At 39.9% G+C, this 71231-nt stretch overlaps 1 protein-coding gene across 2 annotated transcripts; it reads left to right on the top strand.

Annotated features, from left to right (window-relative positions):
- Positions 1-35104: 35104 nt before the first annotated feature.
- On the top strand, positions 35105-67268 carry PRPSAP1 (phosphoribosyl pyrophosphate synthetase associated protein 1). Of its 2 annotated transcripts, XM_060764614.2 has the most exons (11): positions 35105-35224; positions 36671-36782; positions 46911-46963; positions 48712-48778; positions 51920-52092; positions 52744-52859; positions 53869-53924; positions 54495-54640; positions 58429-58499; positions 59649-59795; positions 61622-67268. In XM_060764614.2, the coding sequence occupies exons 2-11, from the start codon at positions 36700-36702 to the stop codon at positions 61778-61780; spliced, it is 1071 nt and encodes a 356-aa protein (XP_060620597.1). In that variant the 5' UTR covers positions 35105-35224; positions 36671-36699; the 3' UTR covers positions 61781-67268. The 2 variants fall into 2 exon arrangements, with proteins under 2 accessions (XP_060620597.1, XP_060620596.1); XM_060764613.2 differs by lacking the exon at positions 35105-35224 and having other exon boundaries at positions 35343-36782.
- The last annotated feature ends 3963 nt before the right edge of the window (positions 67269-71231 follow it).

Genomic DNA, 71231 nt, shown 5'->3' with positions numbered 1-71231 from the left:
TGCCATATAATCCAGATTATCAAAGCAGATAGTCCACATTATCTGCTTTGAACTCCATATTATCTGCTTTGAACTGGATTATATGAGTCTATACTGCCATGTAATCCAGTTCAAAGCAGATAATCTGGATTTTATATGGCAGTGTAGAAGGGGACTGGGAGCCCCTGGTGGCCCAGTGGGTTAAACCACTGAGCTGCTGAGCTTGTTGGCCGAAAGGTTGCAGATTCGAATCTGGGGAGCGGCATGAGCTTCTGCTGTCAGCCCTAACTTCTGCCAACCTAGCAGTTCAAAAACATGCAAATGTGAGTAGATCAATAGGTACCGCTCTGGCCGGAAGGTAATGGCATTCCATGCAATCATGCTGGCCAAATGACCCTGGGGGTGTCTACAGACAACGCCAGCTCTTTGGCTTAGAAATGGAAATGAGCACCAACCCCCAGAGTCAGACACAACTGACTTAATGTCAGGGGAAAACCTTTACCTTTACTAGAAGGAACCTAAGTCAAGTAGCTTCTGCTGTTCACATGCTGTTTTCTCCCACATATACACCTCCACTGTGTTTATATGTGCCTTCATCAGCCCTTCCTCTCTTGTGGGTGGCCTTGAGGAGGATTCTCCCCACATCCATCTGTTGACCCCTGGCACTGGTGGAGGAGAAGAAGTCAGAAATCTAGACAGAACCACCTGAATAATCAACAAAGTGTCTTTGAAATACAGACAGCTAATAACTGGTCCAGCTAATAGCAAGAAGCTAATAATATCTCAAGGCGCTTTTGAGAAGTGTGCGTGTGTATAGTTCTCTTACTGCCCAGAGATTTAATCCCTTGCCTGTCAGCCAGGGAAGAGGACACTGCTGCTTGAAACTCAGGTCTGAATCCAGGCATTTTAGCCAGTCCAGAGGTATTCTCTTTCCACTGAAAAATGGCAGGCTCCAAACTGATTTAACACTTAACTACATAATGTATTGTCGAAAGCTTTCATGGCTGGAATCACTGGGTTGTTGTAGGTTTTTCAGGCTGTGGGGTCACAACCTCTGAGAATGCCTGCTGTAGATGCAGGCAAAATGTCAGGAGAGAATGCTTCTAGAACATGGCCATACAGCCAAAGAACCTACAACAACCCACTTCACTAGATATTTTTAAAAATAGAAATAAGGCTTCATCTTTCTTGACTTGAGCTACAAATTGGAGGTTCATTAATTTATCAGCCTTCTTAAAAAAATCTTGTGAGAGTGACTAAACGGATACCTATGATTAAGCTTTGTTTACGTGCATACAGGAGACCATTGGAACATATTAAATACATTTTGATACGGCGTCAACAGACATTCAGATCAGCAGTATAAATTACATTAAAAACAAATCAATAATTATGAAAATGCAGAGTTAAATAATGCTACATAGGCAAGTATAGTCCAGTTAAAATAGCCAGGTTTAAATATTCTGCCATTTGCATATTGTTACCAAATTTCACACCAACCATGACCAGAAATGCCTCCAGTTAATTTGCTTCTGGTGTGATGTCCTCTACAAACTTAAGCTATCCAGTTCTTCAATTTGGACCCGGTTGTTTTCCTAAGAGTTCAGATTCATTTCAATGAAAGTGCTCCAGAGACTAGCCAGATCTCATTCATTCATAACTTCTCCCTCTCTCTTCCTGCCTCAAAGGAGCTTTCTTAATTTTCCACAAGACCCAGCATCCTACACGCCTCCTTCTCCTCTAATTGAGTCCCCTCTTTCCTCCTCCTGGCTCTGGTGACAGATCTCAGTTCTTGTTTGTAATTCATGTTTGTTATTGTCTAGCCAAGGGCAAGATTCCCAGGGATGGCTGATTATGCAATCATATTAAGTGAGATGGATGCGCAGAACTGTTTGTCATAGGGAAAGAAAAAGGCCTGTACATGTCAGTTGAAGACCGAGGCTGCTTTCACAAGAGACACTCAAACTGGTTTTGTCTTCCCCATATCTTCATTTCGTGTACAACCCTAAGCCAACCAGTGTGTTTGGCTTAACTTTTTCTCTACCTCCACCTCCCTCTCCACATATATTAAAAGGATTTCTTAGCATCATTACTTAATGTAGCATAAATAGCTGTGGCTTAAGATAAAAGGTGTAGCTGCAAATCTGAAATACAACAAAGAGGAGGGCAGCTGAATGGCACAAGACTATAGGAGGGGTGGAAATAAGGCATCATTCCACTTTTCATTGGACTGGAACTCCCACCAATCCTCCCAATTTGCCGTGTTAACTAACGCAGCTGGGATTTGCAATCCAACACCAGCTGCAGGGCCATATTCTCCAACCCTGGTCTACACTTAGCTTAATAGAATCCTAGAGTTGGAAGAGACCTGGTGGGCCATCCAGTCCAACCCCCTGCCAAGAAGCAGGAAAATCATATTCAAAGCACCCCCAACAGGTGGCCATCCAGCCTCTGTTTAGAAACCTCCAAAGAAGGAGCCTCCACCACACTTGTGGGTAGAGAGTACCACTGCTGAGCAGCTCTCACAATCAGGAAGTTCTTCCTCATGTTCAGGTGGAATCTCCTTTCCTGTAGTTTGAAGCCATTGTTTTGTGTCCTAGTCTCCAGGGCAGCAGAAACCAAGCTTGCTCCCTCCTCCCTATGACTTCCCCGGTCCAACCCCCTGCCAAGAAGCAGGAAAATCGCATTCAAAGCACCCCCAACAGATGGCCATTCAGCCTCTGCTTAAAAGCTTCCGAAGAAGGAGCCTCCACCACACCCTGGGGCAGAGAGTTCCATTTCTGAACAGCTCTTGATTATGACACTGTGAATTTCTCAAAGCAAAATAAAATTAGAAACAGACATATCACATTTGATGAATATCTGAAGGATGTTTTCAGGATTTGACTGAAGGAGAAGCAAGTAGCAGTAAAGTCTCTGGAAAGGTCATCAAGCAGACCTGTTTCGACACAAACTTATTCATTCAGAATTTTTCATTTAACTTGTAGGTTTATTATTAATATATTGAAATGGTTTTGTAAAATTTTCATTACTGTATTACTAAATTTATTTGAAAATACACATATATTCCACCTTATTTCCAGAGCTGCGACTTGAAGTAGTTTATACAAATCTCTCTCTCTCTCTCTCTCTCTCTCTCTATATATATATATATATACACACACACACACACACACACACACACACACACATACATACACCACATGCAGAATATTGTTATTTTGCAATGATGCATCTAAGATTAAAATGGGTGGGATGCAGGTTGGGATGGGCAAAGGGTGGCCCAAGCACTGTGTGGCCCTCGTTAAACTCCTCAAGTTCCCTAGACACCATGCTTTAAACATTTTCACCCCCCCCCCCCAAAGTGCCTCAAATGTGTCAAAACCACAGAAAAATGCTTCAGTTTTGTGCCTCTTAGCCCCATCTTGCATACCCTCAAACAATTTTTAAAAACACAAATCATCAGTTGAAAACTGGGTGAAAATCAAACCAAAAGTCGTGTTATATCATACCAGTCAAAGAACTGTAAGGGTGGGAAATGGCTCATATCAGGGTAGTGCATTTATGAACAGAGTCTGCCTAACACATTTTAGGTGAATTTAAATAATTTTTGTGGCAGTAAGAATTTGGATGAAGCCTCTGTTACTGCAGTATGTGTGTGTGTGACTCCAAGTCACAGGCAACTCCATGAATTTCACAAGACTTTCTTAGGAAAGGCATTCTTAGAAGTGGCTTTACCAGGTACTTCCTCTGAAATATAACCTACGGCACTGGGTGTTCATTGAGGATCTCTCATCCAAGTACTAACCATAGCTGACACTGCTTACCTTCCAAGAGCAGATAGAATCTAGTGTCTTTAGAATACTATAGTAGGCAAGTCTTACTATTTACTCTTTCCATCAAACTGTTATTCAATGAAATTCAAATGAAAGCTACCCCAAATATTTCTATTAGGCTAGCATTTGGGGGAAAAAATATAATATGTGTCGCTATAATATACGTATCAGTTGGGGCCCCTTATACTTTGAGTAAGAAGGGACGCCTCATTTCTAAATGGCAGGGAGAGTTCTCTCTCCTGTTAAAACTTCAAATTACTTTTGAGTATCAGTGCTATTTCTTCCCTAGCATTTTCAGAAGCAAGATTTAAATGGAGAATATGGTACCTTCCTTCAAGATAGGACAAATTCCTCTGTCATCAGACATACCTACTGGGATGGAGCTCCATCATCGGAATCACTTATGCCAATGACACTCCAGATTGGGGCACTGAGAAGTGGCAGCTGTACTGCTGCCCTGGTCATAGGATCCATTGAAACAGGCAGCTGGGGAAACTACTTCTCTCAATCAGCTCAGTGATGAGAAGAACACCCCATTCCTAATTTCCCTGCGTCTTGCAGCCTTAGAAACCTTTGGTTGGGCTGTGGCCTAGTTTAAGTTTTAAAGTCACTTTTGGTCATTAATTATCATAAACTTGAATTGATTGCAAGATTATAAATCTGATTTATAGTCACATAAATACTGAAAGGGGTGCCAGCCATTTTTTTTTAGTAAAAATAAAAACTTGGGTAATTTGACACCTGTTCCACTGCACAATTAGATCGTTATTATTCTACGTTAACTACCATGGCTGTCTCCTATGGAACCGTCTTAGGGTGTATAGTTCTGTCAGAGGCAATCTCGCTGAGGAGCCTAAATAATTTGTGAAACCACAAATCTCAGAATTCCATAAGGTGGAAACATGGCAGTCCAGGTGTAAGCATAATGCTATAATCATATAGTGTGGAAGAGTTTTTGATTCTATATCAGTGGTGGCAAACCTATGGCATGCATGCCAGAAGGGGCACTCACCCACTTGCCCACCCACTTGCTCACTCACCCCCTGCCCCCCCCCCCAATTCATTCACCCACATCCCCACTTGCCACCCCTGAGTGGCTGCTCCACCCATCCCTGGTCTGGGCACTTGGCCTCTAAAAGTCTCACTACCACTGTCCTGTATTATTTGCCCACCCTTGCCTTCAAACATTGTCAAAATATGTCACCCAGGAAGTCCTCAATTTTACCTTACACAAGGTGGCTGTGTTCTGTTGGAACTAAGCTTTCCCATTTCTGACTTCTGTACATAATGTTGGGCTGCCTTTGTGGTTCCTCTTTTAGGAAATCACATGGAAGGTTTTTGCTCAGTATGTCGTTTTTTAAAAGCTACTATACAAGAAGGCATCCCATTTTGGCTAAAATAATTGCACATAACATCAAAGGGTGATCACATCGTGTGCAAGTGTACAATTTCACCCTTACCACCCTGTTCATCTATATATGTTATCTGTCTGTCCATCTTGCTGTTGGTATTTTATTTAACATTTTCGCTATTCAGGCTAAAAACCCTTACTAAGTGGATTGCCACATATGAGAAAAAAATTGAATGGTTTTCAAACAATGGGTGTCTTCTCTGGGGATTATAGGCCATCACTCCAAAAACAAGCTTGCAGGGCAAGTTCTAAAACAGCAACACAAGCAACATCAAGGAAAACATCCAACTAGCAATTATCTTCTGGTTAGACCCTGAACAGCATATAGAATTAGAAAGTCATAGCTTTTAAATATTTAACTACAATTAGAATATAACAGAAATGATAATGGGTTATGCAAACATCACACCGAGATTATTCTGAAAAGAGGAGGCGTATTCAGCTTCCTGAAACAGTTCCCAGTTCAAAACATCATCCTGGGGAAAGGGCACTGAAATTCCATGTGCTCTGTTTTCTCCTCACAGGTTCCCAATGGAAATGACTTGCAATTATTTTTTAATATTTCCCATTCCTTTTAGTGATCTATATTTACTCTGAAAAGCTTAATCTGTCAACTTCCACAAACTGTTTTGGCAATGCATTCTGTCTAGACCCTTAAAAATGCCTAATAGAATATTGCCAGATTACCTTCGATCAGTGGCGTAATCTCCAAAGGATTTTATATAATCATATAACACACACACACAAAATGTTGCACACACATGGGGTCCATAGATACTGGGGGCTCCCAAAAGCAGGAACCGGGGTACTCAGGGGGGTTGAGGGTTGACAAAGAGGTCCATTGAGGTGTAGGGGTTCATATTAAGAGGAGAGGAAGGAAGCCCCACTCCGAGGGCCATGAGGCTGTGGGGTCATGTGGCTACTGGGGCTGGCTGTAAGAGACGAAAGGGGGAGAGAAAGGCACAGGAGGCAAGGAAGATACAAAGCATCAAATATAGAGGATAACACACCATTTATTAGGGTTATTTTGTAATAAAAATAATGAAGTTGGGAAGAATGGTTGCAACAAGGTATTGCTGGTAGCTGATGCTAGGCTCCTCTGTAGCTCCAAAGGTTTGCAGAACCAATTCCCTCAGGGTTTTGGGTTCCCACTCTCTGTGGCCTCTCATGCCACAGTCTCAGCAATATAATCGGAGCCCCCGGTGGCGCAGTGCGTTAAACCCTGTGCCGGCAGGACTGAAGACCGACAAGTCGCAGGTTCAAATCCGGGGAGAGGCGGATGAGCTCCCTCTATCAGCTCCAGCTCCTCGTGCGGGGACATGAGAGAAACCTCCCACAAGGATGATAAAACATCAAAAAAAATTCCTGGCGTCCCCTGGGCAACGTCCTTGCAGACAGCCAATTCTCTCACACCAGAAGCGACTTGCAGTTTCTTAGGTCGCTCCTGACATGACCAAAAAAAAAGCAATATAATCTATTATTAATTTGACCTGGGGGGGGTGGTGGTCAACATCACCTACATCGGCCCACCTGTCACGACAACCACTGTTACTTATGCCCACCACTTCTGCCACTGCCCCCAGGAATGAAGGAAGGAGGAAGAAAAGGAAAAGGAGAGATGAAGGAAGAAGGAAGGAAGGATATAGAGGAAAGGAGGGAGAAAGTAGGGGAGGAACAGAAAGAAAAAAAGAGGGTGAGAGAAAAGGAAGAAAGAAAAGTTGGTAGGAAAAAGAGAGAGAAGGAAAAAATAAAGAAGAGGGGTAGGAAAATGAAAGAGAAGGAATTCAGAATGTAGAAAGCATAGTATAGTCGTTTGAACCTTGGACTATGGCTCTGAACCCAGTGAATGACTTTAGGCAAGTCACTTTAGCAAGACCAAAGCAAATCCCCTTTGAATAAATCTTAAGAAGAAAACTGTGATAGGGTAACCTTAGGGTCACCTCACGTCTGAAACTACTTGAAGGCACACAACAACAACAACAACAACCCTAATTAATCATTAATTATACTTGACTTGGTAAGTGAGGTGCTAAAAACCTATTTGTGGCTCCAAGAGACTTAGCCTAGCTAATTTTGGCCCCTTACTACTGAACCCCCGGTGGCGCAGTGAGTTAAACAGCTGATCTGCTGAATGTGCTGACCAAACGGTTAGCCCCAGCTTCTGCCAACCTAGCAGTTCTAAAACATGCAAATGTGAGTGGATCAATAAGTACTGCTTCTGCAGGAAGGTAACGGCATTCCATGCAGTCATGCTGGTCACATGACCTTGGAGGTGTCTACAGACAATGCTGGCTCTTCGGCTTAGAAATGGAGAAATGCACCACCTCCGGAGACAGACACAAGTGGACTTAATGCCAGGGGAAACCTTTACTACTACAGAACAAACTGTGCAGGCCTGACATAGCCATTAATTTATTCTCGGTTATTGTTGTATTGGCATGTTACAACACTGTGAACTCTTAGAAGAATTATTTTTAAAGTGTCACTTGCAGAAACTTTATTTGGTGAGACCAGAATTAGCCACTGATTTAAATGGCAGCCAAGATTTGGTCCGCCACTGCCCTTTTGTTGTGTTCACAATTAATTTGCTATCTGGAGCCAGCCTGGCTGTACGATACTGTCCTGCTGCCCTAAACAAAGACTCTGTGTTTTCTATGTGGAACAGCAGATTCTAGTCTGCAATCTTACAGAGAGGGCAGAAGAAGAAAAAGGAAATTGTTATTAAAGCGGAGGGTGGGGAGAGTTCAGTAATCTAGATGGTAAGAATCAATAGTGCCATAGTACTGAAGGAGTTACAGTATTTCATTGTGTGGAAATATGAATGAATGAATGGTGCCATAATAATGAAGACGTTATTTCATTGTGGATAGGTCGAACCATCACACAAAATGAGTGGACATTAGTGTTTTCCCTCTAAGCAGTTTTTGCAGACTTTAACCCTTCCAGGCTTTTTTCTGGGTGGAAAATGAACAATGAAAATATTAAAAGACAATTTTTTTTGAAGATCCCTCCTCTCATGACTCCCTATTTTTCTGGATCAGGTACTACCTCTCCAAGCTATCAGAGGCACAGCTGGGAAGACTCTCCTATACACACTCTTTGGTCCTGAATGCTCAGTGATAGTTGTACCTTGGAGTACCTCCGCATATATTTGGCTGTCATGTGCAGAGAGTGACACCACCTGTGGAGGACAGATCTGATCTACTATACACCTTAGGTTATTCAAAATGCTCAGGGAAAAAATGCAGTTATTTAATGCAGAGCTACTCAAAATGATGGACCAGTGCTGGCCCGCAATGCATCAACAGTCTGTGGAGAGTTTCCAGGAAAGAAAGGAACCTCTATAGTCAAATGAACTTAAATGTGGTGCTGGTTCCAGGCACATGGGGGTGGGTTGCCAATCCCACACAACGGACAATGTGTTTTTAAGAAATACTAAACTGAAATACAGTGGGCTCTTAGTATCCACTGGTGTTTGGTTCCAGCCCTGCCCCCACGATTACTAAATCCTTGAATGCTCCAGTACTGTTGTATACAATGCTGGAGTAACATGACATCCCTTATATAAAATGGCAAAATCAAACTTTGTTTTTTAGAATGTAAAAAAAAAATTTTAAGCCATGTATATTGGAAACCATGGATGAAGAATCTGTGGATACGGATGACTGACTATAATTTAATCCCACAAAATACTGTTTGTAAACAACTAGTTTCAACGTACATTCATAAAGATGAGTTCAAAGTGTTTAGTCATGATTAAATCCAGTCTTCCCCAATGTTCAGTAGGTGTTTTGGATTTCAACTGCCATCATTTCCAAACATCAGGACCAATGATCCAGAATTCTGGGCACTGAAGTCCAAAATATCTAGATAGTATCTTGGAAAAAGATAGATAACTCTTACACTTCTCCTCACGTGTGTTAAAACAATTGATTTCTCTTGATTTGGTTGTTGACTTACCTTGAGATTATGTCTCAAAATCTAATCACCCATGACTTGGCCACACTGCCAAATTGGCAACAGAGTCTATATGAGGATGCCAGAGAGAAGTGATCAGAAATCATAGTAAAGTGCACTGCTGCTATGGGATTATGGTTTTCATATAAACTTCTAGTATATCCTCCTGCTTGGCTTTTCTTTTTGGTTTTTGACTAGGTCCTAAGTCATGGGTCATCAGGAAAAGGGGCAATTAGAGGAGTGACTCCACTCTGGCTTTTAGTCTGCTCTTCCATAATACTGTTCAAGGTGCTGAACCCTAGTCCCATGATAGGTTCATCACTTTTGATAGCTCTTTTACAGTCAAGATTAAAAGTAATTTCACCACCCATTTGACATAAATGGGAGCAATGCTGCAGGGACATAGCAGCAACAACCCGGGGGGGGGGGGCAAACAGCCTATTCCCCCATAAAGAATTGATCATGTGAAGCACAACTTCCACAGGAATAACTCTGGAGTCTCAAGGGGCCCTACAGTTGCCCATTCCATTACAGTGCTAGTTCCTGAGGGATAAATTAGCAGGGTTTGGGGTATTTGCAATATAGCTATACTTCAGTTAGAAAGGTTTCTGACAGCAAAGCTCTTTTTTACAAAGGCTTTTTACATACTCCTGTAGAGAAATGTTTATTATAAAGTGTTTATTATACTGTGTTTAAACTGTATTTATGTTTTACATTGGTTGCCGTGGCCTAGCTGTGAGAGATAGGTTGCCATGGTGACAAGGCAGAAGAGGAGGTGGGCGGAGCTTAAGGAGAAAAAGGTTTGAAAGTGACAGTTAATTTTCAGTCAGGAGGATGAGACCCTGAGAAGAGGTACAGAGTCAGATAGGACTCTGGGGAAGTAGCAGAGTCAAGTAGGGACTCTGGAAAAGTAGTTTAGTCAGGAGGAAGAGACCCTGAGAAGAGGAGCAGAGACAATTAGGGGCTCTGTGGAGTGAAGCAGTATAGATTGTTAGTTCTTAATATTTGTGAATATTTCTTCAGCAAGGGAGCTGAAGGAGAAACCTCGTTAGATTGCTTGAGTTAAAAAGAATCTAACAGAGGGGGTTTTAGGATCGCCAGTAGTTGAAGACTGGAGATTATTATTATTATTATTATTATTATTATTATTATTAACTTTATTTGTACCCCGCAAGCATCTCCCGAAGGACTCGATGCGGCTTACACAGGCCGGAGCCACAACACACAATACAATAGAAAACATAACAAGTAATAACAAAGCAAATCAACATCAAAAGCGAAACAAATCAAAAAATTAGCAAAACAGCAATAACAATACATCAAGACATATTAAAAACTGGTTCGGCCGGTGAAAGGGGTACATGGTTAAAAGTGCTGAAAATGGCAGGAGGGGCATAGGAATTAAAGTACGGTGTGCAGCAGTATTAATTGTACTAAAGTGCTACTAGGACTTGGGATGGGGATTCTTAATCCGGGAAGGCACAGCGGAACAGCCAGGTTTTCAGATTCCTTCTGAAAACTGCTAGTGTGGGGGCCTGTCGGAGATCTTTTGGAAGGGCGTTCCAAAGTTGGGGGGCCGCCACGGAGAAGGCCCTGTCCCGTGTCCCCACCAAGCGTGCTTGCGACGTGGGTGGGATCACGAGCAGGGCCTCCCCAGATGATCGAAGCGAGCGCGTGGGTTTGTAGATGGAGATGGCAGATCAGTGGTTTGATCCGGTATAGGACAAACAGTGAGAATATTCACAACAAGGAACACTGAAATAATAAAGCACTTCACTGTAGAAGGAGTTTATAAGATTGTAACATCTAAAGCCTGAATGTATCTCAACCAAGCCATATTGTAACCATCAAGCATATGCCAAGCTCAACATCTCAATATTGCAACAATTACGTTTTGTTTAACAATAAACTTGTTCTCTTTGTATTTTAAACCTGCCTCCTCCATTGATTTTACGTTCGGTGCATTCCACTCTACCAAAGTTACCTCACAACGCAAATAGGGATAAACAGAGACTTTAAGACCAGCGTCTCTAAACATATTGGTGGCAGTTTAATTTAATAGCAGTCTAGGAACTTCCTTACATTTTTGGTAATCCCATTTGGTGGGATTAACGCACGTCTTTACATTTTATTGGTGGCATTGATACGTCTTTACACTCCGTACTCAAACTCCCTTTGCTCCTCATACTCTTGTCTAGCTAGAAGATTTTTTAGCAGCATCAGTATCACTCTGAAGAAGGACTGGAGAAACAGGTTGCAGCGGCATGTCTGCATTAAACAATGCAATACCCTCTGACTTTGGAAACCGTGGGATTCTACTTTACTTGAGCCTACTTTATCTGTATGTTTGTGTGTCATAATAAGCAAGGTAAATGCCATCTGCCTTCAGAATCCCTTACTGAGGACCTCAAAATAGAGAAAAATAAGAGGAACAGACAAATCTATTTCATCTCCTACTCTTGGTATATTAAAAAAGAATAGATCTATAAATTTGGCCCGCAAAACTGGAAATTGTAAGAAAAGTGGAAGCTGTTGAAAGAAAAGGTCATCCTTGAATGCATTATGAAGCCTTTAAAGAAGGTTCAAAATGTTTTCCTTTGCCTAACAAGGTTTATCTCTCCTGCTTGCTTCATTTAATATGTCCATGTTATCCGTTTTGAATAAAAACACTGGTGAAATGTGCTGAATTGCTATTTTTGTTGTTGTGCAGGCATCTACCTCTACGGGCAGTCCCCGAGTTACAAACATCCAACTTACAGATTACTCACAGTTAAGAACTGCCTTATCATACTGAAAAATTTCCCAGTCGTAGGACACTTCAGCCTCATTTCAAGCATTTAGAGGCACTAAGCTCATCATATGAGTTAAACTATTTCCAGCTGTCATGCATAGCCCCTCATGGTTGAAAAGAGGCAGAAAAGTCCTGAAAGGATGGAACTCAGGCAATCTGACCTCATCGTATTGAAGAATTTCCTCCTTGTAGGACACTTCAGCCTCTTTTCAAGCAAGGAGATGCATGGAGCCCATCACATGCTTCAGGGTTGAAAAGAGGCACATATGTCCTGAAAGGAGGGAACTCTGAACATGGGCCAGCCATCATGTTCAGAGCTCCTACCTCTCATCACACTTTACTCCCATGTTTACAACTGAAAAACAGGTGTGATGGGAAGCATCAAAAGTTTCCCATCCTGTTTCATTGCCCAACCATTAGCAGTCTCTTGTATCCTATGGGGTGTGATGCAGAACCATAGGATCCTGCGGGAAAAATGGTTTTAAGCTGGATCACTGTCTCTTGCATTCTCTAGAGTTTGGGGCAGAACAATAGGAGCCCATGGAAAGGCGTGGTTTTGAACGGTTGTCAGTCTCCTTTAATGTAGGGGGCTTTGGGCAGGGCAAGGGATCTCTTGCTTTTTGAAAATTGTTGTTTCTCCCAATTAGAAAAGTAATACTAACCTTGTGATGAATGTAAGATTAATGTATTGCCAACTCTTAAGTTTCCATGTGTGAGTGTGATGGGGAGTCAGAACACGAAATAGGATTCCTGACGATATAAGAGAGGTGATTCTCTACTCTTATAAAGGGACAGTCACCCATGCTTTCCCCTCTCAATGTGATGAGCTGATGAAACAGCAGGAAGTATGGGAAATATACCCCCTCAGGAAGGGACATTAACTCCTGAAGACTTATCATAGAGAAAATGTGTCTCCAATGAAGCTATATCATTAATCTTTGCTTCCACAGCAAGCCAATTTTTCAAAATCCAATTCTCACAGGGACAGAAAGTGGGTGAAGTCTTCCGAATAGGGGCACAGACACCAAAACAAACACCACAGGGGTGTTAATCCTTACCTATGCTAGCCCTAAGTGTATATAAATGTGTGTGTGTGCATGAGCGCCCAGTGGCGCAGTGGGTTAAACTGCTGAGCTGCTGAACTTACTGATTGAAAGGTTGGTGATTTATTTGCAGCATTTATATACCACTTTTCTCACCCCTAGGGGGACTATAAAATTGGTTTTAATATGGGATTCGAATACAGGAAGTGGGGTGAGGTCCTGCTGTTAGCTCCAGCTTCTGCCAACCTAGCAGTTCGAAAACATACAAAATGTGAGTAGATCAATAGGTACAATTCTGGCAGGAAGATAATGGTGCTCCATGCAGTCATGCCGGCCACATGATCTAGGAGACATCTACAGACAATGGCAGCTCATCAGCTTAGAAATGGAGATGAGTACCACCCTCCAGTGTTGGACATGAATAGACTTAATGTCAAGTGGAAACCTTTACCTTTATATATGTGTGTGTGTAGAGATATATCTGAAGTTATACTTTAAAAATGTACCTATTCCAACTTACATACAAATTCAACTTAATAACAAACCTACAGAACCCATCTTGTTCGTAACTTGGGGACTACCAGTATTTTGTCCATATTATTTTTATTTCTAGTAGCAACATTTCTAATAAAGAATTTAAGGCTTGGAATACATTGACTGAAGTATGGTATATCTATGCTGCACCACCTTATTTTCTGACTCTGACCTGTTCTGATCAATCTATGTTTCTGTCTCTACCCCATGATGCTCTTTGACATTTCTAGATGGATTAGTGCCATGTGCTCAGCAGCAATATTGCAGGTGCAGTTTTTTTCTCACCACTGCAGATCTGTGGTGGCAAAAAGCCATGATTCACATATCTGCCAGTTTTGCTGCAGTTGAAACAGCAGAGCTTCTGTTAGGAATGAAAAGGAGCAGCCCTTTCAAGGGCTGGTGCCTGCATGTTGATGTTATGCATTATAAAGAAACTGATACCCTAAAAGGTAAAAAAAAATTATCACTTAGGATTGATATTGACAGAATCATGTACTCAAAACTGACTACTGATGCATCTGCTTACCATTCAAAAAATATATTGAGCAGCAAGTATACCTCAAAAAAATATGTCCTACACATATCTGTTGAGGCTAATTTGATTTGTGTATGTATATATGTGTATGTGTGTAATTTTTACTGCTCATTTTAAAAGCAAACATTCCTATCTAGCATAACCATGATGATACATAATTTTAATCTGTCTGTAATAGTTAAAACAAAATGACAGGAAGAGTGAAAGAAGCCTGACGCTTGTCATTTCATGTGTGTTTGTATTGTTTTCCTGCCAACAGCAACAGAAATGTAAATAGGTAGATTATTTATAAATTATCAAATTAAAATGGCAGTGAATCTAATACCTAGTTTCTGCATTTTGGGAGATTGCTTTGTTTGGATCAAACCATGGGCTAACCTTGGACAGTGGAGAAAGTTCCACTGCAACATCCACATAAGTAAAGGTAGCCACTGCCCTGTAACTTATTTATTACACAGCCCTTCTGTGTAATATATAAGTTACACATTTACACAGCCTCATGGTATAGCACAGTTATTTTGCTCTTCTTTACATCCAGTCTTTGGAACACTCCAAAAATCAGTGTCTGTTGGACAGAATGCTGCTCACTCCCTTGTTTCTTTCTCTACTTTCCTAGGAGAAGCTTGAAAGAAACAATGCTTCCATCTGATATGGATTTTTTAAACATGGGTAATATCAAAGTGAGAGAATGAGGAAAACTGAACAAAAGCAGGTGGGCTGGTCTCATCAGACATAAGCTAAGACTGCAATACTAAACAAATTTATGAAGGAAGCAAGTGGGAGTTACCTCTGAGTAAATATGCCCAAGGGAAGTGCTGTTCTCAGCTCTTAAGAACACATATACTGAGACTAGTGGGTGTATCGGTTAAGATTGTGAGAAATGAGTTGCACAGAAATGAGTTCTGGGTGGTACAGGTCACCCAGAAATGAAAAAAAAATAGAACTTAAAAACAAATGTGTGTCTTAAACCAGGCTTTATGCTATCTGTGTGGATGTTTTCCTCTCAAAATATGAAATCAAAGCAAAATTGAACAACAATAAAAACGTAAAGGTTTCCCCTTGACATTAAATCTAGTTGTGTCCGATTATGGAGGATGGTGGTCATCTCATTTCTATTATTTACTTACCTACTTACTTACTTACTTCATTTCTACCCCACCTTTCTCACCCCTCAGGGGGACTAAGCCAAAGACCCGGTGTTGTCCGTAGATGCCTCCTTGATCATGTGACTGGCATGACTACATGGAGTGCCGTTACCTTCCTGCTATTGATCTACTAAAATTTGCATGTTTTCAAACTGCTAAATTGGCAGAAGTCGGGGCTAACAGCAGGAGCTCACCCTGCTCTCTGGATTTGAACCATTGACCTTTTGATCAGCAAGTTCAGCAGCTCAGTGGGTTAATCTGGTGCATCACTGGGGATGCCAATAGAATAGGATGCCAAAATTAGAAATGCCATCATTACTTCTGCATTTAGTGCAGAAGTGGTTTTTGGGATCCTCAGTTAGAGAGTTCTCCTCTATTGCTTGTGAGCAAACTACAAATCTTTGGATTCTTCAAAATACAACCATGTCAGGCCCCTTTTCTACTCTGCCATATAATCCAGTTTCTGAATCCATATTATATGATTTGAACTGGATTATATGGCACTGTTGATTCATATAATCCAGATCAAAGCAGATAATCTGGATTCTGAAAGTGGATTATATGGCAGTGTAGATCCATCCTCAAAAAGCTTAATTACATAAATAAAAACCTTTTGAATTTACTTTATATATTCTCCCACTTGGCAACAGTTGCACTGGACGGAGTGATCATAAAACCCAAGGAATGAAACAAAGCTGCTACAATAACAGAAAGATTAACTTGTTCTCCTCTGTTAATGAGTTATGGAGATTGGTTACAAGGTTGCCTTTGAGATAAAGAGTACAACTTTAGAAACAACAATGTATGACATTGTCAGTAGCCACAATGTTCTTTATTAAACTCAATGATTTATACATTACTTATTAGTGAGCAATATTTGGGTTAAGGCTCATAATCCTCCTTTAAGAAAGAGTATTTTGTTTAACCATTCCCAGGGACATTTTCCAGCTGCAAAGCCTTCTCTCTTCAGTTCAGATTTCCAAAGAAAACAGCCTAAAAGAGGAATAATGAAGGTATAACACCATTCCCCACATACCGACCACATTATTTTTCCTGTTTTCTACATAAACCATTGTGCACACAGAGACTACAACACTGGTGTGTCCTTAATATATGCTGTTGCTCTCCGCCTCACAAAGCAACCGATGTGTTGTTCTTGGTGTGGGAAATTGATCCCAGAAATTGCTAGACTTTCGTTGTTGTTTTTAGTGAAGCATACAGATGTTAATGGGTTTTTAATCCTTCAATGCAAACTTGAAACCTGCTTTACACTTAGAAATGGCATTAATCCAATTAGCAGATGTGCCATCTGTAGAGGGTTAGAATCGGGCACATTTCTTCTGCTGGCAGAAGAGTGCATTTCTTGTCAGCTGATCAGAGAAACCTACCTGGAGAACTTCTTTGTCAGCTGAAATCTTATGGATGAAAAAACAATCTAAAGCTTTAAAAAACACCATAGCTTAGGGTGAGGGAGTAACTAAATGATGTCAGATCCATATCTCCTGATGCCTGGGGAGACAACCATAATGTCAACACAAAGGCAAGCCTGGTTCAGGGTAAATTAAAGCAATTTCCTGCATTCTTGAGCTGACCAAATATCAAGCACAATTTCAGCTGGCCTAATGTTGCCACAACTAACCCTTGGCCATCTATGATAGTGAGGATTATGTTTTAAGTACATTAGACACTTTGCACACTTTAGTTCAAAACTGTTGTGCAATAAAGATTTGAATATGACCAGAGTTATGCCCATCCTCATAGCTCCTCTATAATATCCAAGCCATCTTGTGACATTTTGACTTATCCAAAATGATCACATCCATTTTGTTATGTACAGTATAACTCCCATATCCACAAAGGATACATTACTGGAATTCACATGGAAATACATGTTACTGAGATCAGCTAGATGCCACAAATGGTGGGTGAGAGTTAGTGTCCCACGCACACTGCTACATTGAAGTCAGGATCAAGGAGACATACCGGATAAAGGCAGCAGAAACAGAAGTTTCTTCAACTGGTTTATTCAAGATGGTTGTCAGAACAGTGTAACTGGTCAAAATAATTGACATAGCATATAATAACCCTAACCACCCTAACCTTTTTCCCTCCCTTGATTGGCTCAGGAATGGTGCCTCCCAGGATCTGCCTTCTCATTGGCTGAGACTTCTTCCTGACATTACAGACCAAGGCGGAGAGGAAGAGAGGACAGCTGGGATTGATGGGGTTTGAAATTAAAGGTCTGTTGTGGTGCCCACTTCTGAGGAGTGTCGACCTCATTATCAAGACTGGAAAGCATGGGAATTCAGCACTAATTGACTTTGGAAACTTGGAATAATCTCTACACAAGAGTCAGGCTTGGGAAACCAGAAAATTCATCAAGTGGGTACACGAAGTCCTTCCTGAGTCCTGGGTTCTAAGTGTTGATGACAGAGAGTCCACTGGAAGACTCTGGAAGAATCTGTGTTATTTCCCAAGACAGCTACATAGTTTCTCACTGTGATGTCCATCTTCCTCTTCTCCCCTCCCCCTGGCTGGAGGGCCATCTGTTGGGAGTGTTTTGATTGTGTTTTTCCTTTATGACAGAAGAGGCTTGCACTGGAAAATTGTTCTTTATTTTAAATATTGTATTTTTTTTCATTCTTTCTTTTTCTTTTTTCTTTCTTTTTGCACTGTGTGAATTAGATCACACAAACACTCTCCATCCATCTGTCATTGGTCCGGCCCATGGCTGATATGCATATACTTGTATACATTACATATAATATATAACATATAATATATAAGCATTTATTGTGGCTCCATGAGAAACTTTTGCTTTAAAAAGGGCTCTACGGCTGAAAAAGATTGAGAACCCTGAGATTAGATTAATCCTCCCAGGAATGTTTGGGTCTGGGACTAAGGCCCAGCTAAGATCTGTAAAAATATGTTATAAATGTATACTTATTATTATTAGAGGAGGAGGGTCCATTTTTCAATAGCACACAGAGTGTAAGGGTAAGAGCAAACCCTACTGAAATGAAGGATTTCTGGCTCGAGCATACCATTCATTCATGCTGGAAGACCTAGAAAATGCCTACAGAGGACATATTTTTTTCAGACATTGATAAATGAAACTACAGGCAAAGGTCCTGCAAATTTGACAAGCATAATTAAAGTTTCATCCTTGCATGACATTAAGATCCCTTAAATCCTGATATTATTAATTTGTCATTAGAGCTACAGAGAGAGAGAATATATGTACACACACACACACACACAATACCTGCAGCTATTTGAAACCACTCCATGACTCCCTATCTCATAAAATTATCTGGAAATTTTAGTTTGGTGAGGCATTCAGAATTGATCTTCTAGAGAGTTCTAGTGCAATTCCCTACACTATCACACTAAAGCTTTCTATGTGGAAATTCTAGAGGCAGTATGTTTAAAAATACTTGGAGGACAGAACTGTACAAACATTCACCACCTGATGTGAAGGAGATGCATGGATGGCACTCTGTCAATTCAACTAGGCTCCAGCTGTGTTGGTAAAGGAAGAATAGCACAAGCGTATTGTGAGAATGGGCAATAAACTATAAGAAAGGGTAGTAGCAGGAACTGGCTTGTCTCGGTGCCCATAAATTTGTTCCATGAAACTAACCATCCTTTTTGTTGTTATTTGTCATAACTATCCAGTAAGTCCCAGTTTTGAGCCAATAGTAAGCCAGGCACTTGTGAATGGATGGATAGGGACAGTGCTGGACTTGCTGAGACTGTGGGATAAGGGAAGGGAGAATGAATGGGATGGGAAGAGTAGAGTTGGACTGGATCATGCAGGAGGGTGCAAGTGGAATGACCATCCAGTCCTTTTCTATACAGCTAGTGTGCATTGTGTGGGAAATAAGGGAAGCACCCTAAAAGAAGGATGTTTGAGTTCCATCCCTTTTCACTTCACTGCAAGTTGAATGCAGTAATCAGTTGGTGTGGACTTTGTGTAATCCTCCAATGTGTGCTCTTCCAACATTATGTTTAATTTCACAGATTGGATGAAGCAATTAATAGTTCTTTCTTTTACAATGTAACCGGAAAGCTTCTCTTTCTCAAGCATTTATAAGAAACTAAAATGCTTCAAATACCATTTCAACAGAAATTCTATCCACAAGGCATAGCTTCCCGTATAGCAGCTGAACTCATTGGAGAAATGAGAGATATAAATGTAACTAACATATAAATAATACATATGTATGTATATATGTGACTAACAGGGGAATGAGGGAGTGAACAAGCAAGGGAGGGGGGGAAAGAGAGAGGCTGGCTAGAGGAGAAACACTAACAGCAAAGAAACAGATTAGATCTCAAATGAGACAAAGTTGTCTTTACCTCCGATGTCTTAATTCTGCCATCTCAACTCCATTAAGCACTCATGGCTATTAGAGAAATCTAAGTATCTTAAGATTAAGGTGCAGGTGCTTACCTACAAAGCCCTAAACGGTTTGGGACCATCCTACCTGCGTGACTGCATCTCCGTTTATGAACCCACGCGTTCACTTTGTTCATCTGGGGAGGCCCTGCTCGTGATCCCACCTGCTTCGCAAGCGCGTTTGGTGGGGACACGAGACAGGGCCTTTTCTGTGGTGGCCCCCCGACTCTGGAACACCCTCCCCAAAGATCTTAGACAGGCCCCTACATTGGCAGTCTTTAGAAAGAACTTGAAGACCTGGTTGTTCCGATGTGCCTTTCCAGAATAGGAATCTCCAATAACAAGTCCCAGAAGCACTTTACTAGAATTGAGATTGCTGTACACTGCACACTGCACTTACCCTATAATCCTTACATATCACCTGTCACATCAGCACTTTTAACCTTGTACCCATTACTCTGGCCTGGCCCAGTTTTATAGTGTTTTGTTGTATTGTTTATTGCTTGTTGTTTAATATGCTTTAACTGTTTTTAATTTGCTTTAGGTGTTGTATTGCTATGTTGTGTTTTGAGGCCTTGGCCTTTGTAAGCCGCATCGAGTCCTTCAGGAGATGCTAGTGGGGTACAAATAAAGTTAATAAATAATAAATAATAATAATCACAGGATTCATAGGAAGGAATTATGGCAGTTAAAGTGGTAGAAAATTCATATAACTAGATACACTAAAATCACATGTTTATATTGACATGCCAGATCTGGCAATAGTAGTACATGCCTTAGTTACATCCCAACTGGATTACTGCAATGGCACTCTATGCGGGGCTGCGTTTAAAGACCTCTCAGAAGCTTCAGCTGGTTCAGAAGTCAGCTGCCAGGTTACTAACAGAAGCACTGTACAGGGAACAAACAAACAGACAAAACACAGAATTTGCAAGCTTGGTAGTTGATTAAATGTCCTTTGAGCAGTAGCTGGCCACTTGGAGTGCTTCTGGTGTTGCTGCAAGAAGGTCCTCCATTGTGCTTGTGGCAGGACTCAGGTTGCATTGCAGCAGGTGGTCTGTAGTTTGCTCTTCTCCACACTTGCATGTCGTGGAGTCCACTTTGTAGCCCCATTTCTTAAGATTGGCTCTGCATCTCGTGGTGCCAGAGCACAGTCTGTTCAGTGCCTTCCAAGTCGTCCAGTTTTCTGTGTGCCCAGGGGGGAGTCTCTCATTCGGTATCAGCCATTGGTTGTGGTTCTGTTGTCCGTCTGTTTGTTTTTGTTAAAATGTAATACAAATGTCTGGTTGCTGATGACACGATAAATAAAAAAAATTGTACAGGGGGAGAACAACTTCCATGTTACGACAGCCTAATTGGCTCCCAATCTGCTACCAGGCAAAATTTAAAGTGCTGGTTGTTAACCTTTAAATCCCTAAGCGGTTCAGGTTCAGACTAACTAACCAACTGCCTCTCCACATGTGAACCAGCCCAGACAATGTGATCATCAGAAGAGGCCTTCCTCTCAATCCCACACCTATCCCAAAGCTGACTGGTGTGGACAAGAGAGAGCCTTCTCTGGAGTTGCTCCCACGCTGCTGGAACTCAGTTGAAATACATCAGAGTTGCCCCATTGCTGCCCTCTTTCAAGAAACAACTGAAAACCTTCCTATGTTCACAAGCGAATGGTGAAATGAGTTTATGGAAACAGATTTAAAATTTGCCCATTACCAATGTTGTTGGAGCCTCCAGTGGCACAGTGGGTTAAACCTCTGAGCTGCTTGAACTTGTTGACCAAAAGGTCGCAGGTTCGAATCTAAGGAGCAGCATGAGCTCCCGCTATCAGCCCCACCTTCTGTCAACCTAGCAGTTCGAAAACATGCAAATGTGAGTAGATCAATAGTTACCACACCGACAGGAAGATAACGGCGCTCCATGCAGTCATGCCGGCCACGTGACCTTGGAGGTGTCTACGGACAATGCCGGCTCTTTGGCTTAGAAATGGAGATGAACACTAAGCCCTAGAGTCAGACATGACTGGACTTAATGTCAGGGGAAAACCTTTACCTTTATCTAATGTTGTTTAAATGTGTTTTATAGGATGGTTATTATTGCTTTTATAACTATTTGTTTTATACTACTTAAATGGTATTTTATTTAAATTGCATTATTTAGTTATTATAGTACAAGGCATTGAATATTTACCTTTTTATGTCTGTGAGCTGCCCTGAGTCCCCACGGGGAGACGAGGTGGGATATAAATAAACTTTTGTTGTTGTTGTATTACTGGAGAATATTCTGATACTGTATGTTGCTGCTCCACCAGTCAGAGAACCCAAAGTCTTTGCCAACCTTTGTTAATCATTTTGCAGATAGAGTTTTTGACAGAACGTGAATGTCTTAAATATGTTACCTGAAATCTCTTACAAGCATGCCAGAGGAACATGAATTCAATGCTTCAGCACAGTGGGAGGCAGTTGCTCCAGGCAGCAGATACTGTGAGACAGCATGGTATATGCCTTCATCCCTAAACTATTTCTCTTAGATGCAATAAGAGGACACTGCCCTGTCACCCCTGCTGAAATCAATCTGATTAGGTTTTGTGCATGAAATTAGGGGAAGTACCTTCTGATCCAATTTGCCTTTGTTACACAGTAATTGAACTCTACTCTTCTCCATTTTTCAGGCTAGTTTCCATCTCAATCTTTTGTTTGTGCAGTCAGAGTTCTAATTGTGACCGATAGAGTTCTACATGGCTTTCCAAACCGGAAATCTGATGGAAGGAAGCTCCTTTTATGTACCTTCTACCTATGTCAACAGACTGGTTCAAGTTTGGGAAAGGCATACAGCAGGGTTGTATACTCTCACCCAACCTATTCAACATGTATGCAGAACCCATCATGCAATGTGCGGGGCTTGATGAATGCAAGGCTGGGTGAAAATTGCTGGAAGAAACATTAACAACCTTAGGTATGCTGATGGCTGAAAGCGTGGAGGAGCCAAGGAGCCTTCTAATCAAGGTGAAAGAAGAAAGTGCAAAAGCTGGGTTGCAGCTAAACATCAAAAAAACTAAGATTATGGCAACCGGTTTGATTGATAACTGGCAAATAGAGGGAGAAAACGTGGAGGCAGTGACAGACTTTTATTTCTAGGTGCAAAGATTACTGCAGATGCAGACTGCAGTCAGGAAATCAGAAGATGCTTACTTCTTGGGAGGAGAGCAATGACCAATCTCGATAAAATAGTGAAGAGTGGAAACATCACATTGGCAACGAAGATCCACATAGTAAAAGCAATGGTATTCCTTGTAGTCACCTATGGATGTGAGAGCAGGATCATAAGGAAGGCTGAGTGAAGGAAGATAGATGCTTTTGAACTGTAGTTTTGGAGGAAAGTTCTGAGAGTGCCTTGGACCACCAGAAGATCAAACCAGTCCATACTTCAGGAAATAAAGCCCAACTGCTCATTGGAGGGAAGGATATTAGAGGCAAAGATGAAGTACTTTGGCCACATCATGAGAAGAAAGGAAAGCTTAGAAAAAACAATTAGGCTGGGGAAAGTGGAAGGAAAAAGGAAGAGGAGCCGACCAAGGGCAAGATGGATGGATGGGATCCTTGAAGTGACTGGATTGACCTTGAAGGAGCTGGGAGTGGTGACGGCCAACAGGGAGCTCTGATGTGGGCTGATTCATGAGGTCACGAAGAGTCAGAAGTGACTGAACGAATGAACAACAACAACCTATGTCTACCTATCTACCTATGTCCTTAGTTCATTTTCAGAAGTTCCTTCCTATAAGGTCCTTTAACTGGACATTTAGAGCTAGGCGATGGGAACAGAGTAGGGGGTAGGAAGAGGAAATTGACTTTTTATCTAAGAAGCTCCCCCAGCTTTGAAATATAGTCTCTAAGGGTGATGCTACACAGCCCGAAATCCCGCACCAAAGTAGGTTTAAATTACCCACTTTGGCACTGGTTCTTGTCCCAACTCACCCACCCAAACCCTGGATTTTCCTGGGAGTGTGTGGCTATGTGCCATCCCGACTGAAATCAGGATGGCATGAAACCACCTCAAAGCCCCCCATCTACCCCCTAGAACTTACTAAAAAGGTCTTTGGCCGCCATAAATCCTCTTCTCTCATCCTCCTAGCATGAGAAAATGATGCCTGAGGAGATGGGAGGAGTGAGGAGAAAAATTGTGGTGGCTATACAACTTCCCACAAAAACTGGTGAAATATAGCCCTTAATGCACATCGGTGTTCTATGGTTTGTGTAATCACCATCCAGGCTTCTAATAGTCCCCTTTGAGAGAGCTAAAGCAGGATAATAATAATAATAATAATAATAATAATAATAATAATAATAATAATAATAAATAGAAGAAGAAGAAGAAGAAGTAATCATCTGCACAGCAAAGCCACCTTTTTCAATATTGTTTTGAAAATGCACTAAAGTATATTTTTGCAAGTGATCCTATAACTCAATAGAGGTGATCATTTAACATTTGCAGTGGCCATCCAAAACATTTTGGTTTCTGGAGTAGAAAATACAAAGAATGCTACTCTCCCACAAATTCATCCGGGATGCAACCTCCATAGACTGGTGCCTTCCTTAATTAGTCTGATCTTGTTTAGCCTTACATTATTTTCCATCAGCTTTGAAGATGAAGATCCATCGGCATCTACATTCAATATCAGTAACTCCGATGGAACTTGTGAGTTTTGAGTTCATATTTATTTATTCCCCTAAAAAGGAAATCTTGATTCAATTGCACAATCACATCTGGATTCACTGCGATTTCCTCAATGTGCACATGCCTTGGTGCACTTTGGTAATTTGTATGAAAGAAAGATGCAGACTGAAAACTGTGGCAAACTGCGGTTGCCCAATTGCACGAATGCAGACAGAAATGTTCCCCAAGTGAACAAAACAAGTGATCACTAAGAAACTTCTGGAAGCACATTTGTTTCCGTTTTGACCCCCACTCACCCACCATGCCAAGCAAAGACATTACTATTCAGAGTGGTGTTTCAATCGCTATGGCGTTGTTACTTTGTTCTATTTTTAGCCCACTGCTGCTGAGATGGTGATTTTGTTTTAATCTTCCATTTCACTGCATTACAGTTAACAGGCTCAGACAAGGAAGTGCGCATGGGATTTTCTGAATGCAGTTCTACCAAATATATCTTAGGACACTTCATCTTTGGGATTGTCTAATACACCTATCATGAATTGGTCTGAATACATTTGGCCATAATACTGTTGCCTTTACTAGGATTAAAAGAAGGAGGGTTGGGATGTCATGATGTGATCAAATGAGGGATGATAGTGATCATAGTTTAGTAGCCAATCCCTCTCCAATGCCAGAAATACAGCTTGATGGTGTAACATTTAAAAACGTTGATCATTTCCGCTACCTTGGCAGTCACCTCTCCACAAAAGTCAACATTGACACTGAAATACAACACCGCCTGAGCTCTGCGAGTGCAGCTTTTTTCCAAATACAGCAGAGAGTGTTTGAGGACTGGAACATCTGTAGGGATACCAAGGTGCTTGTCTATAAAGCTATTGCCCTGTTATACGCTTGCGAGACATGGACAGTCTACAGACGTCACATGCAACTCCTGGAACAATTCCATCAGCGCTGCCTCTGGAAAATCCTACAAATCTCTTGGGAAGACAAGCAGACAAATGTCAGCGTGCTGGAAGAAGCAAAGACCAGCAGCATTGAAGCAATGGTCCTCTGCCATCAACTCCGCTGGACTGGCCATGCTGTCTGGATGCCCGACCACCGTCTCCCAAAGCAGTTGCTCTACTCCGAACTCAAGAACAGAAAACAGAATGTTGGTGGGCAGGAAAAGAGATTTAAAGATGGGCTCAAAGCCAAACTAAAAAACTCTGGCATAGACACTGAGAACTGGGAAGCCCTGGCCCTTGAGTGCTCCAAATGGAGGTCAGCTGTGACCAGCAGTACTGTAGAATTTTCAGAGGCATGAATGGAGGGCAAAAGAGAGAAACGTGCCAAGAGGAAGGCACATCAAGCCAACCCCCACCGGGACCCCCTTCCGTCTGGAAACTAATGCCCTCATGGCAGGAGAAGATGCAGATCAATAATAGGGCTCTGCATTCACCTACGGACCCACCAGTACACTGATCATGGAAGACTATCCTACTCGGACAACAAAGGATCGCCTAAGTAAGCAAGTAGGTTTAGTAGCATCCCATATGCCTTTCATATAAAAAGTAAAAGATAACATTTATTCCATATCCAAGTAGGGTTGGAAAAAACTCCTGACAAAAATGTAGAGATCACCTGGTGGTCAATGTTACTGAGTTAAGTGGGTCCACAATCCAATTCAGTGTGAGCACCATCTGATTTTCCAAAAAAGCATAACAAGTTGAAGGCAAGGACTCAAATTTAAGTTCTTCATTGACTCAGAATATGGAGTAGGAAGGTATTAGCAATCATTATGTGAAGACACCTCAGAAACAGATCTTGACAAAATAAATGGAGAAAGGAATTGTGGGATTCACATACAAAACTAGCACAATCTGGGGATCACAACCTGATACAGTGAAGACATCTGCCCTTGCGTTTTGCTACTCTGCTGCTGAGTATGCATGCCCAGTGTGGAAAATATATCACCATGCTAAAACAGTGGGTGTGACTCTTACTGAGACATGCCGCATTATCATGGGGTGTCTGTGCCCTACACAACTGTTTAGCCGGTATTGTACCACCTGACATCAGCCCAAAGTAGCAACCAATAATGTAAGGACCAAGGCAGTGACATCTCTGGCCCATCCCCTGTTTGGATATCAGCCAGCATGCCAACAACTTAAATCAATAAATAGTTTTCTAAGATCTACAGAGACACTCGCTGGAACATCTCAGCAAGCGAGAGTCCAAAAGTGGTAGGCTAAAACCCAGAACCTCAATTAATGACTGATACTGCTCCCTCTGGGGCACACAGAAAACTGGGTGACTTGGAAGGTACTGAACAGACTATGCTCTAGCACCATGAGATGCAGAGCCAACCTTGAGAAATGGGGCTACAAAATGGAATCCATGACATGCGAGTGTGGAGAAGAGCAAACCACTGACCACCTACTACAATACAACCTGAGCCCTCCCACGTGCACAATGGAGGACCTTCTTATAGTAGCACCAGAGGCACTCCAAGTGGCCAGCTAGTGGTCAAAGGACTTTTAATAGAATGCCAAGTTTGCAAATTGTGTGTTTTTTTAAAATTACAATACAACTGTTTGGTTCACTCCTGACATGATAGATAAATAAATAAATATACAAAATAATCACGGAAAAACAATATAACACAAAATATACCCTGATAGAAGTATGGAAGGAGGAATTAAGCTGCAGTGAGAGAGAAATAGACAATTGGATAAAATCAATTAATAAAATAAAACATTTAATGATTAAGGAAATGCAATGGAAAATACTTAAAAATGGTATAGAACCCCCATGCAATTGGCTTATATAATAAGAACCTGTCCAAAACAATGTTGGCATAATTGTGGAAAAAACGGAACATACACCCACATGTGGTGGGAATGTGAAAAAATACAAAGGTTCTATAATACAATTAAGAAGGAAATGGAAAGTTGTTAGGGATAAAAATAGATTGGAACAGAACACAATTTTTTGTTTAAAAAATGGAAGGCAGTGGGGGACTTAAAGAATGGGAGGAAATAATAAAACACACGTTAGATGCAATTAAAGCCTCAGTTGCCCTTGGTTGGAAAGACCAAAAGATATGGAATGCAAAAACTTTGGTATAAATATCTAGCTGGCTATCTACTCCAAGACTATATTAGTGAAAGAAAAAGTAATTATAGGATGGGCCAAGTCAGAAAGACCTGGGAGGTAAAATGGAAGCGGGAGGGGGAAAGAGTGGAAATGACATAAAACTGGATACAGGATGATGAAGAAAATAACATTAGTACTTTTGAGAACCTTGAACAGACGGCTATGTATAAGATTAATAAGATTCTGAGCGATAATAGAATAGCTGGTGAAACCAAGGGAAAACGATTATATGCTTGATCTCACTGAGGTAGAAATATTCAATAGTATTCCTGTACCTTTGCATTACGCAAAGAGAAATCAAGGGTGGAGGTTTACGGGTGGGGGTGGGGGGACGGGACTGGGGAAATAATACCTGTATTTTGATCGTGGAATATTGACGATTGTATGTGTGTGCATATATATCTTTTCACTTTGCCCTATAACTTAGCTAATTAAATGAGTATCACTGAACAGATTATGATAACCAGGTCTCATAGTTACATTTTGATGTTCTGTTCTTCATCTTCTTGTATGGTATGGTTTTTATTTTGTACACTCTTACAATGCCCTGTAAATATTTGAAATACATGTATAAATAAGTGTATGCCTTTGAGATTCAGATAGAGTAAGTCGTGAATAAGTCAGAAAATGTCAATAGCAGGCCCCTCTGTCTCTTTCCAGTCTATATATGAATGATTGCAGTCATGATAACAGAATTTGTTCTTGACCCAAATTCCCATAGTCCTTGCTTTTCTCTCTTTAAAACAAGAAGAGGAAGAGGGGGAGGGAGAAGAGGAAGAGGAGGACGAGGAAGAATATACCCGTGGCCAGGCCATTCTCCTACTCCTCACACAACTGTTGCAGTTCTTTCATGAAAGTTGCACTTGAATAGGGGGAAAATACATCCCTTCTGTTAATCAAAATGAGAGAAAAACAGCAACAAAGTGATATTTAGCACTGACTGATATATCTTAACCTGACTACACATACTTAATCGAATGCTGTAATCACATAATTTCTGACTTTTTCTTGCCACTAAGGAAAGACTTCATCTAATTATTTCTTTGTTAATTATCCACTTCTGCTCCTTTTGCCTGAGCCTTACCAAGTCTGTGCTCTTATTGTGGAGATAAGCACTGCCCTCTTGAGGAAGATGCTTCTGCCTTCAAGATCAAGTAGCTTGCTGGCTATTGCTTGCAGCAATAATAATAATAATAATAATAATAATAATAATAATAATAATAATATACAAAATGAAGCTTTGCTAAATCAGTGGTTGGTTTATTGCATCCTTCAATTAAATGCTCTGTTATACACATCTGGAATAAGCCAGCTGTCCAAGAGAGATGGAGCATAAAAATTTCCTATTTTTTCTTCTTCCATGTGTTACTATAAATAGCTCTTTCATATTGCTCTTGGGTCTGGACTCATTTGAAGGTCAATTACAAGTTACGTACATTCTTTAATGAGAACACATTGCATAAGGAAAGCCTCGACTAGTGTTAGGAAATAGGGAGATGCCACTCAAAAAGAAACAAGGGGGGGGGGTCTAGGGTATTCTAAGGAGGACATCAGCTTCTGCTGCAGCATGCAAATGCCAGCGCTTCTCCTTTCAAAACAGCAACAATGCTGAAAGATCTAGATCTGAAGCAACGGCTGAGAGCTGATAAGCTCAAGAGCATAGCAATTTATGCTGGATATAAGGGTTATCACCGCTTGTTGCCCTAAAGCCGTCATTGGTGTAGGATGCCTGGCTGCATTAGGACATGTTACTAAACATTTCTGTTTCTTTCCTTCAAGGCAGTTGGCAAATCTGGGCAGCTGAGACCATTGGCTTTTGCTTTTTCTTTTTTAGAAAAGCCCCCAAACCTAAACAAATCAGCAAGCGCAGGGAGTGGCGATGTTCATGCCAGTGTTGAATAAATTAATGCATGGAAGAACAAACAGGAGGATATGAATCATTCAGCTCTGGCAATGCATGTGTAAAGGAATGCATGAATGAAAGGCATACACCCAATTAGTAGGGGGAAAGAGGAGAAAAGAGACATGCATTATAGGTAAGAGCAGAGGCCCTGAAATATGGTTCTGGAAATCCAATTGGGTTGAAATCCTGTAACTTTGTATCTGTGGGTGGAACAAATTATGCAGATTCAACACTTGTGTATGTTCACTTTATTTGCATGTTTCACACACTTGACTAAACTGATCTATTTCTAGAAAGAGAGATAAATGGTTCTCAAAATTGTTTCAAGCCCAGTCTTTTTAATGAACACATTTTCTCCCCATTGATTCATGTTGTAGCAACACATTTTCAGATTCCTACATTGACACTTCTATGTGAACCACAAAAACCTAGATTGCCATCTTTCTCTTAAAGTCATTTCTGCTAAGTCAACCAGATTCTGTGTTAGAGACTGTTTTCAGCAGTACCTGGTACAGTTGCATAATAGGTTGCATTTACACTGTAAAATTGCTGCAGTTTGGCACCACCTTCACTGCTATGGAATCATGTGAGTTGTAGTTTTACAGGGTTTTTAATCCTCTCTGCCAAGAACGCTAGTGCTTCACTAAACTACAAATCTCAGGATTCCATAGCAAGGAGCCATTGCAATTCAAGCAGTGTCAAACTGCAGTAAATTATCCAGAATCTTCTTCTGGACAATATTGTAAGTTAGCATGATTATTGCAACTTCTAGCACTTCCAGATCTAAATAACTAACTGCTTCTCAATAATGATGGTCAGGAATTAAAACAGTAAAGGCCAAAAATTATGTATTTATTTATGATATTTCTATCCTGCCTTTCTCGAACCCGAAGGTGACTCAAGGTGGCTTACTGTTCTGACTGTTTCCTGAAAAATGCTTTCTACAACCTGAGCCCAGCCGTGTTTTCTCAGAAATAAGCTCTGCTGTGTTCAGTAGACTTTGCCATGGCTAAATCTTCCTAGAATTGTGGACTTCTATGAAAGCCAATAGAGAGAAGTACTTATGAATAACAGGCCTCATCTTTCTCAATATTATGCAGGCATTCAGAAACTCTTGTTTCCTCAGAGGGGCTAAAATGGATGTTTAACCACTACTGGATTTTCACAATATGTCATGCAGTAACATTCCAGACATTCATCAATTCCAAAAACATCCACTTCACTTGGCGACCCTTGGATTTGGGAACTCTTAGATTATTTTTTATTTTCAAGAGGCAAGGGTATGGGGAATTGATCTTCACATTATTTTCTTGAGAGGATGTGATTTAGTTCTGAAGTTTCAGGGGGCCAGAAAATACAGATGGATACCATCAGGCGGCATCCCAAAAAGACAGAACGACCATCATTGTTCCCTGTGGGAGAGTGACAGGAAGATCCAGTGCTGTGGCTTTCTTGGCCAATGAAGGTGATTGCTGTGACTTTTGTGCATCTGTCAAAGTCAACAAATATAGCTGCATTCACTATCCTAATATCAATGTAAGCCTTTTTTCTCTTTAATGCAAAGTAAATACCTCTGTGAACATTCATCCTCAATTTTAAAGAACTGCTTCTTCAAGCTTATTGTTATTGTTATTATCACAGGATATACACAAAGTTATTACCATAGGGAATATTTAAATTTGCTTTTAGCTATTGGAATGATCTCACAGAAGGGAGGTATAGAAAACTCCATATTACCACAGCAAGCTTGAGCAATTTTTTGGGTCCACACCAACTACATCAGCGGTTCCTAACCTGTGGTCTGTGGATCACCAGTGGTCCCCAAGGACTAAAATATGGTTCACTGCCTCACCATTACTACACCATTGCAACAAGAGCGACTGGTCTGCAAAACCCTCTTATAGTGCTGAGGCAACAGGGATGGCAGGAGTGGGGAGGCTGACTACTCACGAAAGGCATGACAACAAACCTCCTGACTGCTACCTCTCCTCCTCCTCCTCCTCCTCCTCCCTCCCTGAGTGGAGCCATTCCGTGTGAAGTAGGGGTGCCTTGGTGTCTTCGTTTTTAGGCCTGTTCCTGGGGTAATTTGGGATGTTGATTCAGAAAATTGCATTGGATAGACCACATCTACTCTAGAATATAGCTTTCTGTGGTTTTTGGTGACTAATGGATGGCATATATTTAGTATCAGAAACTAGAGTTGATGTCCAATGCAATATTTTGAATCAGCACCCCAAATAACCAAATCACATCTAAAGTTGACCAAAAACTGATCTGTAACCCTTTTGGTACTAATGTTGGATAGTGGTCCCTGGTCAAAGTGGTCCCTGGGAACCACTGAACTACATAAAGACCTCCATTTGTACCTTGTGGTCTGATCAGAAAATCAATAAACCAGTTTGTTGTCCAAAATCTTGGGGTCTGTTCCTGGCATGCCAGCTCCAATGTTTCGCAATCAAGACACATAGAGATGACAGTGGAATCAGAGGTTTATTGCCTCGTTAATCAAGGAAGGATGTAAAGGGGAGAATTTCCCAGATCTGACCTGTCCTCAGTTTGTAGACAACAGTCTTTTATACACATATAAGAAGAGACGTCATTCTAACTGGTGCAAATTACAATCTGGTGTCTTATTGGTTGAAAGTACATTCATTCCTATCATGTTTAGTTTGTGATTGGTGTACAGTATGTTGGGAAACTTACTAAAGCTTCTTATTGGAAAAATCTGGAGCCTATCTTCTGTATCCGTGCTGGCCCCATTTCCACCCACAGTGTCTTATTAGAACAGAAAGTGATAACTTTAGCACAAATACTGATTGCTGATTGATATTGGGGCTAGGATGGCAGGGTTCCTTGACTAAACAACGGATAGCCATCCTGGGATGATGGGATCAGAATTATTTTAGAAAAGAATGTATTGTGTCACTGTGAGATTGGAATGTTTCCAGAAGATATACCTGCATTTTTACCTCAGTTATTTATTCAGGGATGAGGCTAAAGACAAAATTCTGGTATCTTGTGCCCATTATGTGGAAGTTGTGGGGGGGGGGGGGTTACCTACATTCTTGCATTGACAACTTAACTGTGGGTAAAATTGCTCAGAGAGATTCTTGTGTCCTTAAACAAAGATGGACTACCATCCTGGGCAACACGCAGATTGGCTTTCATCCTAGCAGAAGACAAATCGAGAAGATACGATTCAGCAATTTAAACCATTTCACATGGCAAGAAACAGATGTTGTATCGATAAGACTGTAGGGAATGTGCAATCAGCAACAAAATAGCAAGGTGGCAACAAATTGGGGGGAATTTGCCCTCAGTTCTTTGGAGAACAGGGAGCATAGATAAATTTTAGCAACATTTTACATCTCAAATTGGGTTGGGAATCTTGGGAGTATTCCAGATTTTTATTCTGCACCATTGACTGTGCTGGACAAGACTACTGGGAGCGACAGTCCAACAACATCTGAAGGGTACAAGCCTCATTCCTATACTGGATACATATTATTTGTAGTCAAGAGGATACATATCAGATTAAGGAATTGTGGGAGTCGAAGTCCAAAACAACTGGAGAGCCGAAGTTTGCTTATGCCTGGGCTATATGTATCAGGGGTATATGAAAGATAAATTAATGTTTGAGCCCCATCTCAATGATATCTCATTATATACATATATGAAAATACAGGTATTCCAAAAAAAATTTAAAGCCCAAAGACAAAACACTTCTGATTCCACAGATTTATAATAAGGAGTGTTACTCCATCAATAATAGATGAAAAGCCCTCCTTCAAGCCTTTTATTGAACAGAATGGGACTGCAGGGGGATGGGATTAATGAAAGAGGGACGTAATTTAGTAGTCTTTAGGAATCTGCCACATCGCTGCTTATTTATCTGTGATGCTGTGATTCCCAGGAGGAGAGGGTACAGCTGCTGCCGCCATAAGGCTACGCTACACAACCTAGATAAACAGAATGAAAAGTGGCCCTGTCCAAAACTTAGAACAAATATGTTTGCAATCCCAAGGCTTGCCTACAGAAAACACAGCTCCCTCCTTGAATCACTTTTTAATGAGTGTAGAACCATCTTTGGTCTTATTAGATGATATATAGTATGTTATTTGTGTTTTTCAGCTAAACTAAAACAACTCAGGATCCCCGTTTTCAAGTGAGTCGATTCTCTGACAGCATGTTGTTCTCTAATCCACCAGGAGGGAAGTGGGGTGTCCTATAATCCAGTGTTTCCCAAGTTGTGGTCCATAGACCACCAGTGGTCCACAAGGACACAGATATGGTCTGTGGCCTCACCATTAGTACACCGTTGCCTCGAAACCATGCAACGAGCACAACTGGTCGTGCGAAACCCTCTTATAGCGTCTAGGCAACAGAAATGTCAGGAGAGGGGCTGTCTACACACAAAATATTATTACTACATCAGCTCTAGATGATTAAATATGGTTTTCTGTGGGCGAGCAGATGGCGACTACTGGATGGCATATGTTCTGTATCAGAAACTAAAGCTGATGTGGTCTATCCAATGCAATAAAACAACCAAACCAAATCTAAAGTTGACCAAAAAATGATTTATAACCCTTTTGGTACTAATGTTGGAGAGTGGTCCCTGGTCAAAAAAAGGTTGGGAACCACTGCTATAGACAAAGTACAACTTTGTGCTTTTCCTGCATGGCAGAGGGTTGGATTAGATATGTGGTCTCTTCCAACTCTATTATTCTATGATTCTCTAGTCCCTTCCTCTATTTTCTTATAAAGCCAGGTTTAGGCACAGAGTCTGGTCTACCATCAGATGTTGCCAAAAGAGAATGACAAAAGATAGCATCTACACCAGGCATGGGGAAACTTCAGTCCTCCAGGTGTTTGGGACTTCAGCTCTTACAATTCCTAACAGCTGTTAGGAACTGTGGGAGCTAAAGTCCAAAACGCCTCGAGGGCCAAAGTTTGCCCATGACTGATCTACATTGTAGAATGAACGCAGTTTGACATTACTTCAACTGCCCTGGCTCAATCCTGTGGAACCCTACCAAAGAGTGCTGAGGCCTCCCCAAACTACAAATCCCTGGATTCCATGTCATTGAGCCATGGCAGTTTGTTGTTGCTTATTCGTTCAGTCGTTTCTGATTCTTTGTGACCTCATGGACCAGCCCACACCAGAGCTCCCTGTCAGCCGTCACCACCCCCAGCTCCTTCAAGGTCAAGCCAGTCACTTCAAGGATACCATCCATCCATCTTGCCCTTGGTCATCTATTTTCCTTCCATTTTCTCCAGCATCTTCTCCAATCTTTCCTCTGTGTCTGGTTTTACTATGCTGTTTTATATTGTAAATTTTGTTGTGTTATATTTTGTTATGATGTATTTTGTTATTGTGTGTTGTATTATTTTGGGTTTGGCCTCATGTTAGCTGGGCCGAGTTCCCTTTGGGGAGATGGTGGCGGGTTATAAATAAAGTTCTTCTTCTTCCTCTTCTTCCCTGTCTTCTCATTATGTGACCAAAGTACTTCATCTTTGCCTCTAATATTCTTCTCTCTAGTGGGCAGCCGGGCATTACTTCCTGGAGGATGGACTGGTTGGATCTTCTTGTGAGCCAAAGCACTCTCAGAATGCCATGGCAGTGGAAGTGCTGTTCAACTTCGTTAATCCTACAGTGCGCATGCGCCCTGCAGCTCGCTGCTCCGCCTTCCTGTTGTGAATCTCAGGAGACGGAGAGCGAAGGGCCTCGCGCGCCCCCTGCCGCCCGCCTCCGCCCTGGCTCCGCCCACTTCCTCTGAAGCGACGAGCAGGCTCTTTCCAGCTTCGCTCCTAACCGTTAGTTGGCCGGAGAGAGGAAGCAGCCATCTTTATTCCGGGAAAAGACTACTTCTCTATTGCTTTAAGTAAAAGAAGCCATTCATTAAATTACTAATAGTTTTACAAGAGGGGAGGGACGGGGATTCGGCGGTGACTTCCTCAGGTACCTAGGTTGGGGGCGGAGGGGGGCACTGAAGGCATGAGAATCAGTGGCGGTCCGCCTTCCCCGTTGCCCTCACTCAACATGTCCGCGCGAGGGAGGCGAAGGCCGCAGAATCTCTCAGAGCCGAGGCCGCGTCGCTGGCGCAAAATGGCCGCCGAGGGCAGGAGGTGGCGCTCTAGCGCGGCGCCTCTATGGCAGGGAGCACGCTGGCGGCTGGAGCGGAGCGTCGCTGAGTCCGGGCCTGGAGGCGAGGCGGGCAAAGGGGCCAGGAGCGAGCAGGAAGGCGGCGGCGGCCTCTCCAGGGAAACCGGTGCCGCTCCGGCCAGCTCTTGGGCTCCTCCTCCTCCTCCTTCTCTCCTAACGTGCCCTCCCCCTCAGGCCCCCCTTCCTTCACGGCAGCCCCGTGGCTTCGCTCTCCTCCCTCTATTTCGGGGTCCCCCTCACTGCCACTTCCTTCTCTTTCCTTTTCCCGTCATTTATAGATTCTGTATCCACCTTTGCTGAGAGGGCCTCATCCTGTACACACACAGGCCTTTCCTTCAGTGTTCTCTGAGGAAATCCCTGTCGCCCTCAAGGCCCCTCTCCTCCCTGCCTGCTCACCTTGTGGCCCATTTCTCCTGCACATTCAAATAGGCAGAGTTCTCTGAGGAGATCCTCACAGTCCTCAATCCTCTGCCCCATTCCCTCTTCTGCAGCAGGGGATGCCCTTCCCCTGTGTTGTTATTACTCCTGCTTTTTTCTACTCTCTGCCTTGACCCCCTGCAAAGTGACTATTTCCTGGTGCTAGTTCTTGCCTCACCTGAAGCCCCCTCTCTGGCACTTTCCCTGTCTCTGGAGGACAACTCTTCCTTCAGCTGAGTCTTGTTTTCCCCTCCACTCTCCCCTCCACTCCCTTGTAGGCGAACAGGTTTCATTGCCTTCTTTCATTGTTTCTCCTTCCCACTCTTTGCTGCAGGTCTAATTGAGGTGTAACTCCTTCTTTTTGATCTTGGTTTGGACAGCAATATCGAGAAATAAGTTTCTCCTTTCCCCTTCTGCTATCAGACTTTATACCCAGCTTTTTTCCTCTTTCCCCTTTATTAGTCCTTTTGAAGTAAACAGACTTCATGTTCGCTTTTCCCAGAGGCAGCATGTGAAGGGCTAATTCTAAGATGACTTTCAATGCACTCATTTTAACACCCGATATTTAAAATAGTGTGTTTTGATTGTTGCTGTGAACTGGGCTGCGAGAAGGAAAAGTCTTTTGGCAAGCGTCTCTGCTCCCGGTTTCCATCTCTGAAAGGGTGGTAGTACTCTTAGGAGAGGCTAAAGAGGAGGATGCCAAGGAAATTGCTGTTGCCTTATAGATCTGTCTTTTCTCACTCTCGAGTCCCAAGGGGTTTGCATGATTCCTTGGCAATGAATGCGGCCAGAAGTGGCTACCGGGTCTTCTCGGCAAACTCAACGGCAGCCTGCACGGAGCTGGCAAAGAGGATCACAGAGTAAGTGTTCCACGTTTTTCAATTGCTCCCCTGATCTCCTGTATTTGTAAGCTTTATCGGTGGGATGATTCCTAGGAAGTTGCCTGAAGCAGCAGTGTGAAGGAAAAAATAAGCAGTGTTTGCTGAACTAGATATGGCAATGAGAAGTTTTTATGCCAATGGCAAAAAATCTTGAGATTACCTTAATCCAAGGTTAAATTACTTAATTAAGCTTGTGTAATTTATTTCATATCAGCTTAGTTCAAGAATGCATATCAAATGGAAATAAGTACAGTCCTGAACATTTGAATCCCCAAAACACTGCAGATAACACATGTGAGGGTTCACATGTGTTATCTGCAGTGTTTTGGGGATTCAAATGTTCAGGACTGTACTTATTTCCATTTGATAATTTCCTTCTAATTTTTGTGATAATTAGATTGAAATATTTTAAATTGACTCTCATTAGGCCTTATATGAGATAAGCATTTATTATGTTGTGGTGTTGTGCCCAGATTTATCAATTCAGTTATTGCAGTTGAGAACTCTTTACAAAGCAAATTGTGTTGTTTCATGAAAAGAAGCAATAACTTTCCTTCCTCTTTGATATAATATTTTCTTTGTAAATTGTTTGATCACACTCGGATACATTTTGTTATTTATTGCAGCAAGACTAAAGAATTTCATATTGAAATGTGTTAATTACTTTTTGTTTAGGGAGTCGCAGAATTTGACTTTTCATGGTAGGAAGCAAATAAAAACTGGGTCACCTCATACTTACCTTTACCTTTCTTAAGGCCTCATCACACTTGAGTATTTTTCCACTTCAATCCACTTTAAATGCTGTGACTGCCTCCTGCAGAATTCTGGGCCTGGTAGTTTAGGGAGGCCCAGGGATTCTCTGGATGAGCAGTTTAAAGGCCCTTCCCTAAACTACAAGCCCCAGAATTCTGCAGGAGGCAGTCACAGCATTTAAAGTGGATTGAGTGGGAAAATGCCTAAGTGTAATGAGACCCTTAGAGTCAATATAGTGTAAATGTAGAGATTCATAGCATCTTGTCTCACTTGGTATTCTAAAGGGGCATCCAGGTGGCGGACTTCTAAAAAGCACAAATTGTGCATGTATCCTATCCTCATAATTTTTCTGGGAAGAAAACAGGTGGAAAAATGATGGAAGAACACAAGAGAATTACAAATGTGAAATGCTGTTGTCTGGCTTCTTGATAAAATTTCATATTGGTGGCATGATACTGCAAGATATAAAAGGCCAGTTTGTGCCTGAAATTCTGGAGGTATTTAGAAAGTATTACTACATTGGAGTGTTTCTGAGGTTTTGGAGGCCTATCAGGATAAACTTCAGTCCTGCTCTCCAGGTTTTTTTGAAATCTTGGATAAAATAAGTGCTGATGTGCTATCTGCATCTGGTTGTCGATTAGGACAAGCATCACAAATGCATTTGATAGAGTAAATGATATATATAAAAGGCAATCTTTGAATTTGTGATATATCAGAATAGACAGAAACAAAATACGTTTTTTATTTCTCTCAATTTCTTTTAAAAGTCCCTGAAGGTCACATGAGTCTTTCTAATAAACAGACTATTTTTGAGCATCTTTATTCCCCACTAACTTATGGACCCGGTTGGTGACTTGGATGAGTCATGCACTTACAGACCCAGAAAATCCCACCTTAGGGTTTCCATAAATCAAAATAGACTTGATGGAACTCAACAACAGCAGTCCAGTCTAATAATAATAACCATAATCTTCATTTGTACACCACCCTATCTCCCTGAAGGGACTCAGGGAGGTTTCCAACATATAAGACAAACATTCAGTTGCAAAAAAGAAAACTATATAGACAAATATTAGGAACTCTCTCCAAGATATGAAATAACCCATAACTTTATTCTGTGTGGAATGTGGCACTTTCATTGCCATTAATGACATACTGGGTATGGGACATAAGACACAGTAAGAATATTAAATAACAACATTAAAAATAAATAGTGAATTGAAATGAAGCTACTAGAGCTTTTGGGAGGGGGCGCAGTCTCTGCTATAAAATATATTAAGGATCCCAAATCTGAACTAATATTTTCAGAATGTAAAAAGGGGTAACAGAGGCTAAAGATTCAAAACATTTTAATAGATTTTAAATGAATATGTTGGCAGGATCAGATAATACTTCAAGAGTACTTAAAGAACTAAAATGTGAAATGATGACTGTTTAACCCCTGAGGCAAAACAAAATGCAGCAAGGTTAAAAAAATCTCCTTGCCACAAAAACTTATTTAAATTTGATTTGTTTTAGCATATGTTTTAAAATAGAAATCAGAGACCTCCCATGAACTACCTTTTGGGCCATTTTTCACTTAACTTCACTTTATTTCTTAATTAGTCGCTCTCCACCAAGGTGCTCCGAGCGACTTAAAATTTAAAATAGCATTTCACAATATAAAAACATTCAACATAAAAACATTCAACAGTGACTATTTGGCAAATTAGATCTGATTACTTAAATGCACAACCAAACAGCCAAGTCTTGAGCGCTTTTACAAAAGGTTGCAACTCCGACATTTCTCTAACATATGGAGGCAATGAGTTCCACAGAATTGGAGCATAGATCAAAGAAGCTCTACGCCTTGTAGTTTCCAGGTGTACCTCCCTAGGGCCCGGTATGTATAGGAGATTTTCCTGGGTGGATCGAGGTGACCACTGATGGAAAAAGGAATTAGGCGATCCCTAAGATATAAAGGTCCTTGGCCATTTTGAGCTCTAAATGTCAGGATCAGTATCTTGTAAGAGATCTGATGTTCTATTGGTAGCCAATGCAGTTGTTGTAGAATCGGTGTAATATGGGATCTTATAGATGATCCTGCTAGCAGCCTGGCTGCCGCATTTTGGACCATCCGAATCTTCTGGATTGTTGACTTCAGAAGGCTGGCATGCAAGGTGTTGCAATAGTCCAACCTAGTGGTGACTGTTGCGTTGATTACCGTTGCCAATGCTTCTACCAAAATATAGGATGCCAATTTCCTTGCCTGGCGAAGATGAAAAAAGGCCTGCTTACTTATGGCAGTGATCTGGGCCTCCATCATCAGCATTAAGTCCAACACAACCCCAAGGCTTTTAACACTGGCAGGCGGAACCAGAACTTCCCCATCGAAATCAGGCAGAGACTGGATTAATTCTGGCGGCAGGCCGGGCCAGAGTATCTCAGTTTTTGCAGGATTCACTTTTAGTCTGCTCACTTGCAGTCAACTAATCACTGCTTCCAAATACAGCTTAAAGTTCTCAGGTATCGCGGTTGTCCCAGGTTCGAGACGCAAGAGTAGCTGGGTATCATCTGCATACTGGTAGCACTCTATGCCAAAGCTCCGCACCGGTCCAGCAAGTGGTCGGACGTAGATGTTAAATAACAGGGGCGAAAGGATAACACCCTGGGGAACTCCACAGCAAAGGCAGGAGCTCTCAGAGCTTTGGCCTAACCACTCCACCCTCTGTCTCTGGTCCCGGAGGAACGAATTGAACCATTTAAGGGCTAAACCTTGTACACCAGACATAGCCAATCGAATCAGCAAGTCATGGTCCACGGTGTCGAATGCAGCTGTGAGGTCCAAGAGTACCAATAGCGCTGATCCGTCTCGGTCTAACTGACGACGATTTTCGTCAGTAATAGCTACTGGGACAGTCTCTGTCCCATGACCTGAACGAAAGCCTGATTGAAAGGGGTCCAAACCCGCAGTCTCATCTAAGAATTGCTGTAGCTGCTCCGCCACTGTCTGTTCAATCACCTTGCCCAAAAACAAGGTTTGAAACTGGATGATAGTTACTAGGTATGGTGGCGTCTAGGCTTGGTTTTTTCAAGAGAGGGTGGACCACTGCTTCTTTAAGCAATCTGGAAAAATTCCTTGCTCCAAGGAGCTGTTGATGATGCTCCTTAAGGGATCTCGTAGTCTCTCCCAGCACTCCTTAACCAACCGGGAGGGGCAAGGATCGAGGGGGCAGGTAGTTGGTCTTGCTGCAGCTAGAGTCTTTTCCAGGTCTTCCATTTCTAATGGCACAAAATGTTTGAGAAGTTGGCCACTAGATTGCCAGAAGGCCCCGAGTTCCCTCGATGTGTCCTTTGTGGGAGGTAGCCCTTCGTGGAGCAGATTGATCCTATTTATAAAGTGGCTCTGGAAGGTCTCTGCTATAATATCTTGACTAGCCACATCTTTGGCTGGATGAGTTGGATTTGTGATGTTACAAACAATTTTAAATATTTGAGCAGGTCGAGATCTGGCGGAAGCTATCAATGAGGAATTATATTCTTTTTTGGCCTCTCTGGTGGCTGCTTCGTAGATTTTTCGATGTATTTCAAAAGCCAACTTCAATGTTTCATCAGGTTTCTTGCGCCATTTACGTTCTAATCTCTTCCGCTCAAGTTTCTTCTGACGCAATGCATCCGTGAACCACGGAGATCTATTCCGGCGAGGGCGAAAAGTCCGATTAGGGACAACTATATCTAAGGCAGTTGATAGATTTTTGTTCCAGTTTTCCACTCGTTCACGTAGAGAATCAGCGGTGTAATCCAGTTCTTTAAGGACACTCAAAAGTCTAGTAGGATCCATCAGCTTCCTCGGCCCCACGAAAATTTGTTCAGTCACCGGATGCTGTGGTGGTGGAATCTCTATTTGGGTGTTCAGGATGTAGTGGTCAGACCAAGGAATCTCTAAGACGGAAGATAGAGTCACTTGTATTCCAGTACTAAAAATCAAGTCCAAGGAGTGCCCAGCTCGATGAGTAGGACCGGTCATCATTAATGGGAAACCTATTGTTTCCATAGATTGTACTAGGTCCCGTGCTATCGAAGAAGACATCAAACTTTCTGCATGTACATTGAAGTCTCCCAATATGATGAGACTTGGGAACTTAAGGGTCCAGTCCGCCAGAAGGTGTAATAACTTGGGGATGTTCTCGTTCGGGACCCCAGGGGCCTGATAAACTAAGAGGATAGTCACATTTTTGGACCAAAAGGAAGGGTACCATTGCCTCTATAAATAATAAGTTATCATTTGTACACCTGAGGGCATGAAACTGTGAAAGTAATGATTTAAAAGCTGCCATGAGCATCTTTTTTGGTTGAAGTATGAGGTATAAATATGTGATTATAATTAATGTTACTGTTTTTAATATGCTATGTATTTATGATTTTACATTGTTGTTATTGATATTGTGGCATCAAATCGCTGCCTGTGTTAGCCTCCCTGAGCCCCCCCCCCCCCCCCCGGGGGGGGGGGTTGAGAAGGATGGGGTAGAAATGTTGTAAATAAATAAATAAATGGCAGTATCAGTAAGGTTTGTTCTTACCAGTGCAGTAGGTCATGCTGTTAACCTCAGACTCTGCTACCATCCATCTCACATGAGGAAACACAGATAGATAGGATACTCCTGTTGATTGTTAAAGTTTGCTCTCAGCCAAGTCTCCCATCACCTCCCACAACATCTTCCCTCAGCCTTCATGTCTCCTTGGCAGTCCCTGGCATCAGTTGCCACCAAAAAGGAAGGAATGGTAAGAGTGGGGAAGAGGGCTTGGAAGGAAAAGGAGATCCCACTAGGTCCTTCACACTTGACAATAATTGTACTCATAGGTACTCATAACAATGTCACCCAGTGCAGCCCTCAAAACACATAGACAGCTTCTTTGCTGACTAGAAGTATGGTCTACTCATTGTCAGTTCTGCAAATTTTTTATTCCAAAATAAAGCTGTTGTGAAGTGTTTGTAAAGAGCAACTAAATCACTCTACCAGCATTTATCAATCTCCTTATATGAATCTTGGAAAGCTTATGATCAGGTGCAAAATGGCAAATATTCTTTTCCTAGCAAGATCCTGAAAAAGATGCTTTTTCCTTCTGGAAAATTATCAGGCTTCATCAAGGGCAGCCTCTTGTCCTTAGTACAGGTTATGGGTCAGAACCAGCCAGCTAATTGAGACAAGTTGAACTCTTGTGCTAACTAGTTATACGTTCTCAACAGTTAGTTTCCCGCACCACTTTTTTTTCTTTTGGTAGCAAGGATAATTTTTCTTGGTAACCAGGCCATCTCTTTTCTGTCCATTGATTATGTGAAAAGATGCATGTCTTAAGAATAAAGTGCAAATAATACTAATTAAAACAAGGACCTATAGAAACAAAGATCTCTTTGCCCACTCTGCATGCAACTTATTTTAATTCTTGTTCAGTGTTAACTTTGAAAGCAACAACCCCCCCCCCCCCAAAAAAAAGCAAAAACCAAATGCAGGGCACATGTTTTAACATGCTAATATATGTAATTAAAATATTCAATAAAATATGCCTTCATCTATAAACCATGTCATAACACTGACTTTAATTTAGGATCCAGAGAATACAGTAACAGAATAATAGCAAAATCTGTTCCAAACAAGCCTTAAAAGGTTTATATTTTTGTCACTTTTGGGATGTTGCATGGACACGTTTGGATACATCATGTTGTTTTTATTCAGTACGCTATTGTGATGTGGAGACTAATTATGAACTATAACAAATTTCACTACCCTTAACCAAAGCAGAGAACAGTATTGTTATGCTGGAAATGAGCCTGAGCTTGGCCCCATATGACTTAAGTGTCCCTAACAAGATTACATGTTGAAATTGTTGCAATTCAATCATTGTATCAATTTTCTAAAGCCCTTTGTGATGCCATTATAAGCTGTACTGTCTCAAGTGAATGAAGAAGATTCATTTTCATACAGAACTGTATCATATTGACCTAGTTGAAGATTCAATCGTTGTTTTACATAGATGTGCAATTGTCCCTGTTTTATGAGTATAAATTCTCAAGCTGTGAATCTCTTCTGCAATTTTTATTTATTTATTACAGTATTTAATTACTTTTAAAAGTTGTAGCACACAGTTCTATATTTATTACAGTTGTGCTCTATACAGTGGAAACCCAAGGTATCATATGTTTTCACTCCATAGTTGAGGTGTGAACAAAATGCAGTTTCCATTCCATTGGCAGATGGAGGTTGCACTAAATAAAAACAAAAAAATACATACAGTGTAATGTTAAATGATAGGAGAATCAGCGTGGTATAGTGGTTTGTGTTTTGGACTAGGACACTGGGAGACCAAAGTTCAAAATCCCTATTTAGTCGTGGAAAATCACTGGGTGATCTTAGGGAAATCATATTCTTTCAGACTCCATGTAGGGCAAGATAAAAACCACTCTGAACAAATTCTGCCAAGAAAACCCTGTGGCAGGTTCATCATACAGTCATCATAAGTCTGAAATGACTTGAAGGCACACATCCACAATGAAATATTATTAAAACGAATTTAGAATAATCCAGTAACAAAATGTGTAAGCAAAATGTATAATAAAAATCTTCACTTGAATGAGTTTTTAAACCCTAATTAAAAACATTAGTAGATCACACTAAGTATATATATTTTGGGAGGAAATTCCTCTGTGTCCACCATTGATAAAGTTTAATTTCTTATATTCTCCAACTGTCCTGACTTGTTATGAATCATTCCATTTCTCTAAATGCTTTAATAATGCCCAGTCCCTTTCTCATACTTTGTCTTTTTTCCATTGTCCTCAGCTTTCTCCCATTTCTGCATGCTAAGTAATAGTGGAAAGGTAATTTGCACTCAATTGATTCAGCAGGGAAGGGGAAGAAAAAAAGTGGCAGTCTTACTGGAAGCTCAAGCAAAACTAAACTGCTGCATGCTTGTGAATTCTTAAACTTTATATATAAAACCTCAGCCTGTGTATGCTTGTGCTCGTAAAACTCGAAAAGGAGTTGGTCGATTGACTTGACATTTTGACACAATGTTGCATTCTAATATGCGCATGCTTTTATAGCAAAATGAAATATTGACACAATGTTCCATCAAAAAACACATGTGTTATTAGTGAAAAACCAGCTTTTCTAGTTAAACCTCAGCAGAATAAGAGAAAACAACCTATCACAGAGCAGCTTTCCTTTTATCCCAGCAGCAGAAGAAATATCAACATATCACAGGGCAGCTATCATTTTACCTCAGCAGTATAAGAAATGAAAGCTGAGCTGTGATTGGTTGCTATTGACAACACAAATACTACAGGGGAAGTCAATGTGTTTGGGATTTTTGGTTCCAATGGTTTCGCCAGCCATAGTACAAGTTTACAGAGTTCAGTCAAGAAGAAGAAGAGTAGCACAATCGTCTCAACAACGCCAAGAACAGCGAAGACACATGCAGTTGCAATATTTGAATGGTCTAACTTCATATCCTTAGAATAAAAGAATCTTAGTCATAGAACGGCAGTCTTTAGTCTTACGTCATAGTACCGATTCATTAATAATCTGTAATGCCTTGCCCACATTCGAACATAGGCAGCAGTTCTCGAAATGCAATCACAGAACGTGAAAGGAGATCGAACTGTACTGATCAAGAACGTTTAGACGAAAATGAATGTGCTAGAGTCAGAACTTCTCTAAGGCTAGCAGAGGAATTGGCAGATCGGGAAGAAAGAGTTGTAGCCTTGCAAGTTGAATCGAGAAGAAGAGCAGCACTATCACTTCAACAATGCCAAGAACAATGAGAACAACAGCAAAGATGTATGCAGTTGCACTATCTGAATAATTGAGCTACACGCCTCATGCTCCAGAGTTGGTACACCATCTGATCTTTATGTTTATGCAGAAAACAGGTAAACCAAAAATGTAGTCAATCCACTAGCTTTACAATAAAAATATTATTTTTGGTAAAAACCTCTTTTTCTTTCTTTCCCTTTTATTCCAGATAGACACAGCAACGCAAGGCAGGGTATTGAAATGAATGATGTGTTTTCTATGCTCGCAACAATACGTTTATTTACTTTCACATTTCATATCAGACTGAGCCACAGCAAAGCATGGCCTGATTAGCAAGTCATTAATAGCTTTTGCCATCTTGACCACAGTATAGTGTTGCTTGGTCACACGTGTACAGTTATTATGTCGTAAATATTGGAGGGTACAATTTAATGTCAACCCCTTATGTAGAGCTTCCAGTTTTGATCTCCATACAATTGTAAATCCCAAAAAAGGTGTAGATAGTTCTTTAAATAACGTGTATCCAAGCTTTTAAAAGACTTTTTAAAGATCCACAACCATCATCTTGAATCAAACTTGGAAATTCACTGGTGGCCAGTGCAACTGGTATAAAACTGGTGTATACTGAGCCAGTTGGCTATATGTCCCTGTGAACTGAGGACTCTGTGTGTTCATCAGTTTATGTAGTCACACAGTGTGGCAGCAACAAATGACTGCCCCATAAAAAAGTGAATGGACTCAGCATTTCAGTGGATGGCATTCTGCTTTGATATGTGCATTGTTTTCATTTAAAAGTGCTTGTACACCACAGATGTGCAGCATTCAGTAGGATCTGACAAGCTAATAGAGCTCTTGTTCTTTTGTCATGCTCTTCTGTTTTCCAGAGTGATGGTTGGATTGGTCTATTGCTGTAGCAAAAGTGATGAGTTCTGTGGCATGATACAGACTAACAATTTTAATATTGTGTAATCTTTGATTAACTATAGCTCCTGGTCAGATATTTCATGTTGTTTTCTGTTCTATATTGGCATATCAGGAAACTTGTTGAATGATAAAGCATTGTGATGCTGGTTTAATTTAATAGAAGTAATGGTTATTTGTCAGAAATACATTTTACCTGATACAAATCAATACAACTTATTGTTTTTTGGTACAAGGAGATTCCTTTCACGTTTTGATTTTCAGTTAGACAAGTAACAGAGCTGAGATTTGGGCTTTCTGTAAGTTACATTGTTTTCTGTGATCCTGGTTTGTTTGTGTCTTGATAGCATCTTTTGCTATTTCCTTTTAGCCGAGATCTAAGCATTTTGAATAAATGAATATTTTATAGTTTTTGTCATAAGCAACAGAAGGAAATGTTTCTTCAGAGTAAACATAGTCGCATCATGAAATTTCCTACTTCTGTACAAGAGAAAGTAACAGACAGTGATCCTGCTTCTTATTTTTTTAATCCATGGGCCATTAAAGTAGACAGGGAACTGGGCTGTATATTCCAGATAATTATGTGCCATGTACAATGCCTGCTAGTAAGGTACTAATGACTATCTCGTTCTCCTTTAAGGCGTCTTGGTGCTGAACTAGGAAAATCTGTGGTATATCAAGAAACTAATGGAGGTAAGGCAGGCTCTTTTACTTGAAATTTCTTTTAATTTGACAATACCTATAGACGATATTTGTAGAAAACAGTGTGGATAGTGGTTTGAGCATTGGACTACGACTTAGGAGACCATGGTTTGAATCCCCGCTCAACCATGGAAACCTAATGTATGACTGTGGGCAAATTATACTCTCTCGGCCTCATAGGATGGCAAAGGCAAATCCCCTCTGAACACATCATCAGGAAAATCCCATGATAAGGTCATCATAAGTCAGAAACATCTTGAAGGCATGCAAATGATCTTAAGAGAGGTTTACAATAAAAGAAGACAATTATAATATTTGATGCTGTAATCATTGAAAGTTAAAATGGGTTTCTCAAAAACAAGTTGTGTCATAGCAGTATTATCTTTACTTACTTTTATTGCAAACTAATTCACAACAAAAATAGCATTCATAAAAAAACCAAATTAAAACCATGACACATTACTAACGCACTAAGCAGTTATAGTAAGCACAATCTAACTACTTACTAAGACATAAAGTACTCCGACTTCCTCCCTGCACTAACTACAATAGAAAAGTAAACCTATTACAGATCTAGCTGCTGTGGTTTTAAAGTTTGAATATGTTTTTGATGGGTTTTAACTGTGAATGTTTAGTGTTGTTTGTGTTTAATTCTGTTTTAATGTTTTTATATTTGTATATTTTAAATTGTATACTAATGCTTTTATGTCAAGCCGCTTTGGGGAGATCAAGCGGGCCATAAATATTATAATAATAACTAAATTCAACTTACTAGAGTTACTAATAACCATAACTACAGGTTATTGCATTATTGGATTTCTTTTTGCTCAAAAAGTCTATAAATGCTTTGCAGCCTTTCAAAAAAATCCTCCCTTTGAAAGCACATCAATTTGGGATACTGTGCCAGGTCTATGGCCTTAACAATCCATTTTTCCAGGTTTCCATGAGATGGGTTATAGAATACACTTTCAATATTTCTTTTTCTTCATATTCAGCCAGCCACTATCAGTGTGTTATCCAGTTCTTTTTATTGTGCAGGCGTGTCCAGAGCAATTAGTCATGTTTGTAGGTTTTCTGCAACAGATTAATGCAAGAATATTGAAGACTAGCTGGTTGTATTTGGTATAAAGTTTCATAGACCAAAGCAGCTAAAGAAAGTGGCTGTTCACAAAATGAATGTCAAATAAAATTTGATATCCTTGTAGGTGCTACAAGACACTTGTTAGTTTTCTTTCTTGCCTCTTCTTTCTCTCCAACTTTGCATGCTACCTCCATATCCTGTGACCATTTCTTACATAATGTTTGTGTGAACTGAATGTGTGGCAAGTTGCTCTTGCTTTTGACCTAATTAAATAATTGTAGAACATTGTTGGGTAGGGTGGCCAAGCAGTGAGGTTCTGGTTGCGTTAGAAGAAGGCTGCATGGGAGCTGATGATGATTATGATGATTGCAATATGCCAGGGACCAGCACTATATTTGTGACCACTGGGTACAGCTATACTTTTAAAAAAAGCTTTCCAGGGACTGGCAGCTAGTGGCTCAGGGTTTGGGAGTGGTCCAGGGACCACCACTTTTGAGTAGCACTGAGTTAGACTAATGTTCCTTCCCAAAAGGTGGGTTTCAGAGTCAGTGTTGTCCCCTACCCCACACTTTGAGAAATGTTACATTAGAACATACAAGCTCATGGTATGTAAATATACTACACAAATTCCATTTAAATTTCCATGTCTCCTCTACAGAAACAAGAGTTGAAATAAAAGAATCAGTCCGAGGCCAAGATGTTTTCATCATTCAGACAATTCCCAGGTAGGTTTGAATTACATAGGATAAAAACCCAGATTCTTGGATACATGGAATTTCCTGTTCGGTGGATTTGATGTAAGCATTTAAGCATTTACAAGTGTAAGTCCTCTTCTGTTTCTCATTCTAATTTTGCCTTCATTACAGGAAGAACATGTGATGTTAATAATGCCTGTTAATCTCTTGCATCAACAGTGGGGCTTTAAATCACACAGTTTAATGAGGCACTAAAAGGGACAGTAAATGAAATGAGATTAGATTCTGTAGTCTATAGAGCTGTCATAAAGACAACCATACGTATTTACTCCATTTTCTTTTAATTTTGTTTTTAGGATTTTCCTCTTTTCAACCAGGCCATTCTTTTTAGAAGAACTAATAATTCCATCTATTGGTAGTGAAATATTTACTTTGTTTTTCTTAGAGGTATATTTTACAACATAGCTGCTGGTGAATTTCCATCCTGAGTCTGAGCTATTGCTCAAAGGAACAGCATTTTGATTTTTCTATTCCTTGCATGGAATAACATCAGCTGACTTATTTTTGTAGTTTTCTTTCTCTGTTGTTTGTAGAGGCTATCAATGGAATAGAATAAAATAGAATAACTTTATTATCGTTGTACCTTGTATAACAAAATTAAATGCTTTCCCCAGCACACATAAAAAAACAACACACCCATCCCTCCACACTAAGTGGGACAACATGGGTCTATAGGTCTGAATTTACTCACTTTTAACTAAATGGTGAGGATAAGTGAAGAGCCTTGCCTTCCTAATAGGCCCATAAAAATACGAGGATTTCAGTCTAAAATGCTTGTGACATAGAAACCTCCTTAAAGAAAAAAAGCATGAACCGACGTTCTTCTAGTTTATGCAAACTTGTCTTCCTAGTTGCCATGCCTAGTTGATACAGGTCAATAGGAACTAACTGTCTACAGGGTTGGAATGAATGCTAGATGAGCTAGCATTGCAGCACATAGGAAAAATAAGTGAAACAATTTAGACAAAATTCCTTAACATGTACCCACGGTATAAGAAAAGCAAAACATTGCTTTGTGTTTCTTTTCACTCACATTATCCCCATTCTGTTATTTTATTATCTGGATCCTTCTACAGACTTTAATACTGTACACAGATTTTATATTTTGGTAACATATGAAGTCATTATTCATATTTGGTTGTGTTGAATGTTAGTTTTCAGCACAAAACAAAAGTAGGCAACTTACAAAATAAGTGTCCTGGCAAATAATATCCATCATTCTTTAGCCTCTACCACCTTTCAACCACAGGGGAAAATGGTGCATTGTTCACTTTTGGTCTTAATTACTCAGTGGTGGGGGTAGTTTTATGTAATTCTTGGCTGTTTCCTTGATGGTGAACAAAGCCTTCTTGTGTATAAACTATCACATCAGTGCAGTATGAGGGAAGTAGAAGACAGAACAATCCAGAGAGCTTTGGCCAATGTATCCAGATAAATGGAGCTCATTTTTCAAGGGGAGGTTTACAAAGGGGAGGGGGGATGAGAAGTTGAACAGAGATAGAAAAGTGTCATCTTAGGTGATCAGGAAAGTTTCTGGTTTTTATCTTGTGGAAGGCCAGGCAGATGAAAGAAGTGTTGCTGCTTGTCTAAGAACAGTGTATAAGAGTGTTTCCCTGACTTCCTTCCAGGCATAGGTGCTCTCTCTCTCTCTCTCTCTCTCTCTCTCTCTCTCTCTCACACACACACACACACACACACACACACACACACACACTAAACCCCCAGCAAATGTTTAGATTTGCTCACTTTGCAATGACATAGATGGATTGACCACTCTAAAACAAGCTTCCAATGATCCCTCGCATTTGTCCTTGAAGTCTGATAACTAAATTTATATCTATAGAACTTTAACATTGGAAAATGCTAGCTGTTGTGCCTCTTACTGTATTATGACCTTTGGCATAATTGGCCATGTTAGAGATATATATGTGACTTCTAGTAAATTCCAAAACATATCCTTAATGTCTTTTGTCCAGTCATCTTTATCAGAGTAGAACTAGCAACAGTTTTCAATGAAGGAACTTGATGCAGTCAGCGGAGTTTTGGTTTCAGAGCCCCTTTTCTTTATATTGAAATGTTGAGGAAAAGTCATACCTGGCAAAGTCATACCTGCAAAGGCAAGAGCAAAGCTTGGAAAAAACATGTTAATGCCATGTAGTTGTGATAAAGGCAAATGTTATTATTAAGCATTTTGAGACATGATGTAAATACTAGTTTTCTGTTATAATAGGTAATATTTTTCTTCAAAATATTACTTTTGAAGTTATCATGAGGAATTATTGTCCACATAGAAATTCATCAAATTAAAAAGTAATAGTATGAATAAGGCTACTTATGTTGCGGCATCATATTACTCTTGAAAAAATTCCAACTTTTAAAAATAAATACAATTAACACAGGAGCCTTTTCAGTATGGCTTCCAAGCTTTGGGCAAGAACATTCCTTCTCTTAAAAGTAATTAAATAGTTCATGGGATGGTGTGTGGAGCCCATGGATAATAAAATTAAGCTCATATTGTCTTAAAGGCAGGAAGAAAATTTATTCTGTATAAATTTCTGTGTAGTGGGGTGGTGGAGCCTTTTTCCATGTCAGAAATTCTTTCTCCAAACAGGATTTTTAATTTGAATGATGCAGTTTTTAAAAAGATGTAATACAATTTAGTACTTTTCAGACTTTATTTATGGGGCATATCTCCCAAATCGATCTAACTGTCTTATAACCTGAATTCATTGCAGAGATTGTGATATTCGTTCTTGTGTGTACTGTTGTTGAGTGTGGAACAGTTGCTGGGATATTTGAGCCCTGCACAAAGTAAACATACACTCTTCTGGTTGAGGACTATAGAGACTTGGTAATAGTCTTTCTGGGCAGCTTCTTTGCTTTGGCTTCTCTTTAGATAATGGAATCTCTGACATGTATATGCAGAAGCCCCGGGGTCCTTCTGGAGAATGGTGAAATTAGTTAAATTACAGAAACTTGGAGCAGGGGATTTTCTTTAATACCTGCTTATGGTATTTGGGCTGACATTGTTTTTGCCTAGAAGGAACCTGTTGCTGTCAAGAAGCTTTCCTGGCAGACGGATTGCTGATTTTATATTTTCTACTATTTCAGAGATGTGAACACTGCAGTGATGGAACTGTTGATTATGGCGTATGCGCTGAAGACATCCTGTGCCAGAAATATCATTGGGGTAATTCCTTACTTCCCCTACAGCAAGCAAAGCAAAATGAGGAAGAGAGGCTCAATTGTATGCAAACTCCTTGCTTCCATGTTGGCCAAAGCAGGTGAGTGGACTGTCAAATGTGCCAATATTTTCCCTCCCACCATTGTGCTAGGTGATAATTAATCTGACCTCAGTGAAGCAAGTGGAACTCTTTCTCTTCCCACTCTAAGAAGACATTACTTTTTATTCAGAATAACTTTACAATGTGATCCTGAGCAAATTGGCATATTTCTCTCTAACTACCTTGATATTGTAAAGAGAGAGCAAAGAGTGAAAACTGTGTTCTAATCTTGGAATTCTTGAAGGAAATGTTAAGTTAAAAACGAAATCACTAAAAAAGAAGGGTTTGCTCACTTTATATCTTCGGATACTTAACTAAGTTTGTATTCAAAAGTGAGAAATCTGTTCCAGCTTACTGAACTTCAATACAAGACTATCTAGAAAACAAGCAGCAAAACACTCTTCTTCAGACCTATATGAAAACATCAGAGCAATGTACTTGGGTTCTATGCTTACTCTGTGTTTTAAATGATAGTGAATGAAGTGTTCTGATTGCCCCAACCTCGGAGATTAGGTACACACAGGTAGTTGATGCTGACCACCATGTGAATGTAAGTTTTTAAGTCTTTATTGTTAAGCAGTGCAGTGAGGTGTTTGATATCTCATGTCTAATTTGGTTTCTGCCAGGAGTTTTAATTTATGTTCTTTTTAGGTTTAAGCCACATCATCACTATGGATCTTCATCAGAAAGAAATTCAGGGCTTTTTTAGTTTTCCTGTTGACAACTTGAGGGCATCACCTTTCTTGCTACAGTATATACAAGAAGAGGTAAAGTAACCACTATCCATTACTAGCCATACTCTCGGATTAAAAAACAGTTTGGGGTTCCTTATTTTCAGACTTGCTTAAAGAAACACATGGAGGCCCCTTCTACAGTGCCATATAATCCAGATTATCACAATGGATAATCCATATTATCTGCTTTGAACTGGATTATATGAGTCTATACTGCCATACAACCCAGTTCAAACCTGATAATCTGGATTTTATATGACAGTATAGAACGGGCTGCTACTCAGAGGGAATATATGATGGTACATGGAGACCCTGGTTTTCTCTCAGGGAAAAATTGCCCTTGTGGATCATGAATCAGTCTGGAGGTTCCTAAGCATCAGAGAGGAATAACTCTCAAATCAGTTGCTCTGTTTTTTAAACTTGTAGTAGCAGTTTCAGAGGTGAAAGGGTGAGGAAGATTAGCAATATGGTTCTCAGGACAGGGGGCATGGAGGGTGGAGGCAGAGGAGATTCAGTTCCTGTTTGTCCCAACATGGAGATCCTTATCCAAGTTAGCATCTACTAGTCCATGTCCGCCTAATGGATACCTCCACGGGGAGGCGCAATGCACGGAGCAAGACATGGATGATGGGCGACACTCACCTCCAACAGAACTCATAAGTTCATGTTTTAGTTTGGCCCTGAACTAGAAGACGTAGACGAAGTCTAAACAGATACATTGATGATGTATAGACTTGTCCTGCAGCAGCAAATTTAACAACAGTGCATATATATTGAAAAGGAATGTGTTGTTGAAGGCTTTCATGGCCAGAATCACTGGGTTGCTGTGAGTTTTCCGGGCTGCATGACCATGCTCCAGAAGCAGTTTACGTGACTCGCAGTCTTTGGGGAATGTGTTAGTATTTTCTGCAGTCTTCAGTAGTAACAAAATAATATAATATGTGTAGGATACTGTTCACACATGCATACACATGCAAGACTGTAATACATTAATCAAAGCTAGAACTATAGTGCCTTAAAAAATCTTTTTTCTTTTCTTCAGATTCCCGATTACAGAAATGCAGTAATTGTGGCCAAGAGTCCTGATGCTGCTAAAAGGTAAAATGCTTTCCTTTAAAAAAAAAAGAATATATGTTTTAAGGAAAAGATACATTTTTAGGAGAGGATGATTCATGAAGTGTTTGCAATATTAATCACTTTGGTTTGGGTTTACTTTGGTTTTCTTCACCTTGTCGGTTTATTTTGTTTTATCTAATGCCAACAGATAATTTGAAAAAAGAGGGGAGGTGGAGGTGGGACTGATTTTGTTAGGTATGTGAATATATTTTCCTCATATAGTAGACTGAGTATCTCTTATCTGAAATGCTTTGGACATTATTCCTGTGTGTGCTGTTCCTCTACAGTAAATAGCATCTTGCTGTCCTATTAAGGTAGCAAGAATCAAATGCGCTTTGGGGTTCTTTTTCTGAAAAAAAGTGAAAAGGCAATAACAAAAAAGTGATAAGATTTATCCACCAATTCCTGTTGTTGAAAAGCAAACACATAAGTCTGAAAGTTCCTTTCCTTGGTTGGATTTTGTTTAAATCAAGCACTGGAAATAGGCAGAGCAGAGAACTTTTCCAAATGGAAGGGCTTTCATACCACTAACAGGCTGTTATGTTTGTGTAGGGCCCAGTCTTATGCTGAGCGGCTGCGGCTGGGACTGGCAGTCATCCACGGGGAGGCGCAATGCACGGAGCAAGACATGGATGATGGGCGACACTCACCTCCAACAGTAAAAAACACAACATTGCACACTGGTCTGGAGCTGCCCTGTACGTTGCGTGTCTTTTACTGTCTTTATTTTTGTTTAGTTTGTTAGGTAAGATGCTCCTCTGTGAGAGTTCTCCTAAATTCTCTGCTAAAGCAGCAAACTTTATCAGATTGTGTACTAGCAGTCTTAAGGCAGATTACTTCCCAGACAAGCTCAGCATTTTAAAATTGGGCATGACATACACAGTGAGGTTATCTGATACCTTTGCTAGCAAATAGCTGAGCAATTAAGTACCCTAAGACATAATTCCAGTTGAAAAGGAAAGAGATATACCATTTCACATGGCTCCCTCATATATAAAAATAATAGTTTTATTCATTTAGAAAAGCAGAAATGGTAAGAAAAAGACACTAGTTAAGCTCTTTGCTTGTTTTTGTAATCAATAAGGGTGTTATAAACCACATTTCAAGAATACTGTAGTGAGCAAGAGTGAATTTACTTTATTGGTGCAAACCTTTCGAACCAATTTTCAAGCGATTTTTAGAGATACAGATTTCTCTTTTGACTGGAGACGACAGAGCAAAAGCTTACGGTGTATATTGTGCTATCTCAGTTTTAGTTTTCTGCTATCTGAGCGCAATCTGTCAATCACCTGTGAAGATATTTATTGTACTACGTTTTTAATAAATAATTTTATTTGTATCTTTGTGTACTATCTTGAAATCCAATTGGAGGAGAGGCAGTGTAATATTTCTAAAAATAAGGTGCAGGATTCTTGGGTCCAGTCTTCTCTTCACTTATTAGATGCACAGGTGGAAGAGGTGGTTTGAGCCAGAGCTTGGGATGTTACCTTAAAAGTAATTTATATTCTAGCCAATGTCATAGCACCCAAAACTAATGCTTTACTGTTAACGTCAAACAACATGCTTTGTTCAATCACTTTGTTGTTACTGTTATGTTTATTTTTTAAAAAAACACTTTAGATTTGATAAGACAATAGCATAAATGAAACATTCTAATAAAAGGTATTTCAAAATGCCCTTTTAATAATAATTTAAAAGTAACTAGGAACTATTACTCACCTTTCTTGGTTTTGAAAAATTGAAGCCTCAACTTGTTTGGAAATGTAGCTTCCATATGTGTTTATTATATCACTCCAGTGGTGCTTAAATTGTCTGATTTGGAAGACCTGGTGACTTTCTACGGACCAGAAGCTCATGGTTCATGGACTGCTTTTCCCACTGTAGTAATGACATCCCTGATATCATGAAAAAAGATTACTGGTCTATCACATTTCCCTGACTCTTCAAGAACCAGCAATTTGTCTCATGAACTAACTTAGCGAGAGAGTTCATGAGAGTTCATCATTGGTAATATCTCATATTTTTGAATAACTAGTATGGGTGGGCTATACCCAGTTGGAATTGTAACTTTATAAAATACTTTAAATACTATATTGAAAGTTGTAAATATTGTAAAATCCCATAAAGACATTACATTATCTCTCTATAATTATTATAATCATCTTACATCTTTAACAATGCCTTTGTTATGTTTGTGGAAATAGCTGTGTTATAAATTTACTCCATGCAGATAAAATCTGCATTCCTAATTTTTTAAACCTAAATTGTCTTCATAAAATTCTTTATTTATTTACCCTATTTATACCCTGCCTTTTTCTACCCAGATGGGGACTCAAGGCAGCTTACATAAAGGCAATTATTCAGTGTCTTAAAAAACATACTAGTCCAGTAACATTAAAAGAAAAATTAATACATATTAAGCATTTAAAATGTTTAAAAATATTGCATTCAATATAAATCACACCATCCATAATCATAGTCCAAAGACGTTCCATAGTCATTGTACATATTCCAAATCAGTTATTGCACTACAGTATTCTCCAAAAGCTGGATCCCAAAACCAGGTTTTTACTTTGCCTTTAGGGCGAAGTGTTTAGGAATTTCTTTTTACAAGGTATCTTGTTACTATTTTGAAATAAGCTGGAAAGGAAAGAAACTAGCCAGATTGACTCTAGAATTTAATTCTACCTCCTCTTAGAGAAATGTAATTTTTTTCCTTTAAGGTTAGGTGAACAAAGGCTTGTTTCTTTTTTCTTTAGAAATAATTGTTCAAGTAAAAGAAAGAAACTTTCTAAACCGGGTAGGTCTGTGCCCTTGACTAATGTGTCCTTCGTTGTTGTTTTTTAAGTGCACACTTTAATAAGTCAGAAGTAATTAATAGTAGCAGTAGTAGTATTATAATCTCCATTACAGAATGGCTTTGAGATGAAATTTAATTGTAACTGTTTATAGCAATAGGAGATTGTTTGTTGAAGCAAGATATACAAGTCAAATAGAGTGGAATTTCTACTTAACTGACGTCACTGTTCTTTGAAAAAGTTTATTTTCTCTTTTACATTTTATTAGGTGTCTTGTATTTTAATGCTGGAAGCCACAAATCTTCCTTTAGGACAGATTTCGGTAAAGTGTGGGCTTAAGACCCAATGTTGTCCCATGACTACTTTTTCAAGTCTTTTAACATCCTTTTTCTGGCAAAAAAAAAATGAATTGCTTTTTCTGGAAACCTAGTGAATTTATTGTAGGGCTCCCTGCACTATTTTGCATTTGAAAAATGTCTACTTTTCATAACCACACATGCATTTTCCACCACTTCCTGGGAGGATAGCATTTGAGGAACTACTTGTGGCTTTAGAGGGCTCCAGGGCAAAAAAATGGCCTTTACATCTTTCAGAGTTGTCTGTCCTGGTTGAGGCATTCTCCCGCATAAGAGTAAATCCAATTGCAAGACCCAACTAAATCTGTGGCTGACTACTATGTTAAGGCTTACATTAAATCCCACCAATTCAGTTGATCTATTCTAGTTGAGATTAGCAATTGAATTTGGAATTCAGTTCCTCCAGAAAGGGGTTTTTGCTATTACCTAGACAAAATTAATGTTAAACCAACAATGGTAGGTAATTGTGACGTTGTTATACAACCTCTGATGCCATTTTAGCTTAGGCTGTGAGTTAAGCATTTAGTGGGAAGGAAAACTCATGGAACATGATGGAAATTACTACAAAGTAATACATATAGAGTTATAGACTCCTGTCTTCATCTTCAACATAAAAAGAAGCTTCTTTCACACTCACTGCCTCAGTGCATTGGCAAGATGGGAGTAGAGAATTCACATCAAGGACCTGTTGAGTATTTAGGGTATCCACATAAATGCTTGACCTGCAGTGTTGAGGAAAGTCAGTTTGAGGGCATCACAAAATCAGATCCTTTACTAAATGGCTGGATTCTTCTTCACATTTGATAGTTACGGTGTATTGTTTGTGCCAGTTTTTATATATAACTCCTATCAATGAACTTTCCTCAGGTCTTGCTGCAGATTTAGAGAAAAAGTTCGATAACAAGAGCATCTGACCTTGCTGTGTTTTAAACTTTGTAATGATATTTACAAAGATTGTAATTGTGATGATATTTACTGATATGGTGCCATTTGCAGAGAATCTGAAGTATATCTGGATGATTCCAACTCTCTCCACATAAATATTCAATTATATAGGTCTCATAGAAAACAAATGCTTCTCAAAATGTTGGTAGTTTCATACCATTAATTCATAAATTGTTGTAATGAACAGAGGATTATAATTGTTCCTTGCTGAAAGATTATTTAGTTGTATTCTTTGCACCATTTTTTAGGGAACTCAAAATGAATTAGTGTCGTTATGCTGAATATGAAGAGTGCACTGAGCATGAATTTGTAAAGCATGAAAAGTGAATATATATGGCATTCAATAAACTCTGGTGCTAAGATTTTGTTGGTTTTTTCCCCCATTAGTGATGATGGCCAAAGAGAAACCACCAATAACAGTAGTTGGAGATGTTGGAGGTAGAATTGCCATCATTGTGGTAAGGAACAATAAAGCCAGAAGAGTGAATGGTTTTTGGTTTGGTTGTTTTTTCTGAGTTTCATCTCTTTGAATTATTTATACCTGCATGTAGATAGGATTTCAGTTCTGGGCTACAAGTCATCAGTTGATTGTTTCTACTGGAACATTAAACGGTTACCCTGGATCCTGGAAAAATGTTTCACTTTTTTCATACTTAATTGAATAAGGACATTGCATTCCAGTATCTATTATATTACCCTGATGTAGATTTCTGAAATCTCATTTGATTAAATGTGTAAAAAGAGCCAAATCCTAATAAATGATAACATCGTTCTTGTTCCCCAGTTTATGTTAGAATGATATATTGGTCCTATAGACAAGAGACTCAGAGTATTGTAACCCTCCCATTTTAAGAACTGATTCTTCCACCATATAGGAATTAGACTTCTTAGCCATGCCAAACTGACATTGTATTTGTTCATGCTGCCTTTTGTGTCAGTGAATTCCCTATGATCCCCTTGTGGGAGGCAAGTGACAGATTTTGAACTGCTCTTCCAGCAAAGACCAATTACGTAGTTCTAGCATTTCACAACCTCCCATTGAAATGGCAAAGGTACTGAAGTCTGTGCAGGTTCCCCACTGTTCCCCATGACTGATATTAAGGTGCTCTGTTTACCTGCTTGGCTTACCACAGCATGAAAATGTCCTAAGGGGAAATATGTCAATCTTTTCACAAGACATATTGTGAGATACTAAGTGTGTTTTCCAGACAGTTGCTGCCAGTTAGTACCTATCTTTGGAAGAAAGATATCTGACACCAGCGGAGCATTTAAAGTAACTTTTGTTTGTTCAGAGATGTTTTCAGTCACTGGACAGTCTGTTACAACAAAGTATCTTTCTTGTTTGTTTTCTTCAGACACATTTGTGAGAAATATTGGTTCCAAGGATATATATTAATTCAGTGTAACAATTTTCGAGTTTGTAATTTCACAACATTCTGATACAACATAGCTGCTGCTAAATTACTTATTGGCAGCATACTAAAAATTTTCATCTGTAACATTAAATGCACACTAAGGCATCTTCTAATGATTCAGAATTTACAAACATAGCCTGTGAGAGTATTAGTAACTTCTAGTTTTTAATTGGGATTTTCTTTGCTTTTCAGGATGACATAATTGATGACGTGGAAAGCTTTGTGGCAGCTGCAGAAATCCTGAAAGAGCGTGGTGCTTATAAGATCTTCATCATGGCCACTCACGGGCTCTTATCTGCAGATGCCCCACGTTTGATTGAAGAGTCGTCCATTGATGAGGCAGGTCCCTATAGTTGCAGATATTAGTCTTTCACCCTCCTGCCAGTAGATAATGATGTGTTCTTTTTTGTTCTAAAATATCATATTATGGATGCAGCCCTGTCAGTTGCACACATATATTATGTGTGGATACAGGACTGTTGCAGGTATTCAGTATGGAAACAACAAGCCAGTCTGGTTTCTGTTTGCACCTTCCTCTTTCTGTCCTTCTCATTGCAGGCGCTTGCAGCAAGAGAGAAGGTTCCTTTATCATAAGCAATTTTTGTAGGACACATTTCATCCATGTGTCACTCTAGAAGAATAATTGTGAAGTTGAAACAAAGTATTCCAAAAAGAGTATCGCCTGGGGTTTCCTTTTCTGAAGAAAATCCGTTATGCAGCTATGTTATGTCTGCTCACATCTCTTCACACTATGCATGGTTTATTTATCAAAATGCCATAGTTCAGCACTTCATATTCCCAGACTATGAATTGAATCCAGGTATCATCATGATAAGAGCAGCTCCCTTGAAATCAGTGGGACTTATGTTAGTCATAACTCATTTGACCCATCAGTGGGACTGCCCAAAGCAGATTGGTCATGATCCAAACCCATAGGAATGCTGTGCTGTGCTGTGCTATGTTATGATATGCTATCCCAGTGACTTGTTTTGATATCTTCGTTTTTCTGACCATAATGTTTTTCTCCACTGAGAGGAATGTGGTGCTGTCATGTTTCCTGATCTCCTTTTTTGGTGTGAATACTGGCAAGCAGAGGAGCAATGTATTGGAAGCTTACTGCTGAATTGTTGCTGTGCCCCAGAGAAAAACAAAGAATGGCGGTTCCATTTTATCTTTTGCCTTCAAAATTTAAAAATTAAGCTGAAAGCTGCAAATTAACCTTTAAACAATCTACAGTGCTGCATGTTGTCTTATCGGGTCAAATTACATAAGAATTTTCTTAGTCATTTTAGTCCTCTTTTAAGTAAAATGGCTCTTATGCAACTTCATTGATCTTGAATTCTGGAGAACATGTATGAGACTCCCCTGGCTGCTCTTTGATTATATTACATTAAATTTATTTTTATCCCTCATTTGTCCCAATATAGGTGTTCTTTCTAGTTAAATTGTTACTTTTTTGCCACATGAATGGATATTGGATGTTAGTGTTGTTTCCCCTAGCCCAGTGCTAGTGAATTTTCCCATTGACAACAAAGTCTTTGCTGACTTGAGAGAAGCGGGTTGTCTGAATCTGTTGCTAGATGAAAAATGTTTTGATGAAGGAGCAACTCATCATCTTGTCTTGCTGATGGTGTTGAAGCATTTGACCTTTTGTTTAAGGTTGGAGCTGTGGTCCACCACCTACAAGTTGCTTACCCTTGATATGAAACATGGGTGAAATTCACCGTTTTTACTGTATGTTTTTGTACATTTCACACTATTATTTATGCAGTATTCACCTTTTTATTCTCTGAATGTGCTTCTTAAAGTTCTTGCTCTTGACTGAAAGGTAGCTTTGGACATATACATTCCTTAGCTTGCAGTGCAAAGGAATTTTCACAAGCCATTATTAACTACGTAAATCTTCTTTCAGCACCTTTTTCTACAAGGTTTTTCACTATTAATCTTATAGTTGTGAAATAATTATCACAATCCTAGGAGGACGTCAAATACTAATGCCTTAAGCAATCTGAAAATCTAACTTTTTGTGTTATGAAACCTAGGAGTCACACTGAATTTGGTGTCCTTTGGAATATTTGAAATCCAATTCTATCCCTTGTGAATTTTCTCCAAATAGATGATTTACCCAGATTTTATAACTGGTTTTCTTTTCCTCTCATTGCTAGGTGGTGGTAACCAATACAGTTCCCCATGAAGTCCAGAAACTGCAGTGTCCTAAGATAAAGACTGTGGATATCAGTTTGATTCTCTCCGAAGCTATCCGTCGAATCCACAATGGAGAGTCCATGGCTTACCTCTTCCGCAATATTACCATGGATGATTAGTTTATTTTTTGTCATTCTACCATCTAGTTTCCTCAAATCGAAAAGAAAAAAAGGAAATGTGCATGAAGAAGCAGTGCCATAGCATATTATTATTTGGGATGGGGGGCAGTTTTATTATGGATCTGGGTGTTTAGGGAATGATACCATGAAATCTGAATATCCAAATTTCTCTGATCCAGCTACCAGGGGGGTTGTTGGGTCAAGATGCAAATAGATATTAGAATGTGTTTTAAATTTGTCCGAATGATGAAAACGGTGGCCTTTTGATCTTGTTAAACAAGCCAGTGTGTTTCAACAGAGTAACTTTGGTGGGGATGAACTGAGAGGCATACTGGGATTTTGAAGCTGAAATAAATAGTTCTGGTATGTAGGTTCTCATGCTGTTTTGGAAGAAAGCGTGTCCTTTTCCTACATTGCTGGCATGTGCAATGCCCTTCTGTAATCTTGGGAGACATTTGCAATCTCATAGGTGTTGAAAGCTTTCTTCTATGATTTCATCTCCATTTAGAGTAATTTGATGGCAGCCTTGTTAATTTTGACAGGAATGGTGTGTGAAATGGTTCCAGAGTTGTAGCAGAAACTAGAATAAAGCTACCTTTCCATTTATAGACCCATAAATTCCAATCCTGCCTATTATAGAACTTTTCAGACTCTTGCTACACTTTGTGAGGAAAGATTAAGTAAAGCTAGTCTGTTGAGATTTGCCTCTGCTGGCACTTTCTGTTCACCCATGGCCCAAAATCAAGGTATGCAGTCCTGAAAGTGTGAACAAATTCATGGAGTACTTTCCTGTGTCTTCCACGTCTGTACTCCCTGTTGCAGAATAGTTAAATTAGCAAAATGGTCCTTTGTGGATCTTTGTGTCAGCAACACATTACTATCTCTTCTATCAGTTACAATTAAAGTGGAGCTTTCACTTGCTTGCCAGCCATTGTAGTATCTCTTAATTATTATATGAAGATGGCATGCAAAACTTTATATGGGAAGGTCCATGCTATGCTATCTTGGAAGTGCTGGAATTCTTTTTGTATTTGCCTTTAGGACACTGTTGTTCTACTCTCAAAATTCCTATAGCCCTCCACCACAGCCTTGCTGTGTATGCGAAATTGCCCATTACTCTCCATAGACCTTGTTGTCACATCAGTACCTCTTGGTCCGTTATATACATAAATAAGATAAGACATATGAGAGCAATGGTGTCACACATTTCCCCCAAATGACGATAGAGCCCACATTCTAAAATGTGAGGGTATTTTTAAATGGTGACAATAGAACAGTTCAGCCTAGTGTTTGTACCAACTACATTTTGCTCAAAATAATTTAAAATGCCATTTTTAAAAATATGTGCCTGCTGACACATTAAAGCTGCCCTTGTACTCTCTCAGTCGGCAATGAGATTGGGTAAATTAAGCCTGCAGAAGTACCTGTTCCTGCTTGTCTCCCTCACTAGGGAAAGTCAGGGCTACCATTGAGAGGGAAACAGCCTCCTCAAAGGAAGTCTCTTCAACACAATCCAGCCCAACTTTGATCAAAATTCCCTTGGCCACAGTTTCTTCTTCAGTATTCTGTGTCCAGACTCCCCTATCTTTTCAACAAATCAATTGTCAGAAGAATTATATCAGGACAGCTTCCCCAACCTTCTCAATTTTGGTGGTGAAATGAAAGAAGAAAAACGATATTTGGTGAAATTTTGCCTTTTCCTGAGCATATGTCTTCTTAAGAGCTCTTCAGATCTCTTGTTTTGATTATTTTCTGCTTTCTTCTTGGCCTCTTCAGCAATACAATTTATTTTGTTTTTCAATCTACTTCTTTCCCTGCTCCCTGTAGCCTCAATGCTCCATAGCTGCCCTTTTAAAGTAATTTAAAGTATCTTCGGGAATGACTGAAATAGTGGGAAGACACTATTTTCAAGGGCTTGCTGTCACTGTGTGTGCTGCGTCAAAAGCACACAAGATATACAATGCATCTTGTTAACCTCTTCATAATTGCCAGTCATTTGTACAGGTTCTTATCACAGACTTTTACATAGGACCTATTCTTAATAAACCAGATTACGGTTATTGCAGCTAGACATCCTGAAAAGTTTTTTCTCTCTTGTGATGAAGTGTTTTTGCCTTAAATTCCATGTCGCCAGTGCTCAGTATTAGGCAGGTTATAAATAAATGGCTTCATTACCTCATCACTAATTGGCGTTTTGCAATGTGAGTCAATTACTGCCACAGACAGCATTGATATGGATTATCTAAAGTGGTGTACAATATAGATTACAAGATCTTGAGAGCTCCCAAATGCCCTCGCTAAAAGAAAGCGGGAGGAGGGTTGGAGAGAGATTCTATGGTGGTATAAATAACCAATTTCAAAAGTTTGTGAACGAGTATGTAGCTAAGGATTATTAGTTGAACTTAATCTGAATCAGCAGCCATAATCTAAGCATTGCTATGCTACCAGTTGTGGCAATGGATGCTGAACTGCAGCAACATTACACCAGCTTTGTAGCCATCTTGCGACAAACAGATAGGGTTTAAGTGCCTTAAGTGTGGAATTGCAATTTTAATCCACATTTGTGATTGTAAGAACTGAGCCAAGTATGGTGTAGCATTCAGACTGATTAGCAAGGAACAGCTTGTGATACTGATATCTCCCAGACTGTCTCCTTCAGATGCTAAGCTTTCAGAAACATGCATGGAGCTGTCTGTAAGGACCATGCAGAAACAGAAAATACTCATTTGTCACTGTTACCATGCATCGTTCTTTCCCATTAAAGTACATTTATATGTATTTCATTCCGTATTGAAAGGACAAACAAAAGTACTGCCAGTCCAGGGGAAGCATTGACTGTTCAACAAGCGAAATGTCCTTTGTTTATTTATGCCAAAATACACACAATACAACTTAACTACCTTTTCCCTCCTCATATTGACTGGCATAGTTCTGTTAAATCTTGACAGAAGGACATTGTTCACTGTAGAGATCCTAGTTTGCAAGTGTTTACCCCTTTAAGAAGGCATTTAATGTAAGCAATATGCATAAGTTCACAGTGATTTTACTGTAAATACTGGACATTACAGAAAAAATTACCTTGCTTAATCCATCAGTCATTTTTATGAGCATGGGTTCAGATTTGAGCGCCTTTAAGTGCTAACAGATTGTAACCAAATGCTTAAACTATGGATGACATTTGAGAACCTCTCCAAAACCTCTCAAGCCGTTATCAAGTTTTGGATATTACTTGATTGTTTTACAGAGATCAAAACCATATATGTATGTTGAAGAGTACAAATGTTCTACTATGCATCATCCTACCACTTTTTTCTAACAATATTTTGAAATTTACTCTTCCTTATACATAGTTTGGCAGGAAAAATTGTTTGAGACTTATGACTACAGCAAGTTATGCTGGAATAGATGAAAGTGATGGAAACATTAAATAATGGAATTGTGGTATTGTATTATTTCCACTAAGGGGTTTTCTTCATAGAAACCAGTACCTGCGAATTCATAGGCATTCTTTCTTTTGATATTATCAGCCTTAATGTGGGTAAAGCATCTCCAGTCCATCACCCTGAAGTTCTTCTCTTATCTCTAGTAAATGGCTGTGTTTTGAACTGTTTATTTTTCCCATTTCAGAGTTTTGGGGAGACACTGACTTTGCATTTAATAATTATCTGTGAATATTGCAAAACTCATTCAGTCTTTGGCTTTTTAAAATGACTCCATTATTTTTGGTAGCAACCTTAGTGTTTTTGACGAATTTTAAATATGAGCATAAAAATGATCTGTGACCTATTTTAAGCAACAATCAGTTCTGAAATGGCAAGCCTTGAGTTAGGTAAAAAGGACTCTGCCAATGTAATAATTATGATGTTTTGAAATGGCAAAGAGCTTTTTAATTTGCTATTTATGTAGTGTATTCAAATTCATAACTGCTTTCCCAATGTTTTTGGGTTTTTTTTGAAATTTTATTAACAGAAGCATTTTCCTCTTCTCCATCTCTTTTGTTCTGTTTAGTTAGACCTTGCCTTTTTATCAAAATAACAGGGTAATGCCACAAACCCATTTATGAGTGCAGCTGCTACATCCCTTTCTAAGGTTAATAGCCATCCTCATAAACTGGTTGTTGGGGAGGTAATTTATACTTTAATTTGCTAGAGACTGAAACCACAGGAAATGGGACCCAGGATTCAGAAAGAGGTGGGCCAAACCACAGGACCACATGCTGTTGAGGCATGATCAGGCAAAGCAAATGATCCTTTGCGAATTTATCTGTTGCTCCCTCAAGCCATTATCTGTTGACAACAGTGACATTTTTGGTCTTGCTTTGTTTTGGCTAATTACTGCTGATTACTATCCCATTTCCACTTGAAAACAGTGAACTTTTCTCCAACCTGTAGCCTCCAAATGGAAGAAAAAAATCTGAACTGGTCTCAACATATCCTTCTGGATTTTGCCACTTTCATCAAAGAGGGCCTAGCCAAGTTCTCCTCTAGCCCTGGAATCACAAAATATGGCACCAAAAACTTTTGAAGAATTCTGTTAAATGTTTAAAACCAAAACTAAAACTTTTCATGATAGCTGTAACTATCCATTCCACAGCAGCTTTCCGACATAATAGAGCAGGCACGGGCAAACTTTGTCCCTTCGGGTATTTTGGACTTCAACTCCCACAATTTCTGGCCTCAGGCCCCTTCTTTTTCCCCCTCAGCCAAAGGGCCAAAGTTTGCCCGTGCCTGTAATAGATATTTCAGCAAGCAATAGACCTCTATTGTTAAGAATAGTACTCCCTAAATAGAAATTACTGAGTTTAGAAAATGCACTAACTTCACGAGGCAAGCACTCCCTTGAAGCAAGATGTGTGCACTGTACATAGCAAGTGAATGCACATTTGGATCCATCAAAATCTCTGTAAATTTTGCCAGCTTTGGGTTGTATCCCTTCATTGTCAGGCTCCCTCCCCACCCAAACAATAATGTAGAAAGGCCCTCAGTGCCCTTAAGAAAAACCATTTAACCCAAATCTTGACCAGCAGAACCTGGATACTTCTTTACTGAACCAGAACATAGTTTAATCAGAGCATATAAAATGAAATGTGTTACTCTCCACAGTTTTGAGTTGTAATACTGTCTCTGGACTGGACTGTCAAGACATGTTTCGTTTGTGCACACCATTAAGACTGCCTCCTTTTATGAGTGGATTTTGAAGACAAGATAATATATCGCATTCATCATAAACCTGTAGTCGTCGACCTCTGTGAAGCTATTTACATCTCTTGAACCTTGCTGTTAACACAGTGGGCAGTAAGAAAAGCCTTCTGCCATGTATTTGGTTAGTTTTGAGCATCCAAACCAAGGTGGACTGAAAGAAGCTCTTCTGTATTTTCCATTTGTCAACCTCACATGTTAGTACCTGTTTGCAACTACTATGCTGCTAAGAATCTGAGGATTATAGAATAACAATCTGACTGCTAATAAAGATATATATTGATACTTTATTTTCTCAGCCTTGGCACGGAAGCTTTGTTTTCAAGTGTGTTCCTTGAATTCAGTTTTCATTTTCAGGTAGCCCATGATGGCCTCAAGAGAATCATTTGGGGTGTATCAGCTGTGTTGTATATGAGAAACCTAAATAATAGCTCATTTCTCTTCAAACTCAGGAAGAATTGAATCTCTACCCATCCTGCTCTCTAACTGTTCATACTCTAATGAATCCAAGATCTATTTAATTTCCCATCTTACGTGTTATGTGTTGCTGTACCATTTGAAGAAGGAAAGCAAAATCTTACAATGGCCAAACTAATGAGCCATGCAATTCTAACCCATCACCATATCAAGTCAGTCACTTTTGCATATGGATATGGTGAAGAAATGCTCAGTGTACCCTAGAAACAATTTCCCATAATAGAAAGCTTAATTGGTTTAAATGAATGTTCTTTTTACAAGACTATGATTAAGTTCAATATTTATTATTTAGTCCTGACACCTGTATTTTTCCTTCATTACTGTAAAATAGTTCTGGCTAAAGTGGCCTTTGGTCTGATCCAACACATTGAATTTCATGTTCTTAGATTAGTCCCCCATATACTTGCTATGAACCCTAATGGTTCCTGTTATTTTGATGCAGAGTGTTCAAGGAATAGAATGGCAGTTTAGATCAAGTTCAGAGATCAAATTTGGGTTTTACCACTTTTTATGTAACATTAAGTAGAATCACATCATAATCACATCAAGAGAGAGCTCTCATTCATTCATCTCAATCATACTTATAAATAGGCCTCTCCGAAAGAAGATGATCAGTCTTTTTTGAGAGGGTTGGATGCTCTGTTGCCGCAGTTCTGGAAACATGCTGAATCTTGGAGGCCCCCTACATTTTAGAGCCTAATGTCAGTCTTTCTTTGGATGAACATGCTGTTCCGTTCTCGTAGTTTCAAAACATTCACATTCCAGGCCATATGATTTCTGGGGTACCACCTGCACACCTTATGTGCCTTACTGCACACCTTATTGTCCATTGTTATTCAGCTATATACACCTTACTGCTTCCTCGCTTCATCTGCCAGGTCCAACCCATATCATGCTTTACGCGAACTCCATTTTTACTCCTCAGGCCTGTTGTCTTTTGGTCTTCTTCATGCATTCACACATTCAGTCTTTACATACTGTATACAAAAGAGACCTCGCAACCTTGTGACTATTTTAGGAATTGTGCAAAAACTTAAAATCACAGCTCCCATTATGTTTTATTGAAGATTTGGCATAGGTACATGAATGCTTTGAATGTCTTATAGCCTCCCACCTACATGATTTTGGGAAATTACATAGAAAACAAGGCTTTCTTTTATTTCTTTTTTAAAGTGAAAGGCTTCCATGGTGTGGCTGCATTTTTAGTAAAAATAGGAGTGAAAGAAAGGACTGTAATGTTTCCCTGCTGGTTGCTTGCTTATAATTTCTCCAATTAATTTCCCAGAGGGCAATGTTCCAGAAGCATATTTACAATGCAATTGTGAGGTCTCTCAAATAACAATAAAAACCAAAAACAGATATTTGAGAGTCCTCTTGCTTCTAATTGGAAGGTTGTGATTTAATGCCTGACATCGGAGCTTCATGGTCGTGCCGAGGTTAAAACTTTTGACTGGCAGCATACATTAGGTAATGGAAGGGAATCGACTTTCCTTCTCCAGATACCTAAAATTGTGTGTAGAAAATTGCCTTGATGTTAAGACAATTGGGTAAAATCTCCAATAAAGCAAAACTGCAATGGAACTTCCAGGCAGCACTTTGGGCAGAGAATATGATTACAAATGGCTTTATTCAATGTGATCTTTAAAGCATCCAGAAGCCAATGCTGCTTAGCTCAAATTGGAAACAGCCTTTTTGAAGCATTCATTTCAGACAGCAATTGCAGAGCATCTATTGCTGTTCTGCAAATGATATGTAAACAGTTTATGCTGATTAGTGGTGACTCTGATAGCATATTCATTACACAGTTCTGCTATACAAAAAGTCTTTTTCAATATTGAAGTAACTTTAATGTGTTGGATGCTAAATTTGAAAAAACAGAATACACACATTTGATATTTTTATCAATTCAGTTGTTATTCAGTGTTGACATTGGTGTTTGATACAACCTCTTTTAGTGTTTTGGAAATTTTTGTGTGTTTCATATCAGCAATTTAGCGTGTTTTGAAAGTCTATTGGAAGACTTTAACCATTTTCTTATTGTATTTATTTATTATTTACCATATTTATATCCCACCTTTCTCACCCCAGAGGGGACTCAAGTCAGCCTTATAACAGGCAGCAATTTGATGCCATACACATACATATTAAATAAACAATTGCAATTAAAACCAAACAATTAAAACATGAATTATTAAAACATCAATTAAAATCACGCCATCCAAAACATAACCCAGGGCCATTCCATTTGTCAATCACATTGATTTGTGGTCACTTATTGCTACTACTCCAATTACTTGTCAAAAGCTTGATCCCAAAGCCACATCTTAATTTTCCCCCTCTCAAGGCCAGGAAAGAAGGGGCTGATCTTATCTCACTGGAGAAGGAGTTCCATATCTGAGGGGCCACCATTGAGAAGTCCCTGTCTCTCATCCCCACCAACAGTGCCTGTAAAGGAGGTGGGACCGAGAGCAGGGTCTCCCCAAACGATCTTAATCTCCGAGATGGTTCATAGTCCCATGTTTAAGAAAGTGGACATTGAAAAGACATATGCTGAAATGCTAGAGGAAAAATATACTAACATGGAGCTAGGGTAAATGGGTCATCACTGATCATCCAGTGGTCATCCTATCTATTTGGGAACTGTGCAGCCAAAGGGTCACATGAGATGCCCTATTTCTGTTCTATACGTATTTGGATTCAGAATAGTTCTCTACAGTCACTTATGGACCCACCTCCAGGACTCTGCTCTTGGAAGACAATCATACTTGGTCACAAAGGATCTCCTATGGCCTGTAAGTACAGTAAATTACTGTACTCGGGAACCCACCCACCCCACCCCCAAGGATCTGTTTTTATCCAAGTGGTTGTATGCGATTAGAGCATGCTTCAAAACTAATGCAGGCTACAGTCTCATTGAAGCAATGGGTATACAATACCAGTATTTGCTGTAGGCATTCCTGGCAAGCTTTGTAGAAAACAGTCTGTGCTCAATTTCATGTGATATGCTGCCCTCTGCAGGACGATTTTGATGCCAAAGACACAATGTATGGACAAGCAGAGTTTAATAGAAACTGCTAGTCACTGCTGTAAACTGGAAATACCATACATTTACTTCCATCCAAGTCCTTTGTATGTTTAAACTGAAGACAATAATCCTGATTAAGGAACTGGGTTTCACCCTGAAAGGTGATTTCTAATACTACTGTCCCACCTGATACCCAGTAGTAATGAGGAGATGGGGTCCTACATATAGTTGGAATACTGACTTATTAAAGTGATGGGGTCAGACCTGCTTGCTAGAATTATTTTCATTGTGCCTAATGGTGAAGGTGTTTATGTAAAACTATTTCAAATGCAGTGCAAATATTGACTTGGGCTTACGTTTAATGTGGGGAACAATTCACTCTCCAGATGCTTTGGACTATCACTCCTCCAGCCCCTTTCCTTGGCCATGCAGGGTAGGATTGATGAAGGCCATCTGAGGTGGCAAAGCTCTCATCCTTACCCGTGGTTTCCGTAATGTAGTTGCTACTGTTGTGGCTCTCAGAAATATTGTGGAGGGGAATTTATAATCATAGAGAGCAAGAGAAAGCACAAAGGCTCGTCCCAAAGGCTGAGAAAGCCCGTGTGCTGGAAATGCAATGGAACACTTGGTGTGGAAATGAATTATGGCAAACATAGTCCAATTTGAAAAATGCACTGGGAACTGTTCAATATGACCATTTTCTTAATCCTTGATTTATAGAGCAGAACAGATTGAATATGACCAAGGGAAA

The sequence above is a fragment of the Anolis sagrei genome, chromosome 2 (assembly GCF_037176765.1).
Source record: "Anolis sagrei isolate rAnoSag1 chromosome 2, rAnoSag1.mat, whole genome shotgun sequence".
NCBI classification, from domain to species: domain Eukaryota; kingdom Metazoa; phylum Chordata; class Lepidosauria; order Squamata; family Dactyloidae; genus Anolis; species Anolis sagrei.
The sequence above is the reverse complement of the archived record's forward strand: the minus strand, read 5'-3'. Positions and strand labels throughout refer to the sequence as shown.

Excerpts from the sequence above, each read along its gene's own strand:
- PRPSAP1 (XM_060764613.2), top strand. The coding sequence starts at position 36,619 with ATGCCAAGGAAATTGCTGTTGCCTTATAGATCTGTCTTTTCTCACTCT. Across the intron at positions 52,093-52,743 it reads TTCCATGTTGGCCAAAGCAG|GTTTAAGCCACATCATCACT; the intron begins GTGAGTGGACTG and ends TGTTCTTTTTAG. Across the intron at positions 59,796-61,621 it reads AAGAGTCGTCCATTGATGAG|GTGGTGGTAACCAATACAGT; the intron begins GCAGGTCCCTAT and ends TCTCATTGCTAG.